The sequence below is a fragment of the Pteropus medius genome, unplaced genomic scaffold (assembly GCF_902729225.1).
Source record: "Pteropus medius unplaced genomic scaffold, Ma_sr-lr_union100, whole genome shotgun sequence".
Taxonomy (NCBI): Eukaryota; Metazoa; Chordata; class Mammalia; order Chiroptera; family Pteropodidae; genus Pteropus; species Pteropus medius.
In genome coordinates this window covers 1,294,063-1,366,151 of record NW_024344561.1, presented here as the reverse complement: position 1 = coordinate 1,366,151, position 72,089 = coordinate 1,294,063, and the positions used below count along the sequence as shown (strand labels likewise).

The 72,089-nt window shown below is 39.2% G+C and overlaps 3 protein-coding genes, 1 long non-coding RNA gene, 1 other non-coding gene and 1 pseudogene across 13 annotated transcripts in view; 2 read left to right on the top strand and 4 right to left on the bottom strand.

Moving 5' to 3' along the window:
- Positions 1-10,834: 10,834 nt before the first annotated feature.
- On the bottom strand, positions 10,835-21,658 carry LOC120610901 (zinc finger protein 846). 6 transcript variants are annotated; one of them, XM_039873268.1, is made up of 7 exons: positions 21,170-21,658; positions 18,592-18,825; positions 18,055-18,155; positions 17,292-17,418; positions 16,742-16,828; positions 13,435-13,517; positions 10,835-12,967 (listed from the first exon to the last, which is right to left on the bottom strand). In XM_039873268.1, the coding sequence occupies exons 3-7, from the start codon at positions 18,103-18,105 to the stop codon at positions 11,912-11,914; spliced, it is 1,404 nt and encodes a 467-aa protein (XP_039729202.1). In that variant the 5' UTR covers positions 18,106-18,155; positions 18,592-18,825; positions 21,170-21,658; the 3' UTR covers positions 10,835-11,911. The 6 variants fall into 6 exon arrangements, with proteins under 6 accessions (XP_039729202.1, XP_039729201.1, XP_039729204.1 ...); XM_039873267.1 differs by having other exon boundaries at positions 18,055-18,266; positions 21,170-21,657; XM_039873270.1 differs by having other exon boundaries at positions 16,742-16,825; positions 18,055-18,266; positions 21,170-21,653.
- A 2,967-nt stretch (positions 21,659-24,625) lies between these two features.
- LOC120610913 (aspartate aminotransferase, cytoplasmic-like) lies at positions 24,626-34,115 on the bottom strand (annotated as a pseudogene).
- Positions 34,116-38,546: 4,431 nt separating this feature from the next.
- On the bottom strand, positions 38,547-48,125 carry LOC120610910 (uncharacterized). Its single transcript, XR_005655025.1, has 3 exons — positions 47,652-48,125; positions 46,883-46,974; positions 38,547-46,390 (listed from the first exon to the last, which is right to left on the bottom strand). It is a non-coding gene; the product is annotated as an uncharacterized LOC120610910 (long non-coding RNA).
- Positions 48,126-62,162: 14,037 nt separating this feature from the next.
- Positions 62,163-67,840, bottom strand: FBXL12 (F-box and leucine rich repeat protein 12). Of its 3 annotated transcripts, XM_039873275.1 has the most exons (4): positions 67,507-67,542; positions 67,321-67,393; positions 66,188-66,293; positions 62,166-63,575 (listed from the first exon to the last, which is right to left on the bottom strand). In XM_039873275.1, exon 4 carries the CDS (start codon positions 63,573-63,575, stop codon positions 62,754-62,756), a length of 822 nt encoding a protein of 273 aa, XP_039729209.1. In that variant the 5' UTR covers positions 66,188-66,293; positions 67,321-67,393; positions 67,507-67,542; the 3' UTR covers positions 62,166-62,753. The 3 variants fall into 3 exon arrangements, with proteins under 3 accessions (XP_039729207.1, XP_039729209.1, XP_039729208.1); XM_039873273.1 differs by lacking the exon at positions 66,188-66,293 and having other exon boundaries at positions 62,163-63,761; positions 67,507-67,840; XM_039873274.1 differs by lacking the exon at positions 66,188-66,293 and having other exon boundaries at positions 62,169-63,575; positions 67,507-67,838.
- On the top strand, positions 65,406-65,524 carry LOC120610938 (5S ribosomal RNA). The gene has a single exon (XR_005655028.1). It is a non-coding gene; the product is annotated as a 5S ribosomal RNA (ribosomal RNA).
- Positions 67,841-71,924: 4,084 nt separating the features above from the next.
- Positions 71,925-72,089, top strand: part of UBL5 (ubiquitin like 5) — a 1,531-nt gene continuing 1,366 nt past the window's right edge. Inside the window, exon 1 of one of the 2 annotated variants that reach the window (XM_039873279.1) lies at positions 71,925-72,061. The gene's annotated coding sequence lies outside the window, so the exon portion shown is untranslated. Of the gene's footprint in view, positions 72,083-72,089 lie in introns of both variants that reach the window. The other variant, XM_039873280.1, reaches the window with a different exon arrangement.

Here is a 72,089-nt window from a genome sequence, read left to right as displayed (position 1 = left end):
TGTCAAAAATTATTTGCCTGTATAAATAAAATTTACTTCTGGATTCTCGATTCTGTTCCACTGGTCTGTGTGTCTGTTTTGCAGCCAATACCATGCCGTTTTGATTACTGTCACTTTATAGTATAATTTGAAGTCAGGCAGAGTGATACCTCCAGCCTCGTTCTTTTTTTCTCATGATGGCTTTGGCAATTTGGGGTCTTTCGTACTTTCATACGAATCTGATGATTTTTTGTTCTATTTCTTTAAAAAATGCCAATGGGATTTTCGATCAGGATTGCATTCTGTATAATGCTTTAGGTAATATGGTCATTTAAATTATGTTGATTCCTCCAATCCAAGAACACGGAATATCTTTCCATTTCTTTGTATATGCTTTGATTTCTTTTAATAGGGTCTTATAGTTTTCATTATATAGTACCTTCACTTGTTTCGTCAAATTTATTCTTAAGTATTTTATTCTTTTCGTTGCAATTGCAAAATGAATTAATTTTCACTTCTTTTTCTGAAGCTTCATTATTAGAGTATAGGAACGCTATGGATTTTTGAACATTGTTTTTGTATCCAGAGACTTTAATTTCTCCTTCATATCTAAAGGAGAGCTTAGTTGGATACATTATTCTTGGCTGGTAGTTCCTTTCACTTGATAGTTTAAATATTTGATTCCATTCCTTTCTGGCTTGTAAGGTTTGTGCTGAGAAGTCCAAGGATAATCTAATAGGTTTATCTTTATAAGTTACCTTTTTTTCCCCGCTGGCTGCCTTGAGAATTCTGTCTTTGTGGTTGATTTTTTATAATTTTAATACGATGTGTCTTGGTAAAGGTCTTTATGGGTTGAGATAATTGGGTGTTCTGTAGACTTCTTGAATTCCAAGCTCCAGTTCATTCTTTAGGTTTGGGAAATTCTCGTCCGCTGTCTGAAAATGCTTTCTAATTCTTGTTCCTTTTCCTCACCTTCGATAGTGCCCATTATTCTTATATTTCCTCTCCTGATATTATCAGCTGGTTCTTAAATTTCTCTTTCATTCTTTTTCATTCTTCGGTTTCTCCCTTCTTCCTTCTGATGCATTTCTGTATTTCTCTTCGATATCAGTGATCCTTTCCTCGATTTAGTTGACTCTATTTCCCAAGCTTGCTATTTCATTTTTCAACTCTTGCAATGTGTTCTTCATCTCCAGAAGTTCTAGTCTGTTCTTTTTTAGGGTTTCGATCTCTTTGCTCTGCTCATCTAGTTGTTTTTTCAATTCCTGAAATTGTTGATATGACTCGTTTCAGAACTCACTGAGTTTTTTCAGAAGTACCATCCTGAATTCTCTGTCATTTAAGTTTCATATTTCCATGTCTATAATCTTATCATCTGGAGATTTTTTTCTCTTTCTGAGATGCCTTGTCACCTTGGTTGTTCATGGTGTTTAATGGATTATTTCTCCACCTTGGCATTAATAAAAATGTATTCTGCTTTTTTTCCAGAAAGATTTATTACATAAAGGTCTCTTTAGCCTGTTGCAAAGAAGGCACTTTTCTTTTGGTTTCCAGTAGGTGGTGTCTAAGCCTCTTGAATCCTTGCTTCATATAAAGCTTTAAAAATGCATTTTTATTTTCTGATAGATATTTAATCATGCTTTCTACCCTCAGTTTCAGTCCCTGTCAGTATTAGCAACAGTTTTGGTAGCATTTGCTCCGATTCCCCTGGGGCTCCGCGGTGTTCCGTCTCAGAAGGTATGGGGGGAGGGGCCCTCTGGGTTGGTGGTTGGGGGAGCTCACAGCTCTCCCAGGCAGGGCTATTCAGGGAACTCACTACACGAACTAACGCCTCCTTCTCCCCTCTTCCTCCTCCTGCAGCGAACTCTGATGTCTGCGAGAGGCAACTTCTTTATTTCCCCCAGTCTACCACCCGAAATCCGGAGTTCTGACCTGTGGTAGCTCTTATGCGCAGATCCCACACTCATGTGCAGTTTGGGTGTTTTTTGTTGAGTTTTAGATGTTCAGCTTATTATTGTTTCAAGAGGAGACATCTGGGGACGTCTCTCATTCCACCATGTTTCCGCAAAGTCTATATCCTGTGTACTTAACTGTCAAAGATATTTTTCTCTTTTTAGAATTTCACCAGCACATTTTCTCAATTTAATATCAGTAGCTTCAATATACTTTTTTTTATATTATGGACCATGGGACAAAACTATGCTTCTTGGTTATCAATAATGTTGCAGGAAGTTACAAGTTATCAAAGTAGCAGTCAACCTGTGATACAACGTACCTTTGAGGATGTAACCATAAGATTTGGGGCTCGTTTGTTGTAATGACAAATTTTATTTTAGTTGACATTAAATATTTTGATACAATTATTAATACATAGAGAGGTATGATAGGTTTATTGATCCGAAGTCCAGAAAAAAAAAAAGACATAAACCGGCAGTTTATTCATTGTAGAAATGAGATTACAGTGAACAAAAGAACTAATTAAAAGGTGTGGGGACATAAAATTAATTTAGATTCCTATTTTATATCCAGGTCAAAAATACAATTATTAATACATGGAGAGGTATGTTAGGTTTATTGATCAGAAGTCCAGGAAAAAAAAAGACATAAACTGGCAGTTTATTCATTGTAGAAATGAGATTACGGTGAACAAATGAACTAATTAAAAGGCGCAGGGACATAAAATTAATTTAGATTCCTATTTTATATCCAGGTCAAAAATAAATGCTAGGTGGGTTCATGCCTCAAATAAAAAAGGCTAAACAATAAATCCTTTATTTTGAGGTAAGAATGGGTGACAGGAAAAAGACCTGTTGAGAACAAACCATTAAAGAAAATATCGACAAATTCAACTTTATTAAAACTAAGCATTTTCATCCAAAAAACATTAGAAATGATGTACAAAACAGATCACACATCAAATGAAATTTTCAATGCATATAATTGACAAAGATTACTGTTCCAATAAATAATTGCTATGAACTAATAAGAGAAAAAGGCAGCTCAACAGAAATACCATAAAAAGATACTTCACAAAAGAGAAAAACATAAGTGGCCATAATATGTAAGCAGATTCTTAATCTCATAAGAGAAATGTATATTTTAAATAATATTTATACCCATGAAGCTGTCAGAGTAAATGAAAATGTGTTGCAAGTAATGTGGAATGCAAGAAAACTTTAATGGTGATTAAAACTGGTTCAACCTCTTAGGAAAACTCTTTGGAGCTACCCAAAAAAATTTTGGCACTCCTATATATCCTAATAATTCCAATCCTAATATAAAACTTTTTCTCACTTCTTCCACATGTGTGAGATTATTAAAACAGAGATATTCATAATATCAGAAAACTAGCTGCTAAAAGTTTCATCCACATCAGAAAGAATAACTATTTTTGAAATTACCATACACAGTGTAAAATTATGGCATAGAAAGTGAATGAATTAGTCATGCACTCAACATAAAGTTTAAATCTCAAAAGCACAATGATGCAAAAATAATCAAGACAAAGAATTCAAACCTTAAGATTAAACTTGCTAACAAGTTCAAAAGCAAGTAAATTTATTTTAAAAATATATAGATTAATAGATTACAGAGGGATACACAGAGAGTTATAAAAAAAAAAGACAGTTGAATTCTATGACAATGTCAGTGTGTAAAGCAAACGTGATCAAATACTGGCAATTTCATAGTATTTAACCTAGTAGAACATCAAAATAAATGATAAATATAAAATCAGAAGAGTGGTTACCACAGGGATGGCAGAGATGATGAGACTGGAAAACTCTTCAAGCATACTTTATGCTTTATTCTTAACTTGGTAATAGGTATGTGTGTTTTCATCATATCACTGCTCTTTAAAAACTAGAGATATATTTTATACACCACTGCATACATGATATTTTAACATGTAAAACTGAGGTAAGGCCTTTCTTATTTTAATGTACAGATATGTTCTCCCATGTTCTTTGAATATTCAGGTCATGTTTCTCAGGCTTCAGAGTGCATCAGCAACTCACTGAGTTATTTATAAAACTCAACCTTTGGACATTTCCCCATCCAAAGATTCGAAGTCAGTAATTCTCAGGTGAGATTAAAAAATCTTCAGTGTGAACAAAGGTCTCAGATGCTTCATCTGAAGGTGTTCTGTGGATGTCAATGGAGGAAGCTCTGTTCTAGAAGAAACCATGGGATGCAGGCAGAAAGCTGTCTTCCCACTGTAGTGCTGACACATTCCATCCCTTCTATAGATGAGGGGTGCTCCCTTGAATCCTGTGGGACCTTCCCACACACACACATCCAGAAGATCCTTCTGTCTGATGACCCCACATATGAATTGTGAAAGAATGATGGCCTATAACCCTTCCATCTTTTCTCCTGTAGTATTTTTCATTCACCATCTCCTCCATAGAAAAACTGTGTTCCTCATAAAGATACATTGTAAAATTTGCATAACCACCCTAATTATGCAGCCAACTCTTCAAGACTTTAGTCGGCCAAGTGATTTTATTCAACCATGTTTCTCTGTGTGGACTCTACCAAAGATGAGTAAGAAATACAAGAAGAGGTAAATAAAGAGATAAATAAAAACTCAGATACATGCTTCTCAATAAACCAACCAAAAGGCATCAAAATAAGTGAAGTGTCAGAAGAGATGAACAACCATTACACTGCTACCCAAGAATTAGTGATTTGATTATATTACTAAGACTGGAAAATATGCTCATAGATACTACAACGAATATAAACAAATATAAATGATGAAGCAGGTAGTAAAAATGAGTGCAAAAGGATTATATTAAGAATATAGGGAAGATACAGAAAACTATGATACCACTTAAATGTTATGAATACTACTATATGTCAGGCATTGTATTAAGTGCTTGTAGTGGTTATGAAAGCTGGCTGCCCTAGGTGGTCAGTCTAAGTCTTTTATATTAATCGTTTTCCTCCGCACTCATAATTAGGTTTAGAAGGGGAATCTTGTTTTCAGTGATGGGCCTGAAAAGGTCATGAAAAAGTCAATTATCAACTGACTCAGGGAAGGACAGTCAGTTTTCTGCCTCTGGGCATCATGTCTGAATTCGACACCCGCATCTACTGCCACCAGTAGTCTTAGGAAGAAGCCACCTCATGGAGAACTGAATGAATCTCTACTCTCTAACTCTTGTATATTTTCTACATCTGAAGTACCTATAATAAAAGATAACTTTTTCTTGTATGAGAATATGAGAGCCAGGGTTCCTTTTTCTTATTAGAAGTGAAGACTTCAGCTTGTATTCAAATATCTTACAATCATCTGAAACCACTGACATAATTTAATTACACCAATGTTATAGCTAATGAAACTGAATATGATGGATTCTGATATTGCTTCAGAGAAACATAGTTAAATAGAAACAACTCTCAGTAATTACTGCATTGGGGTAAATTCACATGGCCATTACTCACAGTAGGCCTAAATCTGGGGTAAATTCACATGGCCATTACTATGGGATTAGGCGGAAAGCTAGTCTCTACTTATAACCATGGGCTTCCTTAAATGTTTTCCCTGTCCTATCCACATTCTCTCACATTCATCATAGAACATTCGCCCCTCCCCCACAACCAAAATAACAAGATCCAAGCACTCAGGTTCTACTTCTATGGACAAGAACCAAAAATCTGACCTTAGACAGCTGAAATCATTTGTGAAACAACATAAAATTAGATTAGGAGCAAAACCAGATTTCAAGCCTAATTTGAAATGCACTTGGTCATCATGTTATCTAGTCATTTTAGAAGACCTTGATGATAGAAGTGTTATTAGATATTCTGAAACAATGGATATCTTTCCATTTGACTCACTCTAGAAAACTGGCACAAATGTGATGACACAATCACTAAAGAAAAGTTATCCTACTAATTATTTTTCTCAAGGCTCCCTTCATATCCCTGTTCCTGAGGCTATAAATGAAGGGGTTCATCATTTGAGGAACCACAATATACAACACTGAAGCCACTACAGTCTTCCTAGAATAGTCAGTAACTGCAGAACTAATGTATACTCAAAAAGCCTGTACTGCAGAATAAAAAGACAACTAAGAGATGAGACCCACCGGTGGAAAAGGCTTTATATTTTCTGCCAGCTGATGGAATTCTCAGAAAAGAGACAATCTGAGTATAAGTGGAAAAAATGCTACCCCCTATACTAGCCATAAATTAGCCAGGATGGTATTGATGAAAGATTCAGAACAGGCCAGCTTGATGACCTGAACAAACTCACAAAAGGAGGAGGGGATTTCCAGGTCTGTGCAGAAGGACAGTCACAACACCATCAGGCTGTGGAGCAGAGCATCCACAGTGGTAATGCACAAGGAGAGTAGAATAAACAACCCACAGAGGGAGTGGTTCATGATGACTGTGTACATCAAAGGGTGACAAATGGCCACATAGTGGTCATAGGCCATTGCTGTCAGTGGAAAATTTTCCAAAACATCAAAAATCAGGATGAAGCAGATCTGGGTGAGACAGCCTGTGTAAGAGATGTGCTGATTCTGTGCTTGGATGTTCACCAGCATCTTTGGGATTGTGGCTGTGTTTAAACAGATGTCAGTAAAGGACAGAATGGCAAGAAAGAAGTACATGGACATGTGGAGGTGGTAGTCAGAGATGACAGCGAAGACAATGAGCAGGTTTCCCAGGATGGTGACCAGGTATATGGTCAGGAACAGGCAGAAGAAGAAGGGCTGCAGTTCCGGATTATCTGTCAATTCCAGGAGAGTAAATTCTGAAACATGTTTTGTTTCTAGGTTCTATGTTGTTGATGAATCTGATGTAAAACATTAGATGACAAGAAAACAAAATGAATGGTCCCTAGGCCAGGAGAAGCAGTACCTGGAAACTTGTTAGAAATGCCAATTAAATCACTTCAGACTTAATGATGGTAAGATCCAGGGATGATGACCAATCTGTTTTAACGAGCTCTATGCTAAAATTTGAGAACTGGTGTTCTAGAAAAACACTCATCTATACTATGGACCCATGTGAACATATGAATCTTTCACTCTGCTCATTTCTCCCTCTATCCTTTTTCTCTCCCTCCTCCTCTTACCTCTACTCACTTAGTCAAACCAAAATTTTCTTGAGCAATAAAATACATTGATGCAAGTCAGTAGAATGGAATAAAGAACACAGAACTATTTCACACCTCCAAACAAATGAAAATATAAGAATAAAATTACAAAATCTGTCTCATCTTTAGGGATTTTCTTTCTCTAAGGTGGTGATATATGATTAAAACAAACAAAACTGGCTGAGAGAAAGGGTGAAATACATAGGATCCTAAAAAGACATAAAACAACAAAACATTTTTGGTCCTCAAAGAACAGAGACTTGTTGGATAACACTGGCACCGGCCATCCTAACAGGTGTGTCCCTATGCAGTAGTGGTTTTACTTCTCCCAAAGGACACTGAAGCGGCCATCAGAAGATCAATTATTTGGTGTAAATCTTAGACTCAAGCACTCTGAATTTAATACAGCTTCAGCATTTGCTTTTCAAACAGGGAAACACTTTACCTGTATTAGAAGCCCAGGGTTCTCACTTATATATTGGGAACTATCATAAAACTATTGGAATAAACCATCAACAAAACAAAGAGGGAACCAACTGAAAGGGAAAAAATATTTACAAACAACATCTCCAATAATATACAAAGTATATAAGGAACTCATACAACTCAACAACAAAAAAAAAAACAATCAATCCAATTAAAAAATGGGCAAAGGACAAATAGACTCTTCTCCCAAGAAGATATACAAATGGCCAATAAAAAGATACGTTCCACTTCACTAGCTACTAGGGAAATGCAAATCAAAACCACAATGAAATACCACCTTACATCTGTTAGCTATCATCTTGTTGGCTATCATCAACAAGACAAGTAATAAGTGTTGGAGAGGTTGTGGAGAAAAAGGAACCCTCCTACACTGCTGGTGGGAATGTAAATTGGTACAGCCACTATGGAAAACAGAATGGATGCTCCTCAAAAAATTAAGAATAGAATTACTATATGACCCAGCAATCTTTCTTCTAGGTATCTAGCCCCCAAATTTGAAAACATTTATCTGTAAAGATAGATGCAGCATTATTCATGGTGGCCAAGACATGGAAGCAACAGAAATGCCCTTCAATAGATGATTGGATAAAAAAGATGTGGTATATATATATACAATGGAATATTATTCAGCCACAAAAGATGAAATACTGCCATTTGTGACATGGATAGATCTTGAGAGTATCATGCTAAGCAAAATAAGTCAGACAGAAAAAGTTGAGATCATATGATTTCACTCATATGTGGAATATAAAATGAAAAACAACAAATGAATAAAACAAACAAAAACTCAGACACATACAACAGTTAGCAGTTACCAGAGGGAAAGGTGGGAGAGAGGAGGTAGAAAAGGGTAAAGGGGGTCAAAAATATGGTGATGGAAGGAAATTTGACTTTAGCTGGTGAACCCAATGCAATATGCAGATGAGGCATTATTGAATTGTACATGAAAAACTTTATTGGGTCATTGCAATGATGAGAAATGAGTAGGCTTACAGAAGCCAGCACTGTGCTCAGCACAAGGGACCCTCATAGTGACACTGCCTGTTTAATTATTTTTTCTGCTGAATAACTAACAGTACCTGACCTGTTTCACTGCTAGGAAGAAACTGGTGGGGTAGGGCAAGTTGAGGAAACAGGAAAGAAAGAAGGAACATCATTAGCATGACAACAGGCATGGGTTTAGGTGCCGAAATTCTCTCTGGGAATCTTGGCCATGTGTGGGGTAAATGAAAGAAATATCAATGATATTCATATTTATTTGGCATGGATATAATTAAAATTAATTAAATAATAACATAAATTAGATCTATGAATCAACACAAGCAATAACAACCTACAAGAGAAAAAATTGTTTGATATAAAATATACAGCACAAGAAATCTTAAAATATTTTTAAACCTACATAAGTGTGTTTATTTTTATTTTGGATTACTCAAGCATTAACAAAAAGCATAGAGGATATTAAGGAAAAACTGAGTGCCCACCACTCAATGTTATCAAATAAACCCACTTCATCATTCTTTCTTTAGGTATTTTCATTGAAATAATAGGTATCTTTGAAGCGTCCCACATCAGGTTATTGTACAAATTGATTCTTTTCTTCTCCTGAGGAAACCACTACATTAACTTGATGTGCATTATACCCTATACTTTTTCTTATAGTTGGTATTTTTCTACAAGCAAATGCACTGATTTTTTTTTTTTTTTATGGTGACATTGGTTAACGAAATCCAATACGTTTCAGCTGTACACTTTAGTAGTAAGGCATATATATATTTACACTGTGTTCACCTCCCATGGTTAGATTGCTTTCTGTCACCACATATTTGACCCCCTTTACCCCATCTACCCCCTCTCCTCCCACCCCTACCCTCTGGTAACCACTAGTTCATTGTCCATGTCCATGGATCTTGTTTGTCCTGTTCATTTGTTGCTTTTAGTTTTATATCTCACATATAAGTGATATCATGTGATTTTCAACTTTTCTGTCTGGCTTATTCTGCTTAGCATGATTATCTCGAGGTCCATCCATGTTGTCACAAATGGCAGTATTTAATCTCTTTTTATGGCTGACCAATATTCCATTGTATGTATGTACTACAGCTTCTTTATCCAATCATCATAGGACACTTCGATTGCTTCCATGTCCCGGCCACTGTGAATAATGCTGCTATGAACATCGGTGTGCAAATATCTTTTCGGATATGGGTTTCCAAGTCAAAGTCAGCTTTTGAAAATGTCCCCAATGACACTCATAATCAAATCCCGGTCATGGACACCAATCTTAATTCTATTCCTATTTCATAGACTATTACTTCTCATCCATTTGGTATTTCTTCCCTCGACACCAACTGCTAAAGTTAGAAGGTCCCTGGGGCTTGCCAACCCTCAGATGAAATCATCTAATCTAATGGTTTTAAGTACCATCTATACATTGATGACTCTCAAATGTAAGGGCTCAGCCTGATAAAGACGTGGTTTTTCTCATGTACCAAGAAGTCTAAACAGGCAGTCCAATGGCCTGTGCAAAGACACCAATGCAGGGGAATTGTCCCTGTGTTTTCTTAACCAAACTGTATTTGTCTGTAGTTTTTGTCCCTATAGCATATAATTTATCATCCGAACTCCAGAAATGTATCTGAGTTCCAGGAAAGGTGAAGGTGCATGAATGGCAATAAAGAGAAATAGCTATATGAGACTGTCCCCTTTTTAACAGCTTCCCCAAAATCCACACCAATGACTTCTGCCTACTTCTCATTAGCCAGGACTGTGAAAGTCTCCCATAAACCTAAAGAAACCTAAGAAGGAAAATGCTTTTTAATTATGTGCCTGGAAATAATCTAAATTCTGTTTAAAATGTACCAAAGGACAAGGGGTATTAAAGAGACAACTACATACTACTTGCCATACAAGGCCAGAGAGAATTTTCCTATAAACAAAAAGAATACATATCATAAATTGCCCATTTTATAATCTACTTGCAAATACATTAGAAAGCAGTCCCCAAAAAGTTATAAAAATGCCCCTACATCACCAATTATATGACCAAATATCTCATAGTTCAATGAAAATATTATACTGTAAATGAGGAAGTCATTAAAGCTAAACCATAATGAAAACATTATATGAAATGAGTAAAATACAGCAGATGTTCTACTTAAAGTGTCTTTAAAGTAATTAAACTTTATAATACAAAATCACCACTGAGAATTAAGAGACTGAGTATTTTTCTTGAGAATAAGACAGACAAAAAGGCAATCTCATTTTCATGTTATGTATTTTAATTTCTCCTCAAGAATTATCTTGCGTACAAGCAAAGAACAATACCTGAAAGCTTTCCAAAATTCCTCACATTCATAGTTTATTCCTCCAAAAAGCATTTTACAAGTCTCCTAAGGGATGTGTATTTACCAAAACATATTCCCACACTTTTATATTCATAAAGCTTCTTTCCAGGGTGCATTTTCATGTATAGTGTAAAATTTATAAGATGAATATACCATTTCCCACGTACCCTACAATCAATTTATCTCCAGTGTGAATTACCATTTTACTAAAGGTTGAAAGCTAAACCACACACACACACACACACACACTCCTATACTTCTAACATTCATAACATTTTCTCCCTGTGAGACAAAGAATGTTCACACTGAGACAGAAGCTTTCCTACATATATATTACCTTCATAAGGTTTCCCTCCCTGTATATTATGACTTATTCATTAACAGCTGAACAATTTTTAATATTTCTACATTTGTGCATCTTCTTGCATATGAAGCTTTCGAGAATTTCTGAATTTCCATATTATTTACATATATAAGGCACCTCTCCACTGTGAGTTTTTAAATGTTGAGTTCTTAAAAGATATGAGAAGAAAGTGTAGCTCTTCCTGCATCTTCTACATTCACAGGTTTTATGCCAGTACAAAGTCTCATGTGGATACTAAGGCCTCAAAACTAAGTAAAGGTTTCATTATATACAGATGGTTTTGCCCCAGTGTGAGTTATCATGTGTTATTAAAGCATGTTAAATAGTTTAAGGCTGTAGGTCATTCTTCACATGGCTTTTACAGTAATTTTAGACATATAAAACGTTTCAATCAAAATTTTAAAAAAAATTTTTAAGTCTTTGTCAGATATCTTATAATCAGAAAATGTTTCTCTCAAGTGTTTTTTCTTACACATTCTGTAGCGTATGAACAATTATGGCTCTTCCATATTTATATGAATAGGAATTCTGCCCTGAGTAAGTTCTCACATATTACATAAGAATGAAAACTGACTAAAATGTTTTAATATTCTTTACTTTCATAAGGTCTTTGTCCAGATGAGTTCAGATATGAATACTAAGGTCTGAAGAACATTTACAGGCTTTTTCACATGCTTTAGTTCTTAAATGTTTAGCAAGTGCTGAAGACTGAGTGAAAGCTTTCCCACATTCCTTACATTTGTATGGTTTCTCTCCAGTGTGAGTTCGCATGTGAATATTAAGGCATGTGGAGTATCTAAAGGCTTTCTCACATTCTTTACATTCATATGGCTTTTCTCCTGTGTGCGTTCGCATATGCATATTAAGATTTGTGGAACGAGCAAAGGCTTTCCCACATTCTTTACATTCATAAGCTTTCTCTCCAGTATGAGTCCTTAAATGTGTACTAAGGCCCGATGACTGAGTGAAAGCTCTCCCACACTGCTTACATTCATATGGCTTCTCTCCGGTGTGTGTCCTTACATGTTGATTAAGCATTGAAGAATTAGTAAAGGCTTTCCCACATTCCTTACATACATAGGGTTTCTCTCCAGTGTGTGTACGCATGTGTAAGACAAGTCCTGAGGAATGAGTGAAACTTTTCCCACAATCCTTACATTGATATGGCTTTTCTCCACTGTGAATTCTTCTATGTTTTGTAAGGTATGAGGAATGAATAAAGGCTTTCCCACATTCCTTACATACATATGGTTTTTCTCCAGCATGAATTCGTACATGTAAAATAAGTCCTGTGGATCGAGTGAAGGCTTTCCCACATTCTTTACATTCATATGGTTTATCTCCAGTGTGGTGTCTCACGTGTACCTTAAGTGATGACTGATTAACAAAGGTTCTCTGACAATCTTTGCATTCATACAATTTCCCTCGTGACTGAGTTTTCTTGTGCCCAGTAGGATTTGAAAGCTGACTGAAGGCTTTTTCATGTTGAACACACTCCGAAGTTTTCTCCCTAACATGGATTTCTTTGAAAGTATGAATGAAGTTCTTTTTGAAAGCTTTTCCACTCTGATTACCCTTAGAAATTTTCTGTCTAATGTGAGTTTTAAGAAATAAGTGTTCACTACATACTTTTCCACAGAGGTTAGAGCCATATTGTTTCACTCCAGCATTGCTTTTCTCCTGTTAAGATATAAATTATAATTAAAGACTTTTTCACATTCATTATAACAAAATGTCTCCCCCATCACAACTTTTATGTATTACAAACATTATCATTATTGAATTTTTCCTATTAAGTTGAATAAGCCGACCTTGAGGGTCAGGACCCCACATTATATTCTCTACTTTCAGAGAGCTTCGTAGAGAGTTTTTCTGATAATTATTTAAACTAAATTGCATTTCAAAAACTGGATACCAGAGTTAAATATATGTGGATGCTAACTTGCGAGATCTCTGAGGAGAAACAGATTTGAAGTAAATTTAGAGTGCTTCTCAAATTATTGATGTTCAGAGAATCTCTTCATAGACTCTGCTTTTTTTTTTTTTTTTTTTTTTTGGAGTAATGGCATTTATCTCATATAATTTTCATGGATTTTGTGCTTCTGGTCTTGATGTGGAGGTAAAAAATTACTTCTTGGAGATCTTACCAACTGTATTCCATTTGATGTTTTTTCCACAGAAATATTTTGAAGAGGTGTGGAAACTTTGGTTTTGAGTTGCAAATCCAATTCTGAAATAAAGTGGAAAAAATCAAGTTTGGAAAATAACTGAGATAAAGTTGTTTATAAAACCATATAACACAGAGAATGACATCACAAAACATGGTACATAGGGAACTACAGGGCTCCTTCCCACCAGAAAACAACTAACAAGCTTACAAAGCTATCAGAACCAACTCTTGCAGAATTTGGAATCTAGTCAAAAGGTACACAGCCAAGGGACATTAAAGAAAGAAGTAGCTATATTTCACCAAGAGAATGTTGCAGCATTTTAACTTCTCGCCTATCATCCACACTCTCTAGATAAGCTGCAGCCATGCAGATGGCAAGATGCACTCCTTGAGCAAGTTGCTAGTGCCAAAAGGAGGAATATGGACCTTATTCCCAAAGAACTGCCATTGTGTGTTCTGATCTGTTTGGCAGCTTTCTCAAGTATTGGTGCAAGGGGCTCCCTTTATTTCACTCAAACCAGAGAGTTCCCAAGAGTGAGGAGCATTCCAAGCAGTTTCCACTAAAAGTGTTTACTGGTGAACTATTGGCCACAACAGCATGAGGAAAGGGAAAATGGTTAGGACTAACAGTACACAAAGTGAAAAGCCTTGGAAGGAACAAGTTTGGAATGATAAATGAATACATAAGGGCTTTTAAAAACTTGAGGATTTACAAGGAAATCAAGGAGTCCACAAGCATGCCCAGGGCTGAATGTCTGCTCAGAAAGGCCAGAGAGAACTGAATGCTTTCACCTCTGTCTGACCTTCAAAATTCACTCAAGCAGGAAAGGAAGGCTAAGCAGGAAACAGCCTAGCTAAGCACTGAAGGAGTGATCCAACCTATAGCCAATTGACAAAAACTAAAAGACTTTTTAGGTTTTGGGTTTTTTTGTTTGTTTTACTTCAAGCATTTAAAGAATTTCTGTCATTCTAAGGTGACTACTAAGCTAACAGAACACAGATTTCAGGGGCTGCACTAAAAAGAACATACAATATACAAAAATAATTGATAAAAGTTACTAAACAAACCAGTAATCCACAACAAGCAGCAACAGCAAACCTCTGAGAGATGGGAGAATCAGATTTTCAAACTGTCACATTATAATATCTAAAATTACATTTTCAACTAAAAAATATGACATATGCAAAGGAACAAGAAAAAAAATAATAGAAATTGTCCCTGAAAGCAAAGACAGTGGACTCACTAAATAAAGACTTTAAACCAGTTTGTTTAAATATATGTCCAAAGAGCTAATGAAAATCATGGGCAGAGAACTAAAAGAAACCAAAAAAATGATGTCTCACCAAACAGAAATCATCAATAAATAGAAATTACAAAAATAAATAAATAAAATTCTAGAGCTGAAAAGTTACAATATGGAAAATGTGTGGTACAGACAAAAGAAGAGACATATACATGAATGGAACAAAACTGAGAATTCAAAAATAAACCCATACATCTAGGATCAATTGATTCTCGACAAGCATGCCACAACCATTCAATGTGTCTCTTCAACACGTAGTGTTGGGATAACAGAATATTCTGATACAAAAGAATCAAATTGGACCCCACTTCACACTGTATACACAAATTAACTCAAAATGGATCAAAAAGCCTAGTGTCAACGCTAAAACTATAAAACTCTTAGAAGAAAATGTGGGGGTAAATCTTCATTACCTTAGATTTGACAATGTCCAATCCTTCTATCTATTCTAAAGTAAGACCTTGGACCTCATCAAATTTAAAAATGTTTGTGCCTCAGAGAACACTATAAAAAAAGCCAAAGGATAACCTGAAAAAAAAATGGGAAAAATAACTGCAAATCATATATCCCATAAGAAGAGTGCACTATTAGAGTACATAAAGAACTTCTTCACTTCAATAAAAAGACAAACATTTCAATGTAAAAAATGGGCAAAGGACTTATATCAGCATTTCTCCAAAAAAAAGACAGAAATGGCCAAAAAACACATGAAAAGATGCCCAATATTGTTTGTTTTAGGGAAACTCAAATCAAAACCACAATAAGATACCACTTCATACCGCTAGAAGGATTAGTATTAAAATAAAAAATAAAATAAGAAGGGTTGGTAAGGGTGTAAAGTAACTGGAACTCCTCTAAGTTGCTGGTGGGAATGTAAAATGGTGCAGTCATCTGTAACAAGTTTAACATAAAATGCCAAATAGTTTAGCAATCTGTAACAAGTTTGACATAAAATGCCCATGTGACCCAGTAACTATTTCTGGTTACATACTCCAAAGAGTTGAAAACAAGTATTCAAATATTTGTTCACAAATGTTCATAGCAGCAGTATTCACAATTGCCAAAGGTGAAAATAAAGTCCATCAAACAATAATTGGATAAACAAAATGTGATATAGTCATGAAATTGAGTATTATTCAGCCATAAAAAATAATGAAATGCTGACACATACTACAACGTTGATAATTTTGCAAACATTATGCTAAGTAAAGAAAGCCAGACAAGGAAGCTCACACTTTGTATAATTCCATTTATAAGGTACATACAGAATAGGTAAATCCATAGAGACAGAAAGCAGATACATAGTTGCAGGGACTGGAGGGAGGGACAAATGGGGACAGACTACCTAAGGGTACATGGTTTCCTTGTGAGGTGATGAAAATACTTTGGAACTAAAAAGAGCTGATGGTTCCCTAACACTGTGAATGTACTCAATTCAACGAATTATACTCATTAAAATGGTTAATTTATGTGTATTTTACCTCAAAAAAAGCATGCGGCACATGTTTACGTCAAAATATGAATGAAACATAATAAAAATGGTGAAACAAAAAGAAAGATGGACCACAAAGAGTTTGGCTGTGTTAAGAGTCTGACAATGATAAGGGCATGGTGTCAAAATTTTAGGCAATTTACAAAGCTTAAGGCAAAACTAAGGTTGACAGTAAACAAAAAAAAGATGATAGAAATTAAGAAAACAAAATAGGAAGGTATTGAGAAAAGAGCTACCTCCAAGTAATGAAATTCTCAAATAAGCCAGCCAGATCTTTCTGAGAACAAAAAAAAGTTGAGATCAATGGAAATTAGAAGTAAAAGGGAAGTTGAAGGTTTCTGAGGAAACTCAGAAACCAAATGGCCTCAGCCCTCTCAGAAAAAAAAGAGTAAACCTTTACAAGTTTGCAAAGTGATATTTCCAAAGGTACTGCGCCTTTTCCAGGCTAGCACAGCTCTTCACAAAACCGTATCTGCTTGTGAACTCACCCTGCCAAACTCCTCCAGTTGCTGTCTTCAGCTCTCCTGCTCTTTCCAATCCAGAGCTGACACTGGGTTTGCATGATTCATACCCTGCTTAAGGGAGAAATACATAAAGAGGACCTAGCAAGACATAATAAAACATATCCTTGAATCGGGAACCAACCCCTTAGCCTTCAGAGTTTCTCAAGACAATAAAGTCTCACAGCAAAATAATCATGTAAAATTTTGAATAAATGCAATAAAACTATTTTAAAGGTATCGAAAATCCAAGCAACATTCTTTCTGTGTATCCTCAAATGCCTGGCAATCTCTAAGACCTGAACACCATGTCCAACCTCATACATATTTATGTCCTATGGTTTTATAGTGCATAAAAGAAATAAAGTCATTTATTTACATAGAACTTCATTTTCATGGAGACTCCACTAGACAGTAAAGTCCCTGAGGCCAAGGACTATGCCTGTCTTGTTACCACGGTATTCCCATTTGACAGCACAGGTACTTAAGAAACTTTCACTTCATAAGGGGCTCAGTAAAGAAACAATGCCAGCCTTACCTAATGTAATGAGATTCTTATAGTTCTCCAACATCACATCTCTGTAGAGATCTCTCTGCGTTTGATCCAACAAAGTCCACTCCTCCTGGGTGAAGTTCACAGCAACATCCTCGAAGGTCACTAAATGCTAAACCATCAAACACATGCTGGCTTCAACTAAGTACCATCTTCATTGATGTTCTCAGAAAGATGCATGGGGAGTTAAGGAAGGTAAATCACAAGCCTACAGTACTCCTGGGCCCAGACCTCTTCTCCTCTCTTGCTTTAGCCCCTGCCTCATGATCGCATCCAGTCAAATGGGTATACCAGCATCAATGACACAGGACTGAACTTATCTTACCATAACTTTACTGTGGGCTCTTACAGCTTTATTCCTCCTCTACTTATAGGCTGCATTTAGCACTAAACACAATGCGGCACTTTGTAAAATCTAATAACAAAAGAATTATTTCCACAGTGACACAGCAATTCCCTAAGATTAGATACCTTCATTTCCTTCCATAAGATCTGTCATAATACTGAGTAAAACAGTAGGCCAATAAGTGTGATTGAGGATCAAAAAGAACTAGTGAATACTGAGATAAAAATCATTTCCAGTATATTCCCTGTATACAGCTCTATACTGAGATAGCATGGGTCCTGGAGAAAGTCACCGAGACTCATTCTCTAAGCAGGGTCATAACTGCTTTAAGAAGCTTGGGGACATGGCTACCTGACAGAAATAAGCATGACAGTTTTGAAGAAAGGTCAACTTTCTACTCACCTGAGAAAAATCCATCAGTAACCCAGTCACCATCCTCAATTTTCCTCTCATGAAATAGAAAGGATCCCAAGAAAGAGGACCTCCGAGAGAACAGCAGGAACCTCGAAGCCAATTAAATTCCAACAATCACATGCCTATAAGCTGTTCCACGCCATGTACATAACAAACCACAAACATACTACTTCCATAATATGACAAAGTGCCTGAGTTTCCTAGAGCAAGAAAATGATTTTCAGCATTTTGTTACCTATGAGGAACAAGTTAAAATTTCCATCTTAGAGCTACACAAATTAAAGTACAGAGAGGCAGAGCTGTTTACTGACATGGTAAGATTCATAAACATTTATTTCCCCAAAAAGCCCTCACATACTTTCTTGCATCCCAAATCCCAGGAACCTGACTTCTACACATTCTGACCATTTCAATCATGCTTACATGGCCCACTGCATGATCACTCAGCCCCTGAGCAGTGGATCTGACATTTATTGAAGGATTTGTATCCAGTAGACAATTTCAGAAGCATCGAAAAGGACTCACCACACACAAGTCCGATTAATGGCTGGCATAATGTAAATGTAACAGGGATATTTCCCGGAACGTTCCACTTCTTGCTCAGCAGATCACGCCAGAGAAGCTTTTGAATTTAAATTAAGAGGCTGATCTCGATTTCTCTTCATATCCTAGAGTGTCTGGATAACTGGTTCACAACATCAATCATTAAGCAACAGACGTTTTTCTTCAATTGTCAAACTTCACTCTTTAGCCATCTCTCTGCAGATGACACATGTGACAGCCATTAAAGACTTGTCTAATACATGAGTTGCAGTCGAGACGGCATAGTAGGTAAATGCTGAGCTTGCCTGCTCCCATGACTGCATTAAAATTGCAACTAAATTATGAAACAGTCGACCTGGAGAACAATCTAAAGACTAGCTGAACAGAACGCCTATAAATGGGCATATAAAAAGGAGGCCACATGGAGAATTAAAAAAAAAAATGGAACTGTTTAATGTGCAAATATTAATAACAACTGCCATTTACTGAGCCCCTGTTAAGCAGTTTTACATATATAAGCTCCTTTAGTTGTAACAACCCTCCAAATTGAGTATTATTAATATTGTCATTTAACAACTGAGAAAACTAAGGTTCACACAGGATTTGTAATTGACCCAAAATCACCAGTTAGGAAGCGTGAGTCAGGAATACACAAAGGTTAGTGTGTCAAGATCCTGATCTCCTGTGGTTGTCGATATTCCTGACGTGACCAGAATTCAGTTCAGACTATCTACTAGGCATAATGGAGAGAAGTACAAAAGGTTTTATGAAATCAGAAGTCTCCCTGAGCACCCCCTGATGAAGGTGGGTTGGTCTTGGAATCTTTGACTCCCTCAGTCTCTTATTTCTTCATTCACTCAGCAAATATTTAGTAAGGGTCTTCCTTATGCCAGGCCAGACAGTAGGCCCTGAGGAAAAAACAGTTCCTGGGGATCTCACAGTTCATTTGGGCAATGTGCATAATAAACAAATAATTGATATCAGTTAGTGATGAGCAATATAATTACAGAAAGAATAAATCCCATATAAAGTATAAGGAGTACCACACATATGCAAATATACTCCTTGATAAAGAAACAAGACTGGTTAGGGGTAAAATAAAGATTGAATAAGAAAATAACCACTTCAGAGGACTGTGGTAATTGATATCTCACTTACTTAAAAATTTAGTGTTCCAATTTTGACCTAAAAACATCCAAACCTGAATATCAGGATTTTAGAAAAAACTCAAAAACAGTTCTAATGTTAGCCACTACAAGGGGGCCTGAATCATGTCATTGTTTTTCTTTTATGTTGAAATTGAAGTCTTCCAATATTACCTCACAGTTAGTTAACAAAGACTATCATATATATGTATATATACATATGTAATTTTCATATTACTGATCATTTTCATTAAATATTGATTTTATTTTCATTCATCCTCTCAGTACACTTTTTATCCTACTTCTGTATTTCTCTCTCAATCTTATGAGGTAGTACGTTTAGTTCCATTTCTTGAACTTCTTTTGTTGAATTACAGCATTCATACAATGAGGAAAGTAATCATGAATAAAAAACCTCAGTGAACTATCAAGAAATAATCATGCTCAGGTAAGCACCATTCAGTTCAAGGAATAGAACATATCCATATTCAGCATCTCAGACATATTCCTTGTTTCTTCTCCAAATCACAAACTCCATGCCTCCCAATCACAACCACTTTTCTGACACTTAACACTCTAGGCTATTTTACCTATTTCTGAATTTTAAAGAAACAGTATGAAACGGCATGCATTCCTCTGTGTCTGGTTTCTCCTATTCAATATTATGTTTATGAGGTTCATCCAAGTTACTGCATCTCTCTACCTGTGGTTTGGTCCTCTTTGCTGAAGAGTATGCCACAGAAAATACATGCCACAATTCATCCATTCTTCTCTTGATCCACTTTGGGTTATTTCCACTTTAGGGATATTCCAAATAATGATGCTATAAAGTCTTTATGTTTAATTGGTGTCTATGTGCATGCCTTACTGGTGTGTTAACTAACAGATCACATTTAGTGGATACTCTTTAAAAATGTGTTCCCACTAGCAGCTTATGCACATCTTAAGCAACACTTGGCACTACCACTCTTTTTAGTTTTACTCTTAACCATTTGGTGTGTACAGTACTATCACACTGTGATTTTAACTCGTATTTCCATGGTTGCTGATATGAAGCACCTGTTCACATATTTGCTGTCCATTTATATATGTTCTTTATTGAAGAGCCTATCCAAACCTCTTGCTCATTTTTCTACTGAGTTTTCATTTTGGCTATTATTCTGTAGGAGTTATTACATAACTTTGTTGTTACATGTGAGGCAATTAACCAAGTTATTAAAGGTCAAATACCATTTCTGCAATTGATTTCAATCTCCTTACTCTCAAAGGGTTTATACACAGATGGGGAGAGATGTAGAAATACAGTAGATATGCAAAATATTAACAAATGGCCAATGGACAAGGTAACACCTAAATAATTAATCAAACTTCAATAACGGGGACCCACAGCCAGAGCATTTCTGGCGAGTGCTCACCGGAATGCACAGCAGTCGCCAGGTAGGTGAGAAGAGGCGCCGTTTGGGGAAACGCTAGGGCCGTTTCCCAGAACAGCATAAATGCTTTTCCTTCTGGAAAAAAGACACAAGGTTGCTTTGGCAGCTTCTGAGAGACACACAGCGGACGAAGAAAAGGCCCTGCCTCCACCGGAGACTGAGCCACCGCCCAGGCTCGCGCAGCAGGAGCCGGCATAAGCGCTTGGGGGAACCGCTGCGGCTACGAAAAGCCTCTGGGGGTTAGATCAGCTGACGTCAAGAGAGGAGAAAACCTATCTCAGATACAGGGACCAACGCAAAATGAGACGTAAACCGATCAGCACTTCCGTTTCCGGTTTCTGCATCGCGATCGGCGTGAGGGGCGGGACTTCAGGAGCTGGAGGATCAGGAAGATGTACGGCGGAGGTAAGGATCGCTTCTAGACGCGAAGGGATGCGGTAAGACCTGAGTCGAGCCCAGGCTCTCCATATCGACCAGTCCTGGAGGGCAGTGCCCGGCCGAAAGACCGAGCAGAGGACGGAGTTAGAAGTGGGACAGACGCAGAGTGCTTGGTTTGCGTCGTGGGCTGTCCCAGGAGGCCGTGGTTCCGGGAGGCGTCCTATCTAAAGATTAGCGTACAGGCAGGAAGAAGCTCACTAAATGCTTTTCTACAGACCTTTCTCCTTATTTCTCCAATATTGTGCAACAATGTGCACATATTTAAAAAGATAAGCCTGATAGTCTATAAAATGGTCTATCCCCCTAATTTATTGTTCTTTCTTTAAACGTTTAGTTTTGTTTGAGATATACTTCTCATAACATACAATTAAGCCATTTAAAGTGTACCATTTAGTGGCTTTTAGCATATTCAAAGACATGTGCACCCATCACCACAATCAATTCTAGCACATTTTTATTATCACAAAAAGAAACCCAGTACCTCCTTAGCCATAATCCCCCATTTTACCACCCCCCAGCCTAAAGTGACTACTAATCTACTTTCTGTCTCTAGATTTGCCTAGTCCCCACATGTCATGTAAATGGAATCTTACAATATGTAGTCTTTGCATCTGGCTTCTTTCACTTAACTATTTTAAAGGCTCATCTATGTTATAGCATGTATCGCTTCTTCATCTCTATTACGGAATAACAGTCCATTACATGGATATATCACCATTTATCCATTCATCCATTGATGGACATTGGGTCATTTCCACTTTTTTATCTACTATAAATAATATGGAATGCCTTTTAAGCAATGATCTGAGAAAAATTCACATTACTAAACGTTTATAAATAAAAAATGAGAATAATAAAAATAAATTCCAAGCTCAAACAAAAGCCCTGAAATAGAATATCAATGCAAACCAAGATATAAAAAGTTATATAAGACTTTACACTACAAAAAAAGCATCAAACCCAGATTGGTTTTGCTCTAAGGGGTTTTTTTGGGGGGTGGTTGTTTTGATAACAGCCTTGTTGAGCTGTAATTAACACACCTTACAATGCAACTATTTAAAGTGTACATTCAGTGGTTCTTATATTCACAGTTGTGAAATCACCACAATCAATTTTAGAAAAATGTCATTTTCTAAGTCCTAAGCAGCCACTAAGCTATCTATTGCCTCTGTGGATTTGTCTATTCTAATTATTTCATATAAGTCGAAAAAAAAAATACTGTGTGGCCTTCTGTGACTGGTTCTTTCATATAGCATAAAGTTTTCAAGGCTCATTTATTTTGTAGTGTGAATCAGTGTTTTATTCCTTTTAATCGATAGATAACATTCCTATCATTTGATGGTCATTTGGGTTGTTTCCACTTTTTGGCCATTGTAAATAATGCTATGAAATATTCATGTACAAGTTATTGTATGGACGTTTTCATTTTTCTTGGGTAGATATCTAGGAGTGGAATTGCTGGGTCATACTGTAACACTATGTTTCACCTTCAGAGGAACTGCCAGACTATTCCTCTGTAAAGTGGTTGCACCATTTTACAATCTCACGTGCAGTGTATGAAGGTTCCAATTTCTCCCCATCCTTGACCAACACTTAGTATTTTTTTAAAGCATTATTATAGCATACTTTATAATGCATTATTATTACAATGCTCTAGTTGGCGTGAAGGAGTATTTCATTGTCGTTTTGGTTTTAATTTCCTTCAAAACTAATGGTATTGAGCAGTTTTTCATGTGCTTATTGGTCATTTGTATATCTTGGAGAAATACCTACTCAGATCCTTTGACTGTGTTTTAATCGTGTTATATATCATTTTATTATTGAACTCTAAAAATTATACATTCTAGATTCCATTCCCTTATCAGATACAGAATTTCCAAATATATTCTCCCATTCAAAAGGTTGTCTTTTTACTTCTTTACAGTGTACTCTGAAGCACAAAAACAATTTAATTTTGGTGAAGTCCAAATTGTCTGTTTTTTCTTTGGTTTCTTATGCTTTTTGGTGTCATATTTAAGAAACCATTACCAAATCCAAGACCACTAAAGATTTACCATTATGTTTTCTCCTAAGAGTTTTATACTTTAAGCTCTTACATTTAGTTCTTGGATCCATTTTGAGTTAACTTTTGCATAAGGTGCGAGGTAGGCATCCAATGTCATTCTTTTACATGTGGATATCCAGTTGTCCCAGCACCATTTGTTGAAAAAATTATTCATTCCCCCCATTGAATGTGTTTGGCACACTTGTCCAGCATCAGTGCACTATAAATGTCATCCCAGAAGTTTTAGATGAAAGAATTATACCAAAACTTCAAAGTTCAGATATTTCCAGTACTCCATAAATTATGTAAGAGCAATGAGAATGAAAAAATTTCCTAATTCCTGTTATGAAGCAAGTATAACATTCACATAAAACCTGATAGGATACAAAAAAAAGGAAAATTACAGAGCTATGTTACTTATGAATATTAATTCAAATGAACTATGTTAAAATTTAGCAAATACTACAAAACCACATTAAGAAAATAACCTTGCCAAGTGGAATTTACTCTAGGAATGCAAGTTTGATTCCGTTATTAGTAAATCTATTAAATAATACATCATATAAATACACTGTCTAAGAAGACAAATCATGATTATATCTATAGGTGCTGACAAAATTCAACACCTATTTTTTTGGTGGTGGGGTAGGGGTTGGAGATGATGAGTTTTAATGACACAGTCAAAACCCACAATTACATGTGGCTCTTCAGACAGCTTGATCTTTGGGACTAGACTTTGTACAGAGTCAAGCAACACATAGAAGCACACAAGCAACACAGGCAACACTCCTGCTTCTAGCATGGGGGCAAGTTATCTGTGTCTCATGAACAAAGTACCTTTTTTACTCTTCTTAAATAGAAACCTTAATTTGCTCTAGCCTCCAAAAGGGTTCTAAATCCCAAGGCTGCGTTTCTTTTTAAGGGATGTTCCCGTCACATGGGGCCAGTTTAAACAGAGGCCACCTTACCAGAGCAGGCTTTCAGTCCATCAGTAGTCTCTACTCCGTGATATATACAACTAGGTTCATGCAAGCAGGGAAGACACATGCCCAAGAACCGCTTTGGTAATGCTGGTTTGAGTGATGCTTCTTCACTAGATTTTGGTGACTGCTTCATGGATGGAGGTGACCACATAATCTAGATTTTTGGTGGTTAAGCCACACATATCGATCAGACTACTTGGCAGCAGATAAATGTGCTTTTCTCTGATCAGATATTCAACCTGTTTGGGGTTCAACCCAGTGAAATGGAACATTCCAATTTGCTTAGTGATGTGGTTCCAGGTTCCAGGCATTTTGAGGGCTTCTATTCATGCCCTGAATTCAGATCTCATGGTCAGAATCCAGTCAACCATTGTCTTCACATCACCTGTCCATTCCTTAAAGAGCTCAGGGTTAGAGAGCACATTGGCCACCATTCATGCTCCCTGAGCAGGGAGATTGGATCAGGTAATTCACACGATCTTCTCCATCTGGGAAAGGACACACAGGATGCTATCAGGTTCTTTTGCAACAATGGTCAGACTCCCCACTCGTTCATTGCAGACCCCGTAGTTCTTGGAGAAGGACTGGACACAGAAGAGCTCGAATCCTTCAGACACAAAATAGCGAATGGCCCAGGCGTCTTTCTCTAGGTCTCCAGAAGCAAAGCCCTGATAGGCTGAGTTAAAGAAGGGGAACAGAAACCGGCACTTCATGATGGAGGCAATCTCCCTCCACTGCTCTGGAGTTGCATCAGTCCCAGTTGTGCACACAGGCGTGGAAGACAAAGATGGAAAACTCAGGAGCATTTTCCAGATCGCTCAGCAAACCCTGGAGGTTGTCCTCTCTTCGCTGCATCCCGAAAGTGATAGGACCAAATGTCTTTAAATCCAGAGGCAGAAAGTATACCATTATGATTCTTCCAGGTTGGTGAGGACACATAGACAGGTGTGTCCTTGTTGTTTGTTCCATTGTACCACTGTGCTAAGAACTCGGCTCCAATTCAAAGTGCACCTGTTCTCCCCAAAGACTACATACCTCCTACCCGCTTCTCCCCAAGAACTGGGCTGTCATCCCCAAGGGCAAGGCGAGAAGCATGGGTCCATAACTCTGCTAGGCCCAAGATCGGCAGATACTCATGCTTAAAGCTACTGTCCATAGCAATCTTCTGCTATGCCTTCCTCACTATCGGCAAAACCCAGGACTGGCAGTCATCCATGCGATAAGCTCCCACTCCTATAGGTTGACCTTGCGGGGTCTGGATCCTCCCGGAAGCCAGCAGTGAGCTTAAAGGCAAGAATGGGCCTGTGGAACCTCAGTAAAAACTGACAGAGACGCCACAGCAAGAGAGCTCGACTGAGCCGAGAACTTCCACCGTGGGCTTTAAGCTGCTGGGTCTGGTCTTTCAACACCTATTATTAATATAAGCACTTGAGAAAACGGAAATTGGTGACTACTTTAAGATGACTGCCTACATCTATAGGTATTTGTGTGTGTATACATGTATATGTATCTGTATGTGTACTAGTGTCGTTAGCTAATGTAATTATATAAGAGAAATTAATTAGAACCATAAGAATTACAAAAAAGAAAGTAAAACTCTTTGCAGATAACTGGATTTTACACATGGAAAGCCCTAAAGAATCAATGATAAAATTAATGTAAACAATAAAAGAATTTAAATTAACAGGATATGAAATTGCCATCTAGAAACCAATAGTTTCATCTGCCAAACAAATAACCATTAAGGTGATATAGTGGTAGAGAAAACCTCATTTATAATAACTAGAAAAATATACTTTGTATTAAAATTACCAAGAAATATATAAAACCTACATGAGGAACTTTAAAACACTCTTTAAAGACACAAAATAGACTTGAACAAAAGGAAAAACCTCCCATGTTTTTCTATGAACATGATAAAGATATCAGTCCTCAAGTTAACTAAAAATATAATTCTAATGAAAATGCTAATGAGTTTTTAAATGGAGTTAAGCAAATTGATAAATTATGTTCTATAAAAGAACATAATGTTCTTAAGAACATCTTATGATACCTTAACATCTGATGATGCCCAAGAAAACACTGAAAAACAAGTGATAAGACTCTAAAATATGCTATAAAGCCACTATAATTAAAACTGTGGTATTAGAATATGAACAAGAAACAGACAAATGGGATAAAATGGAATGTCTAAAAATAGAACCAAGAACATATGGAAATTTACTTCATAAAGGTGGTATTTCAGATCACTGGGGCAAAAATGAGAGGTGTCAATAGAAGAGTACCACCTTCTTCACCTTTAATGAAAGGTGCTAAGACAACTAACTAGTCAGCCATCTGGGAAAAGGTAAAAGTACATAAATTCCTCATGCCATCTCATTGTGGTATTTACTTGCATTTCACTAATAATTAGTGAAGTTGAACATCTTTTCACGTGCTTATTGGCCATCTGTATCTTCTTTGAAATACCTACTGTGTTCAAGTCCTTTGCCCATTTTTGAATTGAGTTATTTTTTTGTTGGTGGTGGTAACTTGGGGAGTTCCTTAGAGATGCTGGCTACCAATCCCTTATCAGATATATGACTTGCAAATATTTCTGCTATTCTGTGGGTTATCTTTTCATTCTCTTGTTAATGTCTTGTGATGCACAAAAGTTTGCAATTTTTTATTAAAATTTTTTGGGGTGACAAATTTCAGTTTTGATGAGATTCAGTTTATCTTATTTTGTTGCCTGTGATTCTGATGTTATAGACAGGAAACTACTGCTAAATCCAACATCATGAAGCTTTCCCCCTGTTTCCTTCTAAGAGTATTATAGCTCTTGCATTTCGGTTTTTGATCAATTTTGAGTTAGTTTTTGTGTATGGTATGAAAGAGGGGTCCAATTTCCTCCTTTTGCACGTGAAAATCCAGTTGTCCCAGCACCATCTGTTGAATAGATTTTTCTTTCCCCATTGAATGGACTTGGAATCTTCTCAAAAAATCCATTCACCATAGGCATATGAGTATATTCTTACCTCTCAACTCAATTGCATTGGTCTGTCTATTCTCATGCCAGTATGTTTGACCCGTACCTTTAATTCCTGCAAACTGAAGCTTTCACAGTGACAAAATGGCCGCTAGCTGTCAGTTGTTCTCAAGTAAACCCTGCCTCAACCAGAAACATCTGGAGACTTTAGATATCCCCAAACCATAATACTTATGTTCAGTGGGGGAACCATTTGCATATCCGAAGCCTGCTTACTCTGCCTTACCCATTCCTATGGAAACCAAATAACTGTGCTTGCCCACAGTTCTGGCTCCCTCCCTCTGCCTTATGACCAACCAACCCCAGTGCTTCCCCTAACAAGCACTGCATGCAGTGCTGTGTTTTCCCCCAGGAAACTGTGAATATAACAAAAGTGTAAAACTCTTTCTGGTTTCTCTTGATCTGCATCTAGCTTCACCATAACTTACCCAAGGTAGTGAGATTCAAAAATTGGGACCATGAGCAGGATTTTTTGGCCTCAAATGAGAAAGAGATCCACTGGACTGCTCTTGGCTTACTAACTGGATTCACTAGATGGTAGAGGAGGTTTGGGAGACACCACTACCACTGTCTGCTGGTGGAATTGCACTTTGACCTCTGCTACTATGTGCTGTTTGTTTGACTTTGGGATCAGGATAATACTGGCCTCATAATATGAATTTGGAAGTGTTCCTTCCTATTCAATTTTTGAGAGTTCAAGAAGTTCTGGTGTTGATTCTTCTTTGAACATTTGGTACAATTCACCTGTGAAGCCATCTAGTCCTCAGTTTTTCTTTGTTGGGAGGTTTTTGATTACTAATTCAATGTACTTATTCATTATTGACCTGTTCAGATTTCTATTCATGATGCAGTCTTGGTAGGTTGTATGTTTCCAAGAATTTAAACTTTTCTTCTGGGTTGTCCAATTTATTGGCATATAATTGTTCAAATTAATCTCTTCTCATCCTTTGTATTTCTGTGATATCAGTTGTAATCTTTTCTCTTTCATTTAAAATTTTATTTATTTGAGTCCTGTCTCTTTTTCTTGTAAATCTAGCTAAAGGACTGTCAATTTTGTTTATCTTTTAAAAAACAACAACAACTCTTAGTTTCACTGATCTTTTCTATTTTCTATTCTCTACTTCATTTTTTTCTCTGAGTTTTCTTTCCTTCTGACTTTGGGCTTAGTTTGTTCTTCTTTTAATACCTTGAGGTATAAACTTAGGTTGTTGATTTGAGAGCTTCCTTCTTTTCTTAATGTAGGTATTTATTGCTATAAACTTCCCTCTTATATCTGCTTTTGCTGTATCCCACAAATTTTGGTATGTTGTGTTTCCGTTTTGTTTCAAGATATTTTTCACATGCAGTAATGCTAGGGTTTGTTATTACCAGTTCTTATACTTCTTGTTGCAATATCAATTGCCATTTTTGAGGTATATTTGGCAATTCAAATAAGAAAATCCTGAAATGCAAATATCTTTGGCTCAGCAATGCTACTTTTAGGTATGTATCTTGTTTAAAAAAAATACAAAATAAGTGTAAATGATTTCATTACAAGGATATTCACTTTAGTATTGTTAATAATAGCATGAAAGATTGGAGCAAGTCCCTAACAAGGCATTAGTTAAAATATAGTTTATCCATGCTAACAAATACAATGCAACTACTAAAATGATGTCATGAAGGATATTTAAATATATGGATAGCTGAGTTTAAAAAGCAGATTACAAAACAAAATATCTCATTTTATTACAAAATATGTGCATTGGAAAATGATTAATAGTGGCTTATGTAGTTGATGGAATTTGGGGTGATTTCTCTTTTTGCATGTCTTTGATTTCTACAATAAACATTGATTACTAAAAAGGTATTTTTTATTTCCTTTTTTATTTCTTCTTTGACCTATTGGTTGTTCAGGAGTCTATTATTTAATTTCCATGTTTGTGACTTTTCCAGCTTTCCTCCTGTTGATTTCTAGTTTCATACCATTGGGGTCAGGAAATATGTTTGGTATAATTTCAATCTTTTCGAATTTGCTAAGACTTGTTTTGTGACCTAACATATGTATCCTAGAGAATGTTCCATATGTGCTTGAGAAGAAAGTGTATTCTGCTGCTGTTGGATAAAATATTCTGTATGTGTCTGTTAAGTCTATTTGGTCTAAAGTAGGTCAAGTCCAATATTACCTTGATTTTCTGTCTGTATGATATACCCATTGTTGAAAATGGGATTTGGAGTCCCCTACTATTATTGTTTCACTGTTTATTTCTCCTTTCAGATCCCTATTATTTGCTTAATATATTTAGGTGCTCTGGTGTTGGGTACACATATATTTTAAATTGTTATCTTTATGAATTGACCTGTTTATCATTATATACCTTGTTTCTTGTTAACAATTATTTGCTTAAAGTCTATTTTCTTTGCTCTAAGTATAGCTACCCCTGCAATCTTTTGGTTCCCATTTGCATGGAATATCTTTTACCATTCCTTCACTTTGAGCCTGTGTGTCCTTAGATCTGAGTCTCTTGTAAGCAGCATACAGTTGGGTCTTGCTTTTTTTTTGTTGTTTGTTAGTTTTTTTTTGATCCATTCAGTCACTCTGTATCTTTTGATAGGAGAATTTAATCTATTTACATTTAAAGTAATTATGAATAAGTAATGCCATCTTGTTAATTGTTTTCTGGCTATTTTGTAGTTCTTTTGTTTCTTTCTTCCTCTCTTGCTGTCTTGAAAAGACAATTACCCTGAATCTTATTAAACCTGCAAACCCACACTGTTCAAGAAGCTAGCCATATGATTCTTTAAATTTAATTGAAATTAAACAAATTTAAACATTTTTGTTTCTTAGTCACACTAGCCACACTTGAAGTACTGAATAGCCACATGTGGCTCTAATCTACCATATAGAACAGTGCAGACATAGAATATTTCCCTCATCACAAACGATGCTGGTCTAGGCCAGGGTTTCTCAGCTTCAACACAGTTAACATTTGGGACCAACCAATTCTTGGTTTGGGGGCTGTCCCGAGCATTATAAAACACTTAACCATATCCCTGACCTCTGCACACTAAATGCCAGAGGTACCCCAAATTATGATAGCCAAAACTATCTCTAGACATTGCCAAATGTCTCACAAGGGAAAAATCACTCCCAATTGAGAACCACTATTCTAGACTTAACTTCCAATTTATAAAAAATGCAGGTGATAGGAAAACAAAGTAAAATAAAACCATGAGAAAACAATGAGATATCCATAATGTGGCCATACGGCAAGAAATTGACATGGATTCTTTAAAAATATCAATGTCATGGACGGAAAAAAGGCAGAGGTACTGTTCTAGATTAAGAGTGTACAGAGGCAATATAATAAGTAAACTTTGGACCCTAGATTAAGTAAATAACTAGCTTCATAAGACCTATGAATATGAACTGTACATTAGGTGGCATAACTGAACTATTTTTAATTTTTCTGAGTGGAAAGTGGAATAACAATATTATAGTCAAGTAAACTCCCTTATTCCTAGGAGATGCATACCAAAGTAGTTAGGAGTCTAACTGCTATAACTGTTATATCTTCCATTTAGTTACAAATGGTTCAGCGGCGGGTGGGGCGGGGGTGTCATATATGGCAAAGGGTTAACAATTAATGGATCCAGGTCAAGGATGTACAGTCCAGTACATTCTTTCAACTTTACAGCAAGTTTGAGATTTTTCGAAATAGAAAGCTGACAAGAAAGGCTAGAGGAATCCACTAGTCCGCCCCAAAAGAAATCCACTTCATGATAAATTCTAACTTCTAGAAGTAACATTCTCCCCAAAAAACCTGCCTCTCTTCCTAGTGACACTAAAACTACAGTGGGATGACATATCACAGTATGTCATAATAGCCCTCTCACTAAAGAGAGATAAGGGGGCTCCCCGAGTGCACAGTCTGTCTGGGTCTCAACAGAGTGCAGATTTTGTGAGGAAACGCCCTCCACATCTTCTGGGACCTGAAGTCACGCATTTTACTTCCTGTCAAAGGCTCATTGTTTGCAAGAAGCCGGGGGAGGGTGGGTCGGGGGGTTAAACCCAGACCAGACTTACCTTTTACCCCGCCCCTACCACTTCTGGCCCTCTCTGCCCAAGAGTCGCAGGCCTGGGTCAAGACAATGACCTAGGCAAAACGGCCCTCCGACGCAGGCTGAAGTGCAGTGAAACAGCTAGTACCTTGCTACCGCACACTTCCGCTTCCGGTCTCCTGGCAGGAAAAGGCGTGGCCTCCTTCCTCCAACTGCAGGCAGAGTTTTCGAGTTTCCTTATGTTAGAACCCAGCTGGATGCGACAGTTGGACAAAGCCATAGGCGGAGACCTGGCCTGGGAGGCGTGGCTGGGCTTGGAGGTCCACGCTCATTTCTTTTTGTCTTTCCACATCTATCTACAGCCCTATGCGATGACTTTCCATATTTATAATGACAAGCCCGCCAATCCATGGAATGTTACATCCTTCCCTTCGTTCATGTGCTTTAAACGTTTGTTCTTTGTGTCTTTGGCTAGAGTCGTTCCTGGATACTCCACATATGTATGTGTATATGTGTTTGCATTTTATATTGATCATTTACATCATTACTAGAATAATGGTATTGATTTTTATTTATTGATCATGCATCTAGTAACCTTGACTAATTTATCCTAATGATTTCTTGATCTGAAGTTTTTTATGTAAGTGGTCTAAATAGCTGCAAATAAAAGTAAAAAATTTTAACATTTTTTCTTTTCTTCCAATATTGTACCTTATTTCATTTTCCTGTCTTATAGTGTTGGTCAGAATTTCCAATATTGTGTTGATTAGTGGCACTGATAGGAGACATCCATGTCTTGTTCCTGATGTTCAAAGCAATGGTTCAAAAGTTTCTCCTTTAACCATATTTGTAGTGTATGGGGGAGTCAATGACCTTTAACAGATAAAATAAATTTTAATCTCTAGTTTGTGAGGAGCTTTTATATGAAAATGTGTTGAACTTTGTCACGTTTTTTATGCTTCTATTGAATTGGCATTTTATCCTTTAACTTTGTGATCTTTAGTCAAATTAATTTTCGTGTAGTCAAATTTGTTCTTTATAGTCTCTCAATGACCTGTTGTGTTTTTAAAACTGTATCTAAACGCTAGGTTACAAAAATATTTTCCTAATTTTCTTCTTGAACATTTAGTTTTAAGTCTTTAAAATTCAGTATGTATTTTGCTATGTGGTGTGACATGAAGATCCAAAGTTTTCTTCTTCCAGCGGGATGGCTAGTAATATTGTTTTATTGCAATAGTTCTATAAGTTTTAATATCTGTTTATAACAAAGGGATGGCTAAGGTTTTATGAGAGTTTCCTCTTTAAATTATTTATGCTCAGAGCTACTCTTCAAAGTAGGCACTATTGTCATCCTCATGTTACAATTTAAAAATATATATATATTTTTTTATTCAATCTCGTGTAGTCTAGTACTAGAATCATCTTGCTTCATCATTAGGCCATAGAATACCATCAAGGCAAGATTCTCTTCATTTTCTTTGTTTCAATAGGTATGTGACTGTTCTCTGGCATTTATTCCTCACGCAAAATTTGAAATCACTTCATTTAGTTATTGTTTTACATTTTTATGTTAATCTTGGGAGAACTGGTTTTTCTTTCTTTACATTAAATCTTTTTACTCAGTAATTTTATTTGTTTAGATCTTGTTTCATTGCTTTTGATAAGATTTCTTCATGTAGATATTGTTCCTTTCTTGCTATATTAATTTCTAAATTTTTGAAATATGTTCTCTTTATTGAGAATGGAAGCCCCCCCACCATTTATATTTCTACATGAAACTTGTGTATATGGGGGGATGGCAGCATGTGGGTGTGGTTATGTGTGTTGTCCGGTATCTATTGTACTGAGAAAATTAAATGAACACTAATAGTTTTAAAACTGAATCTTTTATTTCTACACATAAACACTAATTAAATATGTAGATAATCCTATCTCTGCTTTTCCACTATTTATACAAATTAGTTCTAGACACCAAAATCTGCAAAGCAGTGTTCAATAAACACAGACTATATGGGCAATCCTGCCTTGGTCTGATTAAATGGAAATTATTTTGGCCCTGTACCATCAATTAAATGAATTATTTAAAGAATCATTAAATAAAAATTATTCTACTATTGAAATATTAAATATTTAATGTTTAACAACATTGTGCCAATGTCAACTTATTGGTTTTGATCATGGTGGTATTGTTTGTAGGATATTATAATTAAGGGAAGCTGGGTGTGCCAATTCTGCGATTTCTATGGAGTCTAAAATTACTTCAGAAAATAGGTTTTTGAATTTTAGTATTATTTGGAGTAGTGCTCAATCCTTGGCATGTACCCAGAATGCCTGACATCTCCACTACGGCATGTGATGGTCATGTTAATTTTGAGATACCTCAGACTGAGTCATGACTCCCCCAACACTTGCTCCTATTTGGGCTTACTCCATTTCCATAAATGAGAATTCCATTATTGCAGTTGCTCAAGCTGAAGTCCTTGGAGTCATCTTTTTTTTTTTCTTTTTCTCATAAACCACATGTAATCACCACAAAATCCTACCCATCCTACCTCCAGAATATATAAAGAATACACAAAATATATTTACAGTTCATCCCCTATCACCACCTTTAATGTTATCACTGGACTTCAGTGCTTATCTGTTGCAGCAGCTAGCATTACTTTAATATGATTAGATAGATGGTAGATAGATAGATAGATAGATAGATAGATAGATAGATAGATAGATAGATAGATAGATAGATACATAAACAGGCTCTTGTAGTACTTGTGATAGATAGATAGATAGATAGATAGATAGATAGATAGATAGATAGATAGATAGATAGATAAACAGGCTCTTGTAGTACTTGTGGTATATGTGTTTCTAGACTAGGTACAAAGAGGAATTGCTAGGTCACGGGGTACACTGATTTTCATTCTTGTAAATACACCTAATCATCCTTCAAAATGGTTATACTCACTCCTGTGTAGTAAAGTATGTTTTCTCACATATTTGCTTATTATTGAAATTTAAAAATATTTGCCTTCCTGATGTGAGAACATTAGTACCTCAGTATTATTTTAATGTATTTTTCCCAATTACTCCTGAGAAATTATGTTTTTTTTTTCATGTCAGGTCTAATTTTGTCAATGTGAAATTCTGTTTCTTCTGTTATTTTTAATATATCTAGAAAAATCTGTATTTTTATTTTACTTATGGATTTATTAGCTTATTTATTCATTTTAAGATTGTTTCAGTTGATTCTTAGACATAAATTCTTGCCTTGATCTCTTTACCCATTCTTCTGAAATAAGTTTCTCTCATTTCTGTAAAATGTTAAGGCTCTGCTCTTTTTTAAGCAGTGTTAAACTTCAATAGTGATGTTAAAGCTGAGTTTTTAAAAAATATTATTTATTCATCTGATTAAAATAACAATAAACCATTACATGTAAACATAAATATTTTTATTTAAAAAATATATTTTCAAAAACAAAAAATTTAGTGGCATTATTTTGCATATCTCTTTAATATTTGCTTAATAGATAATGGCTAGATTCTTATATCTGCTCCTATAATCAGTCTGTTGTGATATGTTCTTTTCCCAGTGTGCAGTGGGATTTTTATTTTCTAATTAAATTTATTGGGGTAATGTTGGTTAATGACATTATATGAGTTTCAAGTGTATAATTCTATAATACATCATCTATGTGTTGCATTGTGTGCTCACCACCTAAAGCCTAGTATCCTTCCATCACCATATATTTGACCCCACTTACTCTCTTCACCCTCCTCCTCCCCCATCCCCCTCTGTGTCTATGAGTTTGTTTGTTTTGTTTGTTCAGTTGTTGCTTTTTGTTTTATATCCCACAGGTGAATGAAATCATATTGTTCTTTTTTTTCCATCTGACTTATTTCACTTAGCATGATACTCTTAAAATTCATCCATGTTGTTGCAAATGGTAATATTTCATCCTTTTTCATGGATGAGTAGTATTCCATTGTATATGTGTACCACATCTATAAAGAACTCATACAACTCAACAATAAAAATAATAAACAATGCAATTAAAGAATGGGCAGAGGACCTAAACAGACACTTTTCCCAAGAAGACATTCAAATGGCCAACAGATAGATGAAAAGATGCTCAACGTCACTCACTATAAGAGAAATACACATCAAAACTACAATGAGATACCACCTTGCACCTGTTAAGACAAAAAAATAACAAGTATTGGAGAGGATATGGAGAAAAAGGAACACTTGTACATTGCTGGTGGGAATGTAAACTGGCACAGCCACCATGGAAAATAGTATGGAGGTTCCTCCAAAAATTTAGAGCTACCATATGACCCACCAATCCCTCTTCTGGGTATCTACCTGAAATTTTTTAAAACATTTATTCATAAAGATATATGTATACTATGTTCACTGCAGCGTTAATCAAGAGATGCGATGTTGTTTTGATTGAAGTCTGCGAATAAATTCAGCTTCACATAGATACACAGATGGAAAAGGGAGACATATTTTTACATCTTCAGATAATTGTGGATAGCCATCTTTGATACTGCACCAAAATTAACAAGTGGTCATTTCTTAAAGCTTCGTTTCAATGTGGAATCTGAAGCCATATCAATAAACTTTTATACACAAACAAAAATTAATTTCAGGTTGATTCTGAGAATTTAAATGTGAAACCAAACATCAAACAATGAACAAGACAATGAAGTCAAACATATTTATTTATAATCAGAGGTTTGGGAAGGATTTCTTAAATGAGACACAAAAACTCACTAATAAACTTGACTAAACTAAAATTCAGGATCTCAGTTCATCAAGACACCATAAAGAGAGAAGGACATTTACAACCAAAAAAAAAAAAAAATCAAAGATATCACACTCCTAAATATCATGGGGAAATGACAACAATACAAAGAAAAAGCAGCAAAAACATATATAGGTACTTCCCAAGCGGAAACTCAAAATGGCCAATAAATATAGAAAGATGCTTATTCTCATTAGTAATCAGAAAAATACAAATTAAAACAATGAGATAACATTTAACGTCTCTAAAATATAAAATACAAAAAAAAAAACAACAACAAATTTGAACATACAGGTTTTACACCCAGCAAGCTCATTTTTAGAGTAACTCATGCATATCTGCAATGAGAGATGTGCATGAATGTTTATGGCACCATTATCCATAATGGAAAAATGCTGCAAAGCATTCTAAGAGGTCCATCCTCTAGAGACTGGATAAATAAGTTGTGATGTAGTCATACAAAAGACCCCATGCAGCAATTAAAGTACAGCTATATGCAACACATAAATCTTTAAAATACATGAACATAAAAAGTATAGCATGTAGAAATATATTAACGTGATGTTATGCAGTTTTTTCTTCTTGGTATTTTAGTAACTTTTTATTTTGAAATAGTTTAAGATTCACAAGAAGTTGCAAAAAATTATACAGAGTTCCCATATACTCTTCACCCAGCTTCCCCCAATGATAAGCCTTATATAACCATAGTACATTCTCAAAACCAGGACACTGACATTGCTGCAATACTATTAATTCGGGTAAAAACCTTATACAGATTTCACCAGTTGTTATTTGCACTCTTTTCGGAGGGCAGGGGGAATAATATATTTCTGTGACATTTTATCACATGTGTAGACTCAAGTAACCATTCCCACAGTTGGGATACAGAATTGTTCCATCACCACAAAGATATTCCCTCGTGTTAGCCTAACCCCAACCCTTGATAGTATATTGTTATGTGAGGAACTGATAAATTTAAAAATCACAATAGTTAGTTCATCTTGAGAAAAATCATGACGGTGCACACATGAAACTTCTGAGATAGAGCCATCTTCGATCTCTTGGCTTGGTTGATGGGTACAAGTTTACTCTTTTTTAACTGTATGTATACATTTTCATCTATTTTTCCCTAGTTCCAATTTTTTAAAGAAAAAGCAGAAAATGCAGAATATAAATAATAACTATTAAGGTGGTAGACATTAATCCAATATATTAAAATGACAATACAAAACTAGAATGATTTACAAATTAAAAGACATTTTCAGATTGAATTTTTTTTTCATCTAGCTACATCCTATTTACAAAAGACACATCTAATACTTAAGTACACAGAAGGTTAAAATGAGAAGGATGGAGATATAACAAATACTAACAAAAGAAAGCTGGTGTGGCTTTATTAATAGTAAACAAAATAGACTTTTTAAAAAAATCTTTCTCCTTACTATCTCCAATTTTTCTCCTAGTTTCTCCTGAACCCATTTCAAATAGGCTTTTATGAACAACTGGTCACAGAATCAACTTTAACGGATGTCCTTAATGACTTCCATTGATATTTTGATATTATCAAACCCAGGCAGAAGGGCGAGAGAAGCACCGAGGGCTGGATAGGGAGTCTCAGACAGCTCAGCCTAGCCAAGTCTGAGCCAGGCCAGTACAGGTTTTTGAGCCACAGCCATCAGCAGAGGAGGAATGGGCTTTCACTATTACTCCCACCATGCTCGGTCTCTTCTAGGAGTCATCGGAGCACAACCCCCAGGGGTGGTTCCAGGAGGGGCAGCAACCAAGGCCATCAGCCAACAAATATCCCCAGCTGGATACTGAGGGATGGGTTCTCGTGGCCACTACACTAGCAGAAACTGTACTCAGCCGGGAGTAATAAAAGTCTCCTGAGAGTGGTTGCTGGACTTATCATGGAAATCACTTCTTTAGGTATATAAATGTTGAATCGTTATGGTGTACACCTAAAACTAATATAATATTGTGTGTGAGCTATATTTTAATAAAAATCTTTTTTTAATTTCCTAAGGGTAATAAAAAAAATTTTTTGATAATTCCCCAGAGTGAAACTAAAAAGATTTTTAAAAGAATGGTTCTGTCTCATGTGACATGAATGCACAGATAAGCAGTTCAGAGCTAGTGTAGCCACACAAAGAAACCCCTGGGGAGCAAGGAGCCTTGTGTTCTGGCTGCACCATCTTTGCCTGTGGCTCCTGCCTAATTGTCACAAGGTAACATCCCTCTAATTCGAGACCTTGTATCCAATTTCCAGGCAGAAAGGATGAGGAAGGACAAAGAGTAAAAAGTGAAGATAAAAGCATGAGGACTGTCCCCTTCTCAAGAGCTTTCCCAGAAGCCACACTAGCGACTCTACCTATCACAGGCCAAGGCTTGGGAGATGATCATTTCTTCAAAAAAGACAAAGAGAGCGAGTGGGTTTTGTTTTTTGTTTTTTTAAGTAAACATTAAGTTGAGCAAAATCTAGGTTCTGAGAGTAAGAAGACCAGGGAGAATGGATATAGAGGCAGCCAGCAGTGTCTGCGTTACTGGGCCAGAGAGAAAGTCCCAACCAACGTCGTAGAATTCATATCCTAAAGATCACCAACTGACCACAAAGCAACTAGATTGGAAATGAAAAACAAGGCAGAGAAGAACCCCTGGCACTGCATCTCAAAAACACATTTCTGAATAACCCATGAATGCAGGAAGTCGTCAAAATGAAAATGAGACAGTATTTTGAATGAGCCATAATAAATAAAAATATTACCTATCATAACTTGTTCAATAATTTAAGAGAGGGATACGTGTGGCCTTGAGTACTTACACTGTGAAAGCAAACACAGACGGTAACGAGCTAGAGGTCCTTAGGGATATGGCCCTCAGGCAAGCCTGTAGTCAGAAGATTGACACGAGCTCTCTCAGAATGAGTCCTTTGTGGACAGTGAGGATCTACACCTGGAGGCCTTCCATGTTTATTAGACTAGCAGAGCTTCCTTTCCCTGTGTCCTCACCTGTGTCCAATAAGGATGAGCACTTGTGAAGGCTTTCATACCTTTTTCTGTGAAAACTATGACTGTTTTCTCTGCAGATATACAGTTCCTGCCCTGATTCTTTTAAGTCGAATTAAGTAACTTTTGCCAGAGGCTCTATTTAAGTATCTATTTTCCCAGGGCTTCTTACATAACATTTTAAAAAAATAATTTTTAAAAACTAGATTTCCAATCCTCAAAAAAGGACATCTGTGGGAGGAGAGAAATTTGACTATACGTCGTTTGCTGGCAACATTGTTTTACCAGCGTTAAATTTCATAAACGTACTAATCATATTTTATTACAGAGGACAGTGTCTGCCAGGAGACAATTCTCCATGGGTAGCTCACATTTCCACACGCCTCACTCTGTTCCCAACTATGTCTTCAAGGATGTTTACATGGTAACATCCTCACAGCAGAGGACAGATTTGTTTGCTGACCAGTGTGATAATGTCCCCCTCTGGGGCCAAGGTTGGTCAAGTTTATTTGCAGGTCCTTAGAAAAGCTTGGGGTTCCTCAGCTGTGACACAAACCCACTCTATGTGCAGCAGCCACCCGAGTTGCTTCGTGTCACCCCTGTGGGACTTGGGAGTGTAAGAGAACTAACAGGAACATGGAGCTTATGCTTCCTGCTCTGCTGTTATGAAGTCCTTCGTCTCTGACCCAGAAGTCTGGTATCTTTGACCAACATCCATGAAACTGTGGCAGGCTAACTTGTTAGCTTATAAGAAGGGGAAAATCTCAGATTTGCAGTTCCTGGCAATATCCTTGTTCTCAGGATAAATGTGAAACAAGGGTGCTAAATATTATGGAAGGTAAGAGAAATGCTAACAATGCCACATGTCTGTAATGGCTCATTAATAAAAGCAAATTATACACAAGCAAAGGAGGACATAAAACTCATAAAAAAAAAATATTGACAACTGGTGAATCCAGGTGAAGTCATGGGATGTGGGGGAATTTGCTCAACTAATTTTTATGAGGCTAGCACATCCTTGAATCAACAAGAAGATGTCAGCAGTAGAAGGGAAAATTGCAGGCCAATCTTGCACAAAAAGATGCAAAAATCCTATATATTAGGAAACTAGGAATGATGATGTGTAATAGATACATGATGACCAAGTTATCCAGGAATGCAAGGCTAATCTCACAGTGCAAAATCAATGAAAGAAACGTATTACACAAACATGTTAGAAAAGTTACATGTATTCATTCGTTCATTCAACAAATACTTATTGAATGTCTACCATCGGTTCTACCATTGTTCTAGGGGTTTTAAAATACATCAGTGAACAAATATTATCATCTCAGGAGATGCGGAACATTTGATAAAATTCAACATCTGTTCATGAGAAAAACACTGACACCCTGAGCAAAGAAGGGAACTTTCTTTCCCTGATAAAGTTATCTACAAAAATGTTCCAACGAATACCAAACTGAAAAGTGAAATACAAAAAGAATGCTCCTTGAGATCAGAAAGAAGACAAAGGTACATAACACCACTTCTAGTTGATATGGTTCAAGCCCCAGCCAGGGACAGTTAAGCAACAAAAGCATAAGAAAGGTGTAAGGATTAAAAAGAGCAAGCAAAATCTGTCTGTATTTGTAGATATGATTATCTGTAGAAACCCCCCAAATAGCTACACATCGGTTATTAGAAGAAGAATGTAGCAAGTTTGGTACGAGCTAAACTCCATGAACAAAGATAATTATCTATGAGAACCAGCAAAATACATAAACCTTGAGTCCTTCTCCAGAAACTTACACTCTGATTTAGTTTGAAGTAGCCAAAGCCTATGAAAGAAAACCATTCAATGTTTCACAAAAAGTCCAAAAGGACTTTTAAAGAACACAAGGGAGAGAATCAAATTAGAAAGTGCAGTGTTGAAAAACCTGAGTAAAAAGAGGAAGACTGAAAGAGAAGATGGCATTGCCAAGCTAAACAAATACCCCACCGGAATCCCAATAAATGAGTTAGAGTGTCATGCACTCCAAAAATGATTCATCAACAACTGAACTCCCAAATCATTTGAGAAAACATATTGCTATTGTACCCTTCAAGGAACACCAAAATTGCAGGGATAACTTCAAAGTTGTTATGACTATATCCTACCACAGTGGAGGCTGTAGCTAGGTTTATCAAAATGAATGCACAATGGAAGCTTCTTTTATAACAACATTAGTAATGTATAATTTACATACCATAAAACTCACCCATTTAAAATGTACAATTCAAGTAATTTTTAGTAAACTTACTGAGTTGTGCAACTATCAGCATGAACCAATTTTAGAACATTTCCATCAACCCAATGAGATACCTCATGCCTATTTAATTGGGTTCCCACCCCCTGCCCAGGCAGATACTAACTTACTCTGTCTCTATGGCTTTGCCTTTTCTGGATATTCCATATAAATGGAATCGTACAACATGTGGTCCTCGGTGCCTTATTTCTTTCACTGAGCATAATGTTCTCAAGGTTCATCCACATTGTAGCATGTAACAGAACTGCATTTCTTTGTATTGCCAAATAATATTTCATTGTATGGATAACTGTATGTTGTTTACCCGTCCTCCAGCCATGACTTTTGGGGTTTCTCCTTTTTGGCTATTATAAAATATGCTATGAACATTTGTATGCAAGTCTTTGTGCGAACATATCTTTTTATTTCTCTTGAGGTCTAATAGTAAATTTATGTTTAAAAAAACTGCCCAACTGTTTTTCGAAATGGCCACACTATTTTGCATTCCCACCAGCAATGCATTGTTCCCTGTATTTTGGAAGTACAAAATACAAAGAGTTAATGTACTGTTTTGGAGGGCTAATAATAGAAAGAAGTTGAGGGGTGGGGTGAAAAATGTGAAGAGATTAAGAAGTACAAATTGGTAGTTAAGAAATAGTCATGGGGACGTAAAGCATAGGGAATATAGTCAATAATATGGTAATGACCATGTATAGTGCCAGGTGGGTACCCGACCAGTCAGAGGGATCACCTCAAAAGCTATATAGATGTCTAACCACTGTGCTACTATAAAATAATATTGAATGTCAACTGTAATTGAAAAATTTTTTAAAAAAGGGAAGAAAAGGTGAAAGGGAATAAGAGGTTCAAATTTTCAGGTATAAAACAAATACATCATGGGGATGTAGGGAATGTAGTCAATAATATTGTTGTAATAGCATTATAGTGTCAAATGGTGGTTGGACTCATCATGGTGATCTCTTCTTTAGGTAGATAAACGTTGAATAACTATGGTGTACACCTGAAACTAACATAATATTAGTTATATTTTAATAAAAATCTTTTTTAAAAAGCAATTTTGAAAATATAGGCAAAAAAATGAGTGAAACTGTTAAATTCCATTTTCTAAATAAAATAACTTACATTTTAGCTCTTAATTTGAGATTAAAGGATAAATAATTTACAAATGTTTTATTCATTTTTACAAATAATCAAAACCTAAGGAAATTTTAATGAACATCTTTGAAAAAGGACTGACCATTATAGTCTGCCGAATTCTTGATAAAAAAAAAAAAGTAGGAACAGGTAAAAATATTTTAAAATATTGTACCCAATGATTAACAAGGCCCTCTTACTAAGTATAATCTGTATAATGATACTCTCTCTTCCAATAACAAATCATATTTGTAAATTGTGACCTTATGCATCAGATTCTAGATTTTGTCCTTGTAAATAAGGTAGCACTCTAATAAGCATACCTGACTGGGGGAAAAAAGAATGTAAAGAACTATATATGGCTAACTTGACCTAGAACAGTAAATTCAGCCTGCATGTTAACGCCCAATACAATGACTGCTTCAAGGCATTTATAGTTGGGGACATAGCTCTTGGTTGGAGCACTAGGAGGGATGCTGCCTACCAAGTCATGTGGATGTGAGCAAACTTAAAGAGGAAAAAAAACAATATTCTTACTGGACTGTTTGCTCAGATTAAACAACTGATCAGGCTTGTTTTGTTTTCCCATCAAGTTGCTACTTCTGTTACGGAAGACAAGCATCTCCATTTCCACAGTTTACAGCTTTGTTAACTTTAGGCAAAATCAACAGGTTATGCTTTCTGGGGTGATGGAAATGTTTTATATCTGAAATGGGGCGGTGATTATATGGGTGTACACATTTGTTGAATCTCATCAATCTGTACATTTTAAATGGTGCATTTTATTATGTGTAAATTAAGTTTTGAGAAAAAATTTTTAAACTGAACATGGTTTTCAAAAAATATACTGAAAGAAACAATTGCGACGTGAAGTATTTAAAGATTTTTTTGGTCTTGAAAATAGGGAATATAAAAAGAACATATTTAACCATAAAATACTGTGACTCGTCAATCAGCACAAACTTGCATTTCATGGAGTTCATCTGTTGACTCTGAACATAAATTATGTGGTCAAAGATGTAAAGATTTTGAACTATCGTTCATTCCAATTGTGTTGTCTTACCATATTTGTCTTTAACGAGCTACCCGTTGAAAAGTACTATGTTTACAAATCTGTTTGGAAATGTTCAACAAAATTTAGTAGAATTTTTAGTAAACATTTATCGCTAGCATCCAAAAACATTAAGAATATATGTTTACAAAGAAAAATTACATTTCTAATACACAGTTGACCTTTGAACAACATGGGTTTGAAATGCAAAGATCCCCTATCAAACAAATTTTTTTCAATAGATATACAGTCGACCCTCTATATCCCCATTTCACATTCGCAAGTTCAACCAAAATACTGTTTTCAATACAGAGTTGGGAATCCATGGATGCAGAGCACCAACTGTATGCATTGACCTGGCCATTTTATACAAGGGACTTGTACATGCATGGATTTTGGTATCTGCAGGGGTCCTGGAACCAATCTCCTGCAGATACAGGGGATGACTGTGGTTAAGTTTTGGGAGAGTCAAAATTATATGCAAATTTTTGAATGTGCAGGGGTGGGGCATCAGTGCCCCTAATCCCCACATTGTTCAAGGGTCAATTATTAGCATATATTAGCATATAGAAAAAATAATTTTAAGAAAAACATGAGAAAATATAGAGTTCCTAGAAAGAAATCTGACAATAAATGTGCCAGACCTTCACAGGAAAATATATAAAACTTTACTGAAAGACATTAAAGAATGCCTAATTAAATGCAGATACGAAGTTCGTGGCCTGAAAGATTTAATAACATAAAGATGTTGAATCTACCAGTACTGATTCAATGCAGTTCCAGACATGATACCAGGATGATTTTCTGTGGAGCTCTGCAAGCTTATTATTAAATTTACATGGAGAATAAAAGGCACAGAAAAACAAGTCGTGGAGAACTGACTCTGGAATATTAAAAAATAGTATAAAATTATTAAAGATGGTTCTATACTGATGCAAGGATGAACAAACGAATTAGAACAGAGTGGAAGGCCCCAAAACAGAAAAACATGCACAAAGAAACAACTTATGAGAGCTGGCTTTCTGATTAGAGCTCTAGGAAAACTGATTATCTACCAGAGAAGAAATTAAATTGTAATCCTCCTGATACCACATAAAAAAATAATTAATGGATAGGAAAATATTTTCAAAGCTATTTTAGAAGAATATTTTAGGAACATTTTAGAAGCCAAGAAAGTAGAACACATTTAAATGTATGTTATTGTCCCAACACAATCAGCCACAGACCACAAGGGACAAAACCTATAGTCTGACAAAGTCAGGTTTACTCGCTCATTACAAGGGAGACCACACACCTGAAGAACCATGAAGTATCCCACCAAACAGGGGATGATATATGGATACTTAGAATTTTGGAGAAGGAGACAGTTCAGATGGAATTGAAATGAAGTAGTATTTTGGTAGGCTCAAAGTAAAGTGACACTGTGAGCTAATAGTCATCTAAGAGATATTAGACAATATTTAGAACTAAATCAAACATTTAAAAATCTTATGAGGTTGGGAGTGGGTAATGGGTTAAGGGGGTCAAATATATGGTAATAGATGGAAACTAGATTTTTAGTGGTGAGCACACGATAGAGTTTACAGACATCACATTATAATGTATACCTGAAATTTATATAATGTTATTAACCAATGTTACTTAAATTTAAAATTTTTTAAAAAACATAGATCAAAACCCATGTAATGTCGCTAATGGGGTATTTAAAGGGCTACCTATATCCTTAAATGCTTATATTCAAAAACTCAGACTGCAAATTAATGAGTTAGATTTCCAACTTAAGGCTAAGACATTGATAAAAGTAATCCCACATTTGTAGCATTTATAAAGTTTCTCTCCCACTCAGAATTTCCTTGTGCAGAAGGTCACTGTATTGGCGGAGCTTCTCCCCAGTATGGGTCCTCACGTGCACTGTCAGATGGAACTTCCTGCTAATGGTTTTGCCGCAGGCACTGCACAGATAGAGCTTCTCTCCAGTGTACACTCTCTTATGTAGTCAGGTCGCTGCTCCTGATGAGGCCTTTCCACAGCCACTGCATTCATCCAGTTTCTCCCAAGTGTATACCTTTTTACGTCTGGCACAGCCCCGGCTGGATCTGAAGAATTTCCCACACTGATTACACTCATAGTTTCTTTACAGTGTGAGTTCACATATGTGTCCTAAGGGATAGGTGGCAACTGAAAGCTTTCCCACACTGAAAACATTTGTAAAGTTCCTCACCAGCATGAGATTGAGCATGGACTTTAAGAGATGAAGGATAACTAAACGCTTTCCCACATTCTTTACATTCATTGCACTTCTCCTGGGCAAAATAAAGTTTCTTCTGATGACTTTTCCACATAGATTCTATTCATGCGGTTTCTCTCCAGGTTGAACTGGTGTCTGCTGATTAAGGGATAAGTGGTAACTAAAGGCTTTCTCACTTTCACTACACTTACAGGGATTTCTCCCCCAGAGTGTCTGCACTGTAAAGAAAGCAAACTCCTACATTAAAAGTTGCTACCATTTTCAGAGCATGCCTACTGCTTCCAAATTGACTAAGGCAAATGCTCTGCCACAAGGTTCTAACAGTCATAAGGCTTATTAGATACAGATTTTTTCTGACAATTGCTTAAACAAAAACTGAATTATGTATCAATATTCACTATCTGAGTCACACTTGTGGGAATTCTCCATGAATAAACAAAATTTGAAATCAGTTTAGAATGTTCCCCAAATTCATGATAATGATACTCAGAGACTATCCTGCAACGTGACTGCTCTTGGGTGAAGGCCACTGGCCCCAAGTGTCTCCCTTGTGCCTGTGCTGTTTTTCTACCTCAACGCAATCCTAGAATTCTGCTGCAGACAACAGCAACGAGCCCTAGAGAGCCTTACCCTCTTCCTGCCAGGAGATGGTTTATCCCAAACTTTATTATTCCACTTTGCAGTCATCTCTTTGGTTTTAAGTTGAAGTTGAGACTTCTGGTCTGAAACAAAGGTAAAACAACAAAAGTCAAACAACAAAAAAAAAAAGGTCAAACAACAAAAAGTCAAACAACAAAAACAAAGGTCAAACAACAAAAACAAAGGTCAAACAACAAAAAAAAAGCCATTTAAGTTCTTGTAGAAATAAATGATGAGATAAAAACAATTTTTTAAAAAGCTAGAGCCACACAGATCTTTTTCCAGATGCTGACCCTAAACACGAGAAGTCAATGTGACAGGGAAGAACAGACCAGCAGTTAAAGACAGACTTCAAGGATTTCGGCAATGTGAAGGATTTACCGATGACCTGCATGAGGGGTGAAAATGGCAGATGACTTGCTAAGAAATGGTTTTGTCAAAAAATGAGATGGAGGCTAATAGTCTGATAAAGAGCACTATCAGGCAAGCAAAGTTTGAGGACAGTGGGAAAATGGACAGACAAGTTGGCAGGGCCATGTTCTAATAAAACTTTATCTATAAAAGTGGAAATGCTCTGGAAAGAGGAAGGAGGACAGAGCTTTCACTGAGGGTAAAAGAAAGTGAGAGAAGAAAAAGAGGAGGAGAGGGAGGAAAGCTGAAGCTTTAAGAGGAAATTCACCCCAAGTGGGCTGAGATGATCACTCAGACAAAATAACGTTTTAGAAATTCCCTAAAAGGGCTCCTTTCACCCAGAGCTCACCTGCACAGGTATCTTGGAGAATCCTCTCCTTGTATCTCACCTGGGTGAGCACCCTGGGTTTACAGAGATGACACCCTCCCTGCACACAAAGAAAGACACAGGAGGTAGGAGGGATGTTCAGGGATAAAGAGGGAACGTCCCCCCAGAGTGGGGCGACACTTTCAGGGGGTGGGCATGTGAGACCCCGTGAGCAATGACATGATGGTACCCCAAACCCAAAACTTAAACTACCTCCTGTCATGCCCTACAGGGATCCAGGATCCTCTGACCCAAGGGTAGGGGTATACTTCAGGAGAACCAAGCTTCTATTCATGAAGAAAATAAAGTCAGCACAATGCAGGAATCTTCACACTTGAGGAGAAGACACTGGACTAGGGGTTGGCAACCACAGCCCAGTTAGCCACCTACTTTTGTAAATAAAGTTTTATTTGAACACAGCCCTATTTCTGTATGTTCCATCTACGGCTGCTGTGGCACTATACTGGCAGCACTGAGTAGTTGCATCGGAGACCTTATGGCCCACTAAGCTAAAATATTTCTTCCGTAGACCTTTAAGGAAAAGTGTACCTGCCCCTGCTCTCCATTGACACTCCTTAACGAGTAGGCCACATGTCCTTCTTCACTACTCTCTTCTCAAGATCAAGAATGATTCCCAGAACATAGCAGGTGCTTAAGAAATATCTGCAGCAAAAATCTACCAGTGATGAGATGAGGCTGGCCTCACCCCGAGGCCAGGCTCCCGTAGTGCTCCAGCATCGCATCATCTCTGTACAAGATTTTCTGAGTGGGGTCAGCAAGGCAGAGGAACCTAAGAGATCATTAAAGGAACATTAATTAGCCTGGATGTCACCTGTAGGGCCCTACTCCTTGGCTCTTCAGTCTCCAGGGAAGAAGGGATTTGGGAGGAGCTGCTCTCATGCAGGGAGGGGGTTCCCGTGTCTTCCCCCACCAGGGACACCACCCTAAGCCATCTTTTTTGTCAATGCGAAACTTCCCCCAGCCTTTCCCAGCTGGCGACAACCCTCGGCTGGCAGCACCTGCCCCCTCAACATCCATACCCCTTCCCGCCATTCCCAGGTGTCCTTGAGCCCAGCCTCTCTGCCAGTGCCTTCCCATGGAACCTTCTAGGAGGCCTTATGCAACTGCTTCTGAGCCACCTCGACCTTCTCCAGCCAAAGGTTTTCTCTTTTCCCTCCATGAAGAACCTAATTTGCATCATTGGGTGGAGAGCCCAGCTGCGGGGAGAGGCGAGAGGAAGGCTGGAGACCTGGGGGCCAAATCAGGCTGGGCGGGGGTTCCCCAAGTCTGCGATGGAGGAGATCTCAGCGGGGCAGTCCATGTGAATGGGCCCTCCTCTGGTGCACTAGGTGGAGTGGAGGGGCTGGCTAGCTGGCTGCTTGGGAGAGGCCCTGGGGTGGCTGCAAAGTCACTTGGAAACCTTCCCATCCTTTCTTTATGAACACACACCCCGGAGACAACACTGATAAATTTCCACAGATGAATTCTCATGGGGAATTTCTTTTTCATCACTGAGCCATGAAGTCTCTAATTCCTCAACTTGTTTTCTATACAGCACAATTACAACAGCGGTAAATTATCCTCACTGTCCCTCCCTCGCCTCGCCCCGCCTCCCTATATTTTGACTTAGTCTACATCTTTTCACCAACATTGGTTCCTTTTCCTGTGCCTGCTTCATTCGCCCCACAGCATTTGGCTCCATCTCAGTAAATGGCCCATTGAGATAGAAACCCTTGACACAGCCTGCTCTCTCACAGAGCTAATTGAAAAACAGTTTAAAGGGCCCATGAGCACGTCCCCTTACACCCCCTCTTGGACAAGTCTCTCCTACTCTTTGTCTTTCAGGTCTCAGATTCAAATGTCACTCCCACAGAGCCCTCCTCACCCTGTCTATTCTCTCCACCTCCCTTGTAATAAGAACTTATAACTCTTGTAATTATAAGAAAAATATTGTATATTTTCTTTAAGCGTGTGTTTACTGCTTGAACTCCATACACAGCACTAACATAAGGATGCGCTAAGTGCTCTCTATCATTTACCAAATAAATGACTGAATAAACAAAGAAGCAACCCAATCCCTCAACAACACTTCCTACACATCTTTCAAATCCTTTTACTTCTTTCCCACTCCCCAGCCACTGTGGAAGTCTAGGATGCCATCCTGCTGTTCTGAGACTTATCGCCTTGTCGCCACCCCTTCTCTGGTGCTTTCTGAAGTCCACCCCTATCCAGGAGCTTGAGTGTCTCACTGAAACACAGATCCAATCACACCACATCCTGCTTCAAACTCTTCAGTAAATTCCAATTTCCTTCAAGTCCTATCCAGTCCTGCCTCCCTCTTCCGCCACTCTCCCTAAATCCCGAGTCGGGCCTCCCTTCCTCAGTTCCTGCAACACACCAGACTCTCTCCTACTTCTCACCTCTCCAACTCCCTCCATCCATAAGCCTCTGCCTAGCTCAATCCTACTTATCTTTCAGCTCTCAAATATCAGTTTCTCCTAATGACGCAGGATAGCCTAGAAAAGACATGGCTCTCTTCAAGATGTGGCTCTAGAATTTCTCCCTCGTCCCTTACTCAGCCCTCTCCTTGTTTCGATTTTAAGCCTGAAAAAGAAGCCAAGGCCAAGAGACCAGACAGACGGCCTTGGGCAGCCTCCTCCATGCGAGGAGGCATGGGAAACAAGCCAAGACACCGAGGCATGCTGGACAGCCTTGGGACACCCCCATCCAGAAAAAAAAAGCCCATCATTCAGACAGCTTGGGGCAGACTCTCTCTCTGAGCTGCCCACACTTTTCTCTTGTGCATTTTAGTTTCAATAAGACTTGCACTTTCCTGCTTGTTGTTTGTTATGTCCTTAAATTCTTTCTTGTGACATAAGACAAGAACCTGGTCACCGGAGCTCAGAGATCAGGGTCCCTCTTGAGACACCCACCCTGTCGAGCTCTTAGGCAACACTAACAGGTCTTCCTGTCTGTCCCTATTAAACTCTCCTGTTGGCCACAGGCCCCATGTCAGATTCTTGTTTCTAGTCTAAATGGCCTACTCTGTGGGGACAGTGCCATGCCTTTTTTGATTGTCCCTGTGTCCATATATGGGCCCAGGCCTGACTCATACCCGGCACCCCGTGAGTTTCTGCTGAGTGCCCTGGAAAATGTTCATTTACGGTGAGACAGAGAAGGTGCACATAACCAACAGAAATACAATAAGAACGTTACACAGGAATTAATTTAAATGCCTGTCCACAGTATAAACCACCAGTGTCACTTCTGAAACTTAAGAAAAAAGGCAAGGTGTGAGAAATATTATTTTTAAAAACAAGTGACCAGTGTTGCTAAATTTCCTCCAGAATTGTTTTTTAATTTCTCACCCCTGGGTTTTTAACTCCACCGGGTGGAAAAAACACCCACTTGGTCAAAACGCACCTCTTTTATGGTTAGTAAAGGTAATTTTCTGCTAATAATATTAGGAAAGCTGCTTCCTCCTCTTTCCTGGACATCCCCACATAACAGTGAAATGCTGGGTCTTCTGACTCCATCTTATTCAAGTCTGCATTGTTCCCACGGCCTGCAGGCTAATGGCTCCTGCTTTAGACATGCTAACCATTAGAGGAATTCTACTTGGGATTGAGTTTTTACAAAAACTGCCCCTCCGATTTTCCCTTCCCTTGACATTAAAGAAACCCGACATCTACTTTCTTAAGATGGATTTGAGGGTAAGGTCTCCCATCTTCCTGGTTGGGGCCTTTGCCATCAATAAACCTATCTGAACCCTGACTTGAGTTTTGACTCTTAGTTTGGGCCTTTGGAAGCTTTGGGCACAGAGACTTTGGTAAAATACCTGTGTTTTAAATACATATAATCTCATCTATTTCACTTATACCTTAGACTTCTATTAGGCTTTAGTTACAAGTATATACCACCCAATGATATTTTAATAATATCAGTATTAGAAAACCTCTGTGATTTAAAACCGCAAGGAATTTGGAGGAGAGGTGGAGCTGGAGTGGGAAGTACACGGCTGCATAATCTTACTTTAATTGTTAGGTCTGTCATTTTCATTTTCCCAAATGAATCTGTCAAGCATAAATAACAGATAAAGTTGTACGATCTCACCTCAACATGCTCACAAAAAAGCAAAAGCCCATGCAAAATTCTCCTGCAAAAGGAGGGCAGAGAGGGACCGCCTTAACGTAAATTTCACCGGTGCCTCTTCACCCCAAACTGACGAAATCCCCAGGTCACGAGGACAAAAGGACCCCGGCAGGTCAACGCCAGCTCGTTTAGCAGCCCCGCGAGACCCCGCGCCGGAGCCTATGCTCTGCAGGTAACAGGGGAACCGGTGGTGCCGTTACCAGTGATGCGCACTCCACTCCCGAGGTCCGAAAGGGTGGGAGGCCCCGGGACAGGTCTGGGGGCGCCCGAGAGAGTTGGCAACTGTCTCCTCCAGCCTCCAGAGAAGTCCTAGAGCCCTTCTGCGGGGAAGAGATGGGGCCCCCAGCTCGCAGGCTCCACTAGGGACCTTGGGGACAGAACCAGGCGGGAAGATGGGCCGGGAGCTGTGACCAGAACCGTTGGGGTCGGTTGGGAGGGGCCTCGTGACTATCCTAGACCGACCAAGCAGCGGGAGGCCCCCCAAAAATGCTTTTATGTAGTTACCATTTCCTCCTGTAATGCTTTTCCTTTCATTCATTCATTCAATAAATATTTGAGTTTTGCCTCCACAGAACTTTTATTTCGATTGGGGAGGAAGATAGATAGTAGCATATACAAGAAACTGTGTTCAGTGCCACATCGGAATATTTCTAGTATGTTTCCAAATTTCATTCTGTAGAGATTCAATCATTTCTCTTAAAAATCTTTCTTTAAAAAAATAAAATAGAACTCAAAGACAGAAAACAAATTTATAGTGCGATGAATACTTTTAAAATCCACTACCTTAGAAATCTCGTGTTCCTTCTCAATCACAGACCTCCACACCCAAAAAGGAGCAATATCCTGGCTTTTACTGCAATGACTTTGTCTTTCTTTATAAACACTTTTACTACCTAAGTCTTTATTCCTAATACCACAGTTTAATGTTGCCTGTTTTTGAGTTTTATGGCAATGGAATCATGCAGCTTTTTTTCTTTTTTAGTTTCTTTCATTCACCGTTGTGAGACTGATGTATATCATTGTGTATACTTGACAGCCATCCTTGGCCCGTGTACACGTCCACTGCTGGTTTTGTGAGCCTTCGAAGAGCTGTGTCCAGAGCTTGGACGGGCAGGGTGCGGGGCTGGGTGGAGGGAGGAGCCAGAGGGGCCTGTGAGGTCCTGCAATCCTCCAGCCTGGGTTGAGTAGGATAGGGGCAGGAACAGTGTCTGGAGAGCGAGCGTGCCCTGGGTTAAAGACCAATCCTAGAAGTTGAGACCAAAAGTAGGTACCCGACCCAGCTGGGTGGGTCTAAGGAGGGCTCCAAGGTCAGAGGACGGAGCAAGGGGAGAGCATCAGGTGTGAGGGCGGGGCTTAGGCAGGGTCTCACTTCTAGTTGGCTAGTCCTCAGGATGCTCTTTTTCTCTAAGGTTCTGAGATTCTATAACACCAGGCTTACGAAGGTAACTGCCAGTTCACAAAGTGGATCACACCATTCATCCTATTCCTTTTTTAAGCTCTTGAAGAAAGTTTTAATTTTCCTCTTCAATGGGTTTTATCTTTCAGTTTGATCAACTCCTAGACACTATATATCCATACATATAAGTTTTCATATCACTTCCCTTTTGATTCTTATTGGAAGTGGGAGGGATTTCTGGGACACGAGGGACATGCATGCTCTAATTTAAATCACAGATATAAATCAGAGCATCCAGTTGATACAGCAGATGCCAAATAAATGTTTCTTTAACTTTCCCCCTTCTGAAGGGTAAAGAGGTATACAAATGTTGGGAATTTCTCAATTCGTGTGTTGTGAGGATATAATAATTTACATACAAATACAGTGACATGCTACCATCTACTGGAGATCATGGGTAATGTATTCTATCTCAAGCATGTGTTCTTGAAACCAATCATAAAACCTTCCTTCCTATTAGAAAATTCCTTCTTAAGGAACAAGACAGGGCTGTCCCTACTACTAATTTTATTCACTATAGTGTTGGAAGTCCTAGGTAGAGCAATCAGGTAAGAGAAAGAAATAAAAGGCATCCAATTTGGGAATGCTGAAGTCAAAGTGTCACTTTTTACAAATGACACGAGTCTTTATATAGAAAACCCTAAAGATTCCATTAAAAAACTATTAGAAACAATAAACAAATACAGTAAAGTTTCAGGATACAAAATTGACATAAAAAGTCCATGGTGTTCCTATATACTAACAATGAATTTTCAAAAAAAAGAAATTAAAAAAACAATTCATTTTGCAATTGCAACAAAAATAAAATACCTAACGAAGCATGTGAAAAACCTATACACTGAAAATTATAAGACATCGTTAAAAGAAATTGAAGAAAATGTAAAGAAATGGAAAGATATTCCGTGTTCATAGATTGGAAGAATCAACACAGTAAAAATGACCTTATTATCCAAAGCAATATGCAGATTTAATGCAATCTCTATAAAATCCCAATAGCGTTTTTAAAAGAAAAAGAAAAAAATTATCAAATTTGTATAGAAACTAAAAGACCCTGAATAGCCAAAGCAATTCTGAGATAAAAGAACAAGCACACTGCCTAACTTCAAATTATACTATAAAGCAACAATAATCAAAATGGCATAATATTGCAGAAAAACACACAGACCAATGGAACAAAACTGAGAGCCCAGAAATAAACCCTCACATATATGGGCAAATAATTTTGACAAAGGATCCAAAAACAGTGGAGAAAGCCTCTTCAATAAATGGTGCTGGGAAAATTGGAAGGCCACATGCAAAAGAATGAAATTAGACTGCTATCTGTCACCATATACCAAAATTAACTCAAAATGGGTCAAAGACTTGCATACAAGACCTAAAACAATAAATTGCATAGAAGAAAACATGGGTACTAAATTCATAGACCTTGGATTTAGAGAGTATTTTATGAATTTGACCTCAAAGGCAAAGGAAGTAAAAGCAAAACTAAATGAATGGGATTATATCAAACTCAAAAGCTTTAGCACAGCAAAAGAAACCATCAACAAGATAAAGAGGCAACCATGTGAATAGGAGAAGATATTTACAAACAATACTTCTGATAAGGGGCTAATATCCAAAATATACAAAGAACTTAAACAACTCAATAAAAAAAAAAAAACAATCAAATTTAAAAATGGGCAGAGAACTCGAACAGACCTTTCTAAGAATATATACAATGGCCAACAGATATATGAAAGGATGCTCAACTTCACTAGTTCATAGCTAGTAAAATGCAAATCAAAACCACCATGAAATACCACCTCACACCTGTTAGAATGGCTATCATCAACAGCACAAGTAATAACAAGTGTTGGAGAGGTTGTGGGGAAGAGGGAGCCCTCATGCACTGCTGGTGGGGATGTAAACTGGTACAGCCATTATGGAAAACAGTATAGACGTTCCACAAAAAATTAAGACTAGAATTACCATATGACCCAGCAATTCCTTTTCTGGGCATTTACCCCAATAATTTGAAAACATTTATCACTAAAGAGATATGCATTCTCAATGTTCATAGCAGCATTATTCACAGTGGCCAAGATATGGAAACAACCAAAGTCTCCTTCAACAGATGTTTAGATAATGAAGATGTGGTACACATTTAGAATGGACTATTAGTCATAAGAAAAGATGAAATACTGCCAACAGCAGATTAAATAAAGCAGAGGATCAAATCAGCAATTTGAAAGAGAAGGTAGCAGAAAACACCCAATCAGAACAGCAAAAAAAAATTTTTTTTAATCCTCCCAAGTGAGGATAGATTAAGGGGCCTCTGGGACATCAAGTGTAACAACACTTGTATCATTAGGGTACCAGAAAGAGAAGAGAGAGAGAGAGCAAGAGATCAAAAACCTATTTGAAGAAATGATAGAAAACTTCCCTAACCTGGCAAAGGAAATAGACATAAAAGCCCAGGAAGCACAGAGTCCCAAACGAGATGAACCTAAAGAGCCCCACACCAAGACACATCATAATTAAAATGCCAAAGGTTAAAGATAAAGAGAGAATCTTAAAAGTGGCAAGAGAAAAGGAATTAGTTAACTACAAGGAAGCTCCTATAAGACTGTCAGCTGATTTCTCAACAGAAACTTTACAGGCCAAAGGGATTGGCATGAAATATTCAAAGTGATGAAAAGCAAGAAACTACAACCAAGAGTACTCTCCCCGACAAGGCTATCATTTAGAATCGAAGGAGAGATAAAGAGCTTCCCAGACAAGAAAAAGGAGTTCATCACCACCAAACCAGTATTACAAGAAATGTTAGAGGGACTTCCTTTAGAATAAAAAAAAAAAAAAAGATCAACAATATAAACAATAAAATGGCAATAACTACATGTCTACCAACAATTACTTTAAATGTAAATAAAATAAATGCTCCAAAAAAAGAGACATAGGGTGACTGAATGGATAAGAAAACAAGACCCTTCCAAATGCTGCCTACTAGAGACTCACTTCATTTTGAAAGACACACACGAACTGAAAGTAGAGATGAAAAAAGATATTTCATGAAAATGGAAATGAAAAAAAAGAAAAACCCAGGGTAGCAATATTTATACCAGCCAAAATAGACTTTAAAACAAAGGCTATAACAAGAGATAAAGAAGGACCAAATCATCCCACTTTGGGGTATTTATCCGAAGAAACCCAAAACACTACTTCAAAGGGACATGTGCATCCACATGTTCTTTGTAGCATTGTTTACAATAGCCAAGATATGGAGGCAATCTAGTGTTCATCAATGGGTAAGTGGATAAAGAAGAGGTGGTACATATATACAGTGGAATATTACTCAGCCATAACAAAAGAATGAAATCTTGCCAACTGCAAGAACAGTGGATAGACCTAGAGGGTATTGTGCTGAGCAGAATAAGTCAGGCAGAGAAAGACAAATGCCATATGATTTCACTTACATGTGGAATCTAAAGAACAAAATAGACAGACAGAAACAAACTCATAGATACAGAGAACACTCTGATGATTGCCAGATGGGAGGGGGTTTGGGGAGATGTTTGAAAAAGGGGAAGGGATTAAAAAGTACAACTTGGTAGTTATAAAATAGTCATGGGATGTAAAGTACAGCATAAGGAACATAGTCAATAATACTGTAATAACTATGTACGGTGTCGGGGGGCACTAGATTTATTGGGATGATCACTTTGTAAGTTATATAAATGTCTAATCACTATGTTATATACTATATTGTACAATAATATAGTATTATATGCCAACTGTAACTGAAAAATAAAAAATTATCTAAAAAAAAATTCTCACACTTTAACCCCAGCACTGAAGCTGAAGAAATGTCTGTGAATTTCTGGGGAAAGAGTGAACAGTAAGTACAAAGGCCCTGAGGCAAGAGAGTGTTTGGCCTCTTTAACCAACAGAAGAAGCCCAGTGTCTGAAAGGGTCGAAGTGAGTTGGGCAGGACGGAGACTAGAAGCAAGTGAAGTCAGAGGAGTAACAGTCAGATTGCACAGGGCCACCTGGGCAACCAAAAGAATTTAGGGTTTATTTGAGTGCAACGGGAGCCTACAAAGGGTCTGAGCTACAGGATCAACATTATCTGACGTATATTTAAAAAAAAAAAGAAACAGGGAGGGCAGTTAGAAAGATGGAGATGGCTAGACAAGGGTGGCAGGGGAGGATGGAGGGAGTGGGACTCAGGTATTAAGGCAGAGCCGATCGATGGGTATCTGCTGATGAGCTTGCTGTGTAGTTTGGGGACAAGAAGTCAAGAATGATTCCAAGGATTCACTTTAATCCACTGTCGAATAAAAATAATTCTGGACATTGGTAAAGAGAGACTTCATTCAAAAAGATTATTGCAAGAGGGAGAAAAGGTCTAATGCAATGAGGACACTCCCACCATAAGATTCTGCAAGCTCCTAAAGGTTACGCAGGACAAACTCTCCTTCTGCAGGGAGGAGTAAGCACAGCTCAGGGAATGTCTGCATCTAAGGAGGTGCAACGTAAGTGCCTGACACCAAGGCTTTGATTGCAGAGGCATCCATTTCAAAGACATCCATCTCGAATAAACAGTGCCAGCTGCATGAGTTACTAGCTAAACAACCGGATAAAAAACAGGCCACCCCACCCAAGGTGTCCGTTTTAGAAAGCCCTGAGTAACCTAGATAACCTACTGCTTGAATGACCCTGTTTTTCCCTGCTCACGCCTTAATTCCCACTTTTATGGGTTTTTTAAAAAAATTTTCCCACTTTTATGTTTTAAACTCATCAACAAAGAGTGAACCCACAAATCCCTAGGCCCCACCCTCAACCCCAATAAAGGCAGAGCCCCAGGTGTCCCTCTCTCTTTCCCCCCTCCCCCACTTCCCCCTTTCCCCTTGTAGCCTCACCGTGTGGCCCCTGGGGTACTGTGTACCCTCCCGCCTGTAACAAACCTTGTCTTTTCCAACTTCCCTGACGGTTGTTGCTGTGGTGCACCCTACAGTCATAATAGGGACCACGAGTGCGACACTGGCTTTGGTCAGGGAACCGTCTGTGGGGCTCAGCACAAGTGCAGGCGCCCAGGCGCGCGCCCTAGGCGGTCCTACCCGCAGCCTCACTAACGGTAGGCTGAAACGGACTCGAAACAGCCACACAATCTACTTCAGTCTCCCACGTACTTTATCTGACTAGTGGGTTTGGAAAAAGAAACTGAGCTGCTTTGGTTCACAACCTTTCTCTCTCCCCTTGGGAGTGTGCCAGACCCCAGGGAGAGGGTATTTTGGTCAGGCTGGGACCCAGCAGTAGTCATCTAGAGGAGCCTTGTGGTTGACCAGCTGTGCCATGCCCGAGCAGGTTTGGCAAATTCAGGGGTGAAATAATCAGAAAACCTACTGGGGCCTCATAGTGAAGCCACTTGCTCCAATACTGCTTTTATCAGTCACGAAGCTGACATTTTCATCTCTGATTCCTGTGACTGTTTGCAAACTCTGGAGGGAAATTAAGAGATGTCATTGATTTTCTCCCAAGTCCTAAGAGTAGGCAAAGAAAGTTCTAGAAGACTACATGCCAAACGTTTCATAATGATTCCTTCTGGGGCCTGGGATTAGAAAGAGGTTCACTTTATATATTGTTAAAATTCTTTACAAGCATATATTATTTTCCACACTAGGAAAAATATTTTTAACAAAAAAGTGTATGTTTAAACACGGATATTCATCATCAGTGAAAGGATAACAAATTGTGCTATAGCCATACAATGGAATACAGTTGTCCCCCTTATGCACAGCGGACATGCTCCAAGACCCCCAGGGGAGGCCTGAAACCGCAGACAGTACCAAACCCTACATATGCTATGTTTTTTCCACACATACACACCTGTGATAAAGTTTCATTTACAGATTAGGCACAGTAGGTTAACAAAAATAATAAACTAGAACAATTATAAAATATACTATAATCAAAGTTATGTGAATGCGATATTTTTCTCTCAAAATATCTTATTGTACTGAACTCACCCTCTCCTGTGATGATGTCAGCTGATCATCAGTGCCTACATGATGAGATGAAGTGAGGTGAATGACATCAGCATGGTGACTTAGTATAGGCTACTACTGGTCTTCCCATGATAAGTCAGAAGGAGGATCCTCTGCTTCAGGTGATCCTGGATCATCACACCATGACGATGTTGATGGTTGGAAAAACTAAATAGTTTCAGACCATGGTTGGCCGCGGGTAACTGAAACCGCAGATAAGGGGGGACGGTGTACTACTCAGGAACAAACTACTGATTCTGCTGCAACCTGATGAGTCTCAAAATCAGTATGCCGAGTGAAAGAAAGAGGATTCCTCCCCCCCACACAAAAAGTACACACTCTATGATTCATTTACATAAAATGCTAGGAAAAGCAAAATAACTTATAGAGACAGAAAGCAGATCAATGGTTGCCTAGGGACAGAGGTAGAGGGAGGGCGGGTTACCAGGGGCCACAAGGAAACTTTTGGGGATAACAGAAATGTTTGTGGTCATGACTTAAATATGTACAGTTTATTATATGTTAATTATATCTCAATAAAGCTGGAAAAATTTTTTTTGTATGTCTAGTTTTTAGTCCCTAATGGGGCACAGTTTCTGGGCCATCCTTTCAGACACTGTCACATGTCAACAAGGCAACTTCACATAATGGTTAAGATTGTAGAATAAGATTACTCAAGTTCTGCTATTTTATAGCTACGTGACTTTGGGCATCTTAACGTCTCTGTGCCTCAGTTTCCTCCTCTGGACCTTCCTCCCTGGGCTGCTGGTAGGAGTCCGTGCATGAAAGATGGACCACAGCGCCTGACACAAAATAAACACTCAGTAAATGTCAGCTGTTGTGATCGTCCTTAACCTTTACTGGAGGGAGTGTTAATCATGTTTCTACTTCCTATATTTTATGATGCTTTGACACCTTAGGGCCAAAGGGGAAGGACCACACCTCCAAGGCTTAGGTAAATCCAAGAGACAGCAACTAACCTGAGAAGACACCTTTCAAATGCAAACCAACCAATTCATCTACTTCCTTTGTCTAACTCTCCAGCACTAAACCAATATTCCCTCTGCCCTAAATCACCCCAGGCCCAGGTAGCAGACAACTAGGGACCACCCACAGAGCCTAGAGCCCACTGAAATGATTTGAACCAGCCAATTCTAAGCTTGCTCAGCTGCCTATTCTGACTCACTCATTCCTTCCCACAAAAATCATAATAAAGGCTCTGCCCACACTTTCCCCTCACTCCTTCCGAACAATTCTGGTGGCCCCTCATGGCATGGCAGGCCCCCTTCTCTTGGGAACTGAATAAACTTCTTTCAAAGACAGTCATCTTCCTCCCTGTCACTTTATGGTGATTAAAACAAATCCCCAGTATATTTTTAAATAAAGGGCATAATTAAGCCTCCAGCCCCTAATCCAGGAGAAGGCAATGGTTAGGGGTGGGGGGATCCCAACAACTCCTCAGAGCTAAACCACGAAAGGGATCACTGAAGCAGAGCAAGTCCTCTAGAAGAAAGACAGCTCTAACCAGTGCTGTACTACAGCTGGCTCAAGGCAGCTCAGGAGAACTAATTGCTAAACTTCCAGGAATTTGGGGAACCAGTTTTTAAACTGTTGGTAGCTTTAAGCCAGCCATGATGACAGTATTTACACCACGGGAACCTGCACATGCTACAAATGCTACAAATCAAGGCTTCTCCACCACACCTGTGAACACTGGCTGTTAAACGTTTACACGTATACCGCTGCCTCTAACCTCACAACTGCTGCTCCATTTCTACTGGAAAGGCACTGGGGAGAAGGAAGGAAGCTTTTTATGCCCCCAGAGCTGCTCCAGGTGGGGAGCCTGCAGCCCACCTCCAGGACCACCAGGAGGGCCCAACACAGGACTGGTGTTGACCCTTCCATCATACTCCCCACGATGGACCCCAGACCCCAGGCACCTTCTGCCAACAAAACAGACTTCATTGCCCTCTTTGACCCTTCACCAGTCCCAGACTGGATGGACCTAGTCCCTCAGGTGCTGAGCTGTAACCGCCAGGTTTGGCACAGTGGGGGACGAGTAGACCCCAACCATGGCCTTACTGGGGGAGAACACACATCCCAGTCCTCAAGCAGCCAGATGGGGAAGGAATTTCTGCTCCACCCTTCAGTGGACAAAGCATGGGAAGAACATCCGAGTCCTCCGATGGGTGTGCTTGGAATCAGTAACCACGGGTACCCAGCTCGGTCCCTTCTCTCTCCTGGCTGTGCCCACCACAGAGCAGGAGCACTAGGCTGGTGGGAAGATGGTGAGCCCACAGAGCTCCCCTACTCAGCTCAGGTCAGAAGTAACGTTCATCTCATGGGTTGGCACCCGTGATCACTATCAGTCTGCCACCTGCACCTTTGAAGTGGTTCAGACTCAAAAGTCAGAAAGAGGAGCCCCTAAAACCTGAGCCACCTGTGAGGTCCCAACCTCACCCCATCATCGCTCTGACTTCACTTCTTATTGCTCACCGTTAGTTCCCTCGACCACACAGACCTTCTTGTGGTTCCTGGAAAAAGCCAAGATCGTTCCCAACACAGCACCTTTGCCTTTTTTGTATTCCCCAGTGCTTCTTGGGGCTGGTTCCCTGTCACCTCTCAGGTCTCAGCTCAGAGGCCTCCTCTACCAAACAGATGCGCCTCCGTCATATGACCCTGGTTTGTCGTCTGTTTCTGACACTGTCCTACGGATGTGCTCACCTGTTTATCGCCCCGCCTTCTTCTCGGGTCTTGTCTGTTTGGTTCACTGCTGTGGCCCAGCACCGAGGACAGTGCCTGCAAAATTGGGGGAACTTAGAAACGTTTGCTAAATGAATAAACAGAACACTGTTTTGAAAAAAAATGAGTATTTTTCTTTAATAACAAAATAATACATATTGTGGAAAACCTGAAAAATACAGAATACAAAATACAGAAAATACAATCTAGAACCTTCATTAACATTTTGATCATGAGAGACGAGTCACACCTGCACTTTCTGTGTCTCCTCCACACGTGCAGGTATGCCAGTGGTGTGCAGCTGTGTGGGTGCACCTGTAGAGTCCTTCCAGGCCCCTCAGGTCCCCCTAACTCCTAATCACACTCTTCTACATCCATCCTGTTCCTGAGGACAGGCCTGAAAATGACGCTTCGAGGACCGTCTCGGGCCTGGGGCTGGTGAAGTATAAGGCTTTGCAACATAACCATGAGGTAGCTATGGCCCTCCCCATTTCCAGATGTGGGGACCAGGCCTCCAAGAACCTGGCTGATGTCACAGAGGCCACACAGCTGGCAAACAACTGCAACTGTCTGACGGCGCCAAGGCCTCTGTTCTCTACCTGTGGTCTTTGGGCCCTCCAGCCTAATCACCTGCCCTCTGCAAGGTGCTGCTCAGAGGGGCTGGGGCTCGTTAATGAGAAGTGAAGTGGGTCTCAGGGACAGGTGGTGCACTCATATCCACCAGTCCATGGACTCTTTGGGGCAGGCCCTGACGATGACCAGACAGTGGGGCAGCCCCTTACACAGCATCCTCTCGGCCTCCTGACCCTCCCACCCCAGCCCCTGCAGCTCAAGGACCCTGAGCCTGGGCATAGTAAGGCAGGAAGCGATGATTTCAGCTGGGGAAGGCATTTCTGGGGTGATGAGCGGGCCCAGCAGACACAGATTCTCCAGGGCCGGCATTCCCTCCAGGACAGACAGGCCTGGGGCAGAGAGGCCCCTCACGGTCAGCCGGATCTTCCGCACGTCTCGGAGGTGGCGGCTGATGGCTAGGAGGGTGCTGTCAGCCGAGAGGGTGCAGCCCAGCACCTCCAGCCTCTGCAAGTAACTGAGCTCCTGCAGGCTGGCATCCAGCCCCGTCTCAGTCACCCGGTAGGTGCCGCCCAGCACCAGCGAGCGAAGGGCGCGGAAGCGCGTCAGGCCCTGCAGGTGCTCATCCCGGAAGGCGGGCACTCGGTCCAGCACGATGCACTCAAGCAAGGGCAGCACGGTGGGGTCCTGCCCCTTGAGGAGCCAGGTCATGGAGATCTCACAGCTGTGCAGCTCCAGGGTTGTCAGGGTGCAGGGCAGGCTGGTGATGGGCACCATGCTCAGGTCGGCCACGTGCAGGCAGAGGCGCTTCAGGTTGGGGCACTTCTGGCCCAGGGCCCTCATCAGGGCTGGGGACAGCTGGGGGGCCTGGGAGCCTGAGAACAGGTAGCCACCCAGCCGCAGGGAATGGAGTCGGGATGCCATGTATCGGCGAAGGAGGTGCCACATGACTTTAGGCCTCATCTGTAAGATCCAGAGATGGGGGCGACCGAGTGAGAGATACAGGGGATCTTCCATGGTCCCCATCTTACTGGAGACAGACAAGCCCCAGTCTGGGTTCTGCTGCTCCCCTGAAATTCCACTGCCGGCCTCACCCGACCGGACACCTCCCCAGGGGTAACGGACCACATAACCCCGCTGTTTTGACTTCTACATTTGAACAAAAACAATGGGAGAAAGAGAAGATCATAACAGATCTGTTTTTAGCAACAGAGTGGATTCTCATTATCTTCTGGAATAAGTAAGAAAGCAAAGTGACCCACCAGGAATTTTATCCCTTAATTTTTTTTTTTTTATTTTTTTTTATTCTTCTCTTAATGATCACCTCAGGAAGAAATAAACAACACAAGGTAAAACTGAAAAAAGCTAAAACTGCCCGGGGTAAATTAGATCTACGTCTAAAAAAAAATTGTAGCCTGGTAATAGTGAAAGCTGTAAAACTTAATTCTGGGAAGTTACACTTGGCAGAAAACAAACAAAATATAACTAATAGCATTGTGCATTTCACCATATGTATATTTTACCTAAAAAATAAAAAGAAATAAAAAACATAGCATAAATTTTGTTGACTATTTTCCACAGAGGAATCACAGCTTCCTGGCCAAATTTAAACCTGCAAGTTTGCACCCAGTGGAAGGGACTCGCTAGACATATTGGCCACTAAAAAGTAACTCACAACAGTAGAAGCCATGGTTGGCAAAATTTTAAATGGACACAGAGCCAGTGGAAAAATCAACTTTTAAAAGGACAAACCCTTTACGTTTCAGAATATCAAATATTGGCCAGATGTGAAGGAGCAGCTCTCAAGCATTGCTGGAGTAAATTGGTCTAGCTACTTTGGAATGCAATCTAGTGGTTTCTATTAAAATTTAAAATGTGGCTACTCACTACCACCTGTTTTGTTTTTTGAGAATACAGGTGTTTGTGTTTTTGCGTGCAGAGAATATCTCTAGAAGAGCATTTGCTAGGAGCATTTGCTGCCTCTGGGGAAAGAACAGGGTGCCCTGGGTGACAGAATGTGGCGAGGAGACCTTCCTTTTCAGCTTTTACTATTTTGCATATTTTGAATTCTATGTACAATATGTATTATTTTTAAAAACTAATTCCTTAGTTTGTTTAAAGGTACACATCACCTGACCTAGTAATACCTCTTTTTGGGAATTTACTCTAGAAAAAGTTTTCTGGCAGCATTGTTTTAACAGCAAACACTAGGGAAAAAAAATGTCCTTTGATAATAGCTACATTGGTAGCAACTAAGAACAAAATAGATCTGAAGATACTAACGTAACTCCTTAAGATGGAAGTGTAGCAAAATGATACCTTATAGGTAAAAGAAAAAATAAACAATACTATATGTTTTATATGGGTACGATTATTCCAATCATAATGGCTAACGTTTATTAAGTACCTACTTTTTGCCAGGTGCAGAGCTGAGCATTGAACTAGGAAGCTTACACAGTACCTGGTCGTGTAGCAGGTATCCAGGAAAATGTCTTGGCCAGAATCTTGTCGCAAGAGAGAGAGAGGACTAAGATTGAACGCAGCCTGACTCCAAAACCCAACCTTGCTCTTGTAACCACTGTACTTCCTTCCTTATACAGACACAAGGGTGTAAATGCATAGAAGATAGTACTCCACACTTATAATAGTGGTTACTCTGGGGAAGGGTTAAGGACACCAAGAAATAACTGTCAACGGCTCTTAGCTTCATCTGTGACAATACTTCAACCTTTTTTTGTTTTTGTTTGTTTTATCTGCAACGTATTTTGCAATGCATTTAAAAAAGAAAATGGAGTCTACGGCTATGCCACCCTGAACAAGCCCGATCCCATCTGATCTTGGAAGCTAAGCAGGGTCGGGCCTGGTTAGTACTCGGATGGGAGACCACCTAGGAAGACCAGGTGCTGTAGGTGTAAAAAATTTAAAAAATTAAAAAAAAATAAGAGATTGTAAGCTGACAAGGTCCTTGCAATCTGTAAGGTCAACCAAGGGTTGCCTCACCTAAAAAAAGAAAAAAGAAAATTAAAAAAGAAAATGGATTGATGAATGCAAGGAGGGAGGGATGGATGGATCAACAGGTGATAGGACAAATGTAGTTCAATATTAATGGTGAGTATCTTGGTGTTCTCTGTACTATTCTCTCAACTTTTATGTATGCTTGAAATTTTTCATAATAAGACGGTGGAAAAATAACTAATACAGAAAAAATGATCATTTTTTAAAAAATGATCTCAGTAAAAACAATTTCTACACAGGGCCGCAATTCCTTCTCCAAAACTCTTGGAGACAGATGGGTTTCAGAATTCAGAATTAACGTGGTGCAGACAACATACATAATATCTTCAGTGGGGTCTAGGGCAGCACTCCATTATCGGATTAATATTATTCAGTATAACCTAAGACTATTCTAAGCAAGGTAAGGAAAAAGACATTAATAGCCTCACACCAGTTCAGGTCATGCTTTGCCACCAAATAAATTTGGACTAAGCTTACAAAAATATGTTCCATTTTGCAAACTTTTTGATTTTGGATTTGCAGATGAAGAACTGAAGATGCTAAAACATAAATGACCCTACCTCTCAGAAATCGCACTTCTGGGTTACAGAGAAACTTGGACCTGGACACGAGAAGATAGACACAAGGACATTCTTGTGGAACAAGGACCAGCGACGTGGGTAACACCTGGGAGGTTGTTAGAAATTCAGAATCTGGGGCCTATTCCAGGCCACTGAATCATAATCTGCATTTTAACAAGATCCCCAGGTGATTCGTCTGCACAGTAAAGTTTGTGACTCTTATAACACTGTTTTTAATAGGAAAGAGATGGAAATAATCTAAACATCAATAGGAAAATAAACAAATTTGGTATATTCAATAAACAGCAATTAAAGGAATGATCTAGATTTACACATGGCCATTATAATAAATCACAAAACTCAGGTGTGAATAAAGCTAGCTGTGGGCAGTTACATAAGTAAAATAACATTTAATTATCTAAATAGAATAGCATTATCTAAGCTATATTAACACATTAACAATACTGTATATTGCTTACAGGTTCACACACATAGGAATTGAATAAAAACGTCAAAGGAAGGCTACAATTCCATTTTATAATAGTGGAACTCCTCTGAAGAGTTTACAAAAGTGCAATAAATACACCTCTATATATACATATATAAATAAACATTTGTATGTGTGTTTCACACAATCTGCAGCAAAGAAGTGCAAAGGTTAAAATAGGTTAAATCTGGGTAGTGCGTACACGTTCATTATCTGAAACCATGTTATCTTCTATATATTTCTATATATTTGAAATAGTTCATAATAAAAACAAGAAAAATAAAATGCAAGTGGTAGAAAGTGAAAATGGTTCAGCTGCATCACTCAGGAAATTAATTCTGGAAATCAGTTGACTGGAAAATGATTTCCCCATGAAAACTCCTCAGTAAGAAGTAATAATCTAATCATCAACCAGCACTTAACATATGCTGACTATATATATCCCAGGCACTACTCTAAGCTCATTCCCTGCACATTCTCAGTTATCACCTTTCAGAAAATGGGGAAACTGAGGCAGAGAGGTCGCAGTGGAGCAAGTTGGCGACACGGCCCGGACTGCCTGGCTCAAAATCCACAGTGGGAGGGCGGCTCCTCGAGGTCTGGCCAGCCGACCGCGGCCCAGGCCCGCCAGGCTTGCCCCACTTACCGTGTAGAGCGTCAGGTCAACGTGTCGCCACAGCCACCGGTCGTCCACCAGCCTTTTCCAACGGTGACATACCCTAGGGAAGTGGACCCGCCGTTAGAACAAGTCCGACCCCGCCGGTACCGGATCCGCCTCTCCGGTGCGCCCCGCCCAGCCCCTCCCCACCGCCTCCGCCGGGCGAGGCCGCACCGGGAGAGGCGGATCCGGTCCCGGACCGGGAGGTAAGAGAAGATCTCCAACAGGACCGAGTCCGGCAGGTCAGCCAAGGTCGCCATGATCCCGTCGACTCGCATTTCCACTTTTTGCTAGAGGAACTCTGGGACTCGGCCCGGGGGCGCCCCAGAGGGCGGGGGGAGTGGGAGCGCCGGCAGGGCGCGGGCCACGGCCGCGGGTACCGGGGGAGAGTTTCGGCTTTCCTTCCGCGGGAACGTGGTCGGGCCCCAGCGAGCCACCAGCCCGCGGTCCGGAGGAGGTGCGTAGGCCGGGGCATTGAACCAGGACTAAGCCGGGAAGGCGTGGCTGGGGCCGTGACGAGTCCGGGGGCGTGGCTAGGGGCGGGGATACGGCCCGCGCCGCTGTTGGGGGCGGGGCTAAGTGATGGCGACCTCGGGGGCGGGGCTGGGGGCAGGGCCACGCCTGCAGGGCGTGGCTGGGGAGGTGCCGAGGCCGGAGGCGGGGTGAGGGGCCTCGACAAGGACCGATTTCGAAATGCGTGGCTGGGGCGGTGACCAGGCCAGAGGGCAGGACCCGAACCAGTCTTGAAAGGCCGGGGCTGGGACCCAAGCAGAGCCAGGAAGACATTGCTGAGGTGGTGGTTGGGGCGGGACCACGAGCGGAGGACAGGGCAGAGAGTGAGGCTTCTACTTTTTAGTGCTTAATAACGCTTTGTGATGCGTATGCATGAGGATACACTTGTAGAAGTGAAATAACTTGCCAAAGGGCGTGTCGAATTTTTTGTTTTGATTAATAATGCCAAGTCGTTGACACTCTCACCAAATAGCATTCACTTTTTAAATAGCAATTCATACTGTCAGTGAAATTTATTGAAACATTCCAGTATTCATGAGTGTTTAAGCTGCTTCCAGATTTGTTACCACAAACAATATTGGAGCTAAGCATACTTTTATGTACCAAGGCAAACTTCTATTTACTAAACATCTGCTCTCATCCTGCAATGACTCTTTGAAGCCCCCAAAGCACCTTACCTCATCCCTAACTCAGGATGTCTCATATACCTCAATCTCCCTTGCTACCTCTGAACCTCTTGTGCATGTGGGGCCTCTCCTGTATGTGAGGTTCCCACACATATGTATGTATTAAATTTGGTTATTTTCTCTTGCCAATCTGTCTTATGTCTATTTGATAATTAGCCGAAAGAACCGTGAAGGTAGAGGAAAGTTTCTTCTTCCCCCCATAGTACGTACGTATGTATGTATGTATGTATGTGTGTGTGTATATGTATTATTTATATATATATACATATATACACCTCTAATGCCTTTATTTCTAAAGGATAAATAACCAAGAGACACTTTGGTGGCTCAAAGGACACATGAAGTTTAATTTTGAATAGGTTTTGCTAAATCACACCCTCAAGAGCCTACAATAGCAGTAAACATGTTATTAATAACATGTAAATGCACGAATTGGAGATGTAAAAACTGTTTTTAAAAGAAATGCAAAACTTAAGATGTATACATTAAATGTGTGAAATTTTTCCATATCAATTATATCTCAATAAAGCTAAAAAATATAGATCCGTATGCTCACACTTATCTATAAATAAAAACTAAAACATAATGGTTAACACATAATCAGATTAAGAGATAAGCCAGCAAATACCCACATTGGCCTGTGTGTGAGCACACACACCCTCTCAATCACTGCAGGTGGGCCATAATTGATGAAAACTCTTTGAAGGCGGTTTGGCAATATCAGATTGCAGCCTCTGTTGGACCCAATAATTCCGCTTCTAGGATCTAACACTGTCAAAAAGAATGAGGTATGTCTTCCTGTGCTGCTTGGGACAATGTAAGGATACTGTTCACTTTAAAAAACAAAGTATAGAGAACAGTTTATGTAGTTTGATCTCAATGGACACACACACACTCACACATATACACATATATCTCTCCAATAAAATGCATACACGATTTATTGTTTCACTTTATTCATAAATCCCTGTATAAAAACTGTCATTCCTTTCTGCCTTTGACATAATTTTAAATATTGTATGTTACTTAAAACCACAAGGTCCCTATTTCTATTGAAACGTATTATCTGGCTTTATCATTTTCTTGGGAGGTTCTGTATCACACATGTTTGAAAATGCAGAGACAATCCCTAGAAAATGGAACCTTTTAGGGGTAGTTGTTCCTGGGGAGGGGCTGCAGTCTGGAGGGTAAGCTGACTTTACGTGCTACTTATATACTTTCTTGCATCTTGAATTTTTACTGTGTGCAAGTATTATTTTTAAAAAAAACAAATTCCAAATGTTTATTAATAAATCAAACCTTTCATATTTTTCCTCGAACAAAAGCACAGAAAAAAAAAATGCTTCCTTTTCGGGCAGCCATCTTTCAACGCTGGAAGGAACGATTAAAAGAACTGCACAGAGGTCAAGTTGCTTGCCAGGGCCACAAGCCCAGATCTTTGTGATGCCAGAACATGGGCCTCTACCACAATGCACTGTGGTCATGAATTCCTCTGCAAAACCCATGCCAGTCATGCAGCGACACGCCTCCTGGGCTCCCAGCACTCGGGCTTCTCCTTCACAGCACCTGTCACACTGTATTGCAACAACCTCTTCACTTTTCTTTACTCGTCTTCCTCCTCTGTCAAACTGAACTCTGGGGTGGCAGGTCAGCATTGGTCACTGCTGTATCTCCAAGGCCTGCTGACAGGCTGAGATGTTGGGGGAAGGGACCTCCTGAGCAACCCCCTCCTCCTCTCAGATTATTTCCCCACTGGTAAACCCTAGGTGGGAGGGGTGCCTTTAAGTTCAGCAGAACCCAGGTGTCCCTACCCTCAGCATAGTTACAGGGGATTCCTAAGAACCATCACCTGCCCCAACGCAAAGCTCCTTCCTCTGGGTCAGAAACCCAAGAAACAAAGGGTCAGAGAGGGCCTGCCCAGTTAGCTTGGGTCATGACCCAGAACTCTACCTCCGCTACAAACAGCAGATCTAACAACAGATCCTACTGCCACCCAGACAGGGGGATGGGGATGCCCTGGCTCCTGATGGGCAGTCACTGAGTCCCTTCATGGGAAGCCCCAAGTTAGAATTACCAGGGTGTGGGGAGGGGTCACTAGTATGAGGTGTCCTGTCTCCTGAGGCCCCTCCGCCTCTCACCTGAGTCCAGGGCAGCGAGTCTGTGCAGCATTGGCAATCTAGTTCTGTGACTTCCCATTGTTCCCCCATCCTCTCCTCAGGATGTCATACCCTGCAGTCCCCTCCCAAGATCCTCACCACTCCCCATGGAGTCCAAGGCCCCGGCAGCCCCAGACTTTATTTTTCTCCACTTTCAGCAGCACTCCCCACCCCTTTCCAATCTCCCCAAGCCCATAAATCAGCATCATGATCCTGTACTTACGCTATCTTTGAACTGAACACTGAGAAATTAGAACTTCTCTTTTAAAACAAAAACTAACATTTACTTCCCTCCCTCCCCGCCCCCCGCATTACAAAAGTAACATATGTTCATTGTAGATAATCTGGGAAAACACCAAAAAGCAACAAAGAGAAAAATGAGCCTCAGCAATTCCACCATCTGGTTGTAAGACCTTCAACACCTTCTGTGACTCACCCTTTCTACGTGAATGCAAAGATGCGCTCCTTTCAAACCTCCTCAGGCACATCAGTACCCTCAGCTCACCCTTGACCTTCCAACTTCTCTTCTTGTCTCATCTATTTTTCTGCACTCAGAGGTCTGTCAGGGGCTGGTTCAAGACCAATTCTTAGGGTGGGAATTGCTATCGATCACCTTTCCATAGTTGAGGAAAATGAGAATCAGAGAGGGGAAGTGTCTTGCTTGAAACTATACAGCTTAATATTAAGGGGTAAGGTTGGGGTTTTGACTCATCTGTCTGGATCCAAAGCCTGTGTCTACAATCTGAATAGCTTTCCATTCAGATTCCCTGCCCTCTCAAGCCCACTCAGAGGGGAGGAATGGTGGGTCAAAGTTCTGAGGCAGGAAGGCTCCTGAGCCCAGCATTTGTGGTGGGACCTCTTGGCCAGCCCGACCAGGTTACCCAACATATATCCCTTCCACAGGATGGCCTCTCATGTCTTCCACCTAATCTCACATCCTAGTTTGAGAAAGTAGATTGGGCGAATCAGAAGTGCTGGCCCCTTTTCAGAGTGAATCCCTTTGGGCTCACCGTAAGGGAAATCCTGCCTGCTGAAAAGAAATAAAACAGTTACATTGGCAGCTGTTTGGTTACCCGTTAGCCCCCTAGCTGCAGTTAGAGGTTTCGCCGGGCTCAGGAACAAAAGGTTGCCCCTCTTCCCATTGTCCCCCGGTCCATGAGCACCGACTGCAAGTCTCCTCCTGCCCAGCCTCGGGACCCCAAAGCGGTGCCTAGGAACCCACAAGCCCACGCCAGGGCTCGGAACACAAAGAGCGCGGCTGGGTGTCGACCGGCACCGGAGGGACCGGCGCCTTCGGCGGCGCGCTTCCGCTTCCGGTTCTCGGCGTCGACTCTGGCCGCGGCTCTGCTCTCCACCGAGGAGGTTGTGGCGTCGGTAGGTTCTAAGCGCTTCGAGGTGAGGG

Coding starts and splice junctions, on each gene's coding strand:
- FBXL12 (XM_039873273.1), bottom strand. CDS start 67,610: ATGCGAGTCGACGGGATCATGGCGACCTTGGCTGACCTGCCGGACTCG. Junction 67,394..67,506: donor GACCGGATCCGCCTCTCCCG/GTGCGGCCTCGC, acceptor CCACTTCCCTAG/GGTATGTCACCGTTGGAAAA. Junction 63,762..67,320: donor TTGACCTGACGCTCTACACG/GTAAGTGGGGCA, acceptor GTTCAAATGTAG/AAGTCAAAACAGCGGGGTTA.
- LOC120610901 (XM_039873268.1), bottom strand. CDS start 18,105: ATGAGAGGAAAATTGAGGATGGTGACTGGGTTACTGATGGATTTTTCT. Junction 17,419..18,054: donor TACTGATGGATTTTTCTCAG/GTGAGTAGAAAG, acceptor TTGATGGTTTAG/CATTTAGTGACCTTCGAGGA. Junction 16,829..17,291: donor TAAGAATCTCATTACATTAG/GTAAGGCTGGCA, acceptor TTCTCCCTTAAG/CAGGGTATGAATCATGCAAA.